The 55,003-nt window shown below is 39.3% G+C and overlaps 2 protein-coding genes and 1 long non-coding RNA gene across 4 annotated transcripts; 1 reads left to right on the top strand and 2 right to left on the bottom strand.

The window, feature by feature from the left end:
- Positions 1-4,018: 4,018 nt before the first annotated feature.
- Positions 4,019-12,951, bottom strand: MFSD9 (major facilitator superfamily domain containing 9). The gene is given in 7 exon segments (XM_053935011.1): positions 4,019-6,747; positions 7,251-7,460; positions 7,841-7,970; positions 9,180-9,223; positions 10,495-10,582; positions 12,511-12,780; positions 12,783-12,951. Coding segments are annotated over 7 exon segments (1,695 nt in total). The 5' UTR covers positions 12,948-12,951; the 3' UTR covers positions 4,019-5,959.
- TMEM182 (transmembrane protein 182) lies at positions 12,882-44,751 on the top strand. 2 transcript variants are annotated; one of them, XM_053935014.1, is made up of 5 exons: positions 12,882-12,956; positions 24,792-24,891; positions 26,957-27,055; positions 35,535-35,672; positions 43,666-44,751. In XM_053935014.1, exons 1-5 carry the CDS (start codon positions 12,939-12,941, stop codon positions 43,887-43,889), a joined length of 579 nt encoding a protein of 192 aa, XP_053790989.1. In that variant the 5' UTR covers positions 12,882-12,938; the 3' UTR covers positions 43,890-44,751. The 2 variants fall into 2 exon arrangements, with proteins under 2 accessions (XP_053790989.1, XP_053790987.1); XM_053935012.1 differs by lacking the exon at positions 12,882-12,956 and adding an exon at positions 24,217-24,357.
- LOC128783866 (uncharacterized) lies at positions 22,611-31,717 on the bottom strand. Its single transcript, XR_008429252.1, has 3 exons — positions 31,303-31,717; positions 26,995-27,046; positions 22,611-22,723 (listed from the first exon to the last, which is right to left on the bottom strand). It is a non-coding gene; the product is annotated as an uncharacterized LOC128783866 (long non-coding RNA).
- Positions 44,752-55,003: the final 10,252 nt, after the last annotated feature.

The raw sequence follows: 55,003 nt of genomic DNA, 5'->3' as shown, positions 1-55,003 counted from the left end.
TTCAAAACATGATAGCATGTGTGTACCTTTCCAAAGCGCTTGAAATCCACAGAATACAAGCATCAAGGCACATCTCCAGCATGGTCACACTGTGAAGTAGAACTGCAAATCTTCTGGGACTGTGTGTCTTTGTGAGTACCCTCTGCCTTCTTCACTTCTGCTCTTCCCACCCTTTTCAGGCTCTTTTCCACTACTGCTGAATCAGACCCTTGCTATGTCTGGGAACTGATTTCTGGGTACTCTCCTTTTCAGTAGCAAAGACAGCAGCAGGTGGCACAGGTGTTGTTCCAGTTAGTCCTTATCATTCCACTCTTACTCGGTTTGGGTCAGCGGTTTACCTTTGCCTTTTTTTTTTTTTTTTTTTTTTTTTTTTTTTTTTTTTTTTTTTTTTTTACTTTCCTGCAAAGGAAAAACCCATGAGCACTTTTTTTGAGCCTGCAGAGGAGACATCCTTCATATTGTATCAGTTTGTCTGCTGGAGAATGAGCTGCCCAGTAAATCTGTCCTCGAGCACCATCTGATGGGGAAAGTCATGTATTGACTGAGGACAACATTTCTTGCTTTTTCAAGGAAACCGGATCTTCACCAGCGACTGGCGAACTTGCCAAAGCCACATACAAATATTTTGTTTCCAGATGGACTCCCCAGTGCACTCTGCAGTATAGACATTTTAAAGCATTTTTGATGAAGAAAGTCCAGTTTTAATGACAGCGGGAAAACACAGTTCCACTCTGAATTAGGGTTTTCAGGATTTCCCCTTCAGCTCCTGAGAGGCCCATAAATTAAAATAGAATAAGAAAGTAGGTATAACAAGGCCTAGAGGAGACAGACACCCAGTTACCTTTTTAGGCAGATACTTGAAAAAAAAAAATTGCTGAAAGAGCTAAAATTTTAAGGGCTGTCCTACTTTGTTCTAAAGTATAATGCAAATTCCACTGAAACCAGTTCAACAAAAGAAAACCTTGCTGCATAACAATTTAAAAATTAGAGAATATCCTTCTGTACTAAAGCCACATAGAAATCACACGGAAAAACAAAGTTAAAATTTTTGCCAAAATAACATGCCTGCTGTTATGAAGGGTATCTTGGGCTCTCTGGAAGCAAACACACTGCACCCTGCACCAACTTTTTCAAGAGCTGCCAAGCCCACCAATTCCAGACAGCAGCTGATGCTCCAAGAAATGCTTTAGCTGATTGCCATTTCCAAAATTGTCCAAGTTCTGTCAACATCCCCCAGCCCCTGAGGAAAAGATGAAAGATTTTGAAATTGGATGCTGGAATGCTTTTTGTACCACAAAAGGTCTGGTCCAATAAAAATATCCTTGTTAATGTGCAAAAATATGGCACCCTAATTTGCCACAGGTTTTGTTTCAAAAAGTAATTTTTTGTCACAAAAATTTGCCTTTTTCCAAAAAGGAAAAGAAATTTTAAATACTTCAGCTTACTTCATTTTTCCTCTCTGAGACCTCCTATTTATTAGATATTTGACAGAATGGAAGACTGGTTCTTACTGTGTAGCACATCTCAAAAAATAGTTCCTTGGTGCTGAGATTTAAAATAATTAAAAATTTGAATTAATTTCTCTTTGTAAATTAAACCAGAAGTTTTTCAATACTTCCCTTTAAAATAAGCTGTATATTCTTTCATTTCTAAAAGCAGTCTGACCTCCATTCACAATCATTTGATTCTTGAAGTTCAGGTTCCAGTACACAATTACAAGATTCATGATCAGCTCTTCAAGATTGTAGCAATAACAGCACTGGCAAGTCTTGGGTTGTCAAATGCCAAAGTACCAAGCTATAAAGGATCATTTGCCCAAGAGTATCCTACAACACCCATAACCAGATTGGCACTGGCAGCACCCACAGAGGTTCCCAGCAGCAAGAATGTAATGGCACTACACAGAACCTGAAGTAATGAGCAAGCCAGGTCATAAACAGCACTACTCCTATTTTGTTGCTGCATTATCTGCTCAATAATCAACTTGTTCTCAGAAGATAAGAATGGTACTGACCTCTGTGATGGTGCTGCAATGAGTAAATTCAGAAGAAAGAAAATTACAAGAAATGGAAGTTTACAGAAGTTTATTGGGTTTGCATGGCAAGGTTTTGGTAGCAGGGGTGATATAGTAGTGGCTTCTCTGAGAAGCAGCCAACAACTTTCCCTTTGTCTGATTGAGCCAATGCCAGCTGGCTCCAAGGCAGACCCACCACTGGCCAAGGACAAGACAATGAGTGTCTAACAACATATTAAAAAAGAAAAAAAGAAGTTATTTTGTAGAAGCAGTTGTGGCCAGAGAAGAGACGAGTGACAGAAACAACCCTACAGACACCAAGGTCAGTGCAGGAGGGGAAGAAGTGCTCCAGGCTCTGGAGCAGATGTTCCCCTGCAGCTTGTGCTGAAGACCACGGTAAGGCAGCTGTGCCCCTGCAGCTCATGGAGGACCACAGGAGCAGATACCACCTGCAGCCTAGGAAGGACCCTCATGTCACAACAGGTGGATGCCCAAAAGAGGCTGTGACCTCTTGGGAAGCCCACACAGGAGCAGGCTTCTGGCAGGACCTGTGGACCCATAGAGAGAGGAGCCCACAGTAGAGCAGGTTTGCTGGCAGGACTTGTGACTTCATGGGGAACTCGCACTGGAGCAGTCTGTTCCTGAAGGACTGCACCCTGTGGTAAAGGGACCCACGCTGGAGTGGTTAGTGAAGAAGTGTAGCCTGTGGGAAGGACTCACATTGTGGAAGTCTGTGGAGGACTATCTCCTGTGGGAGGGACGCCATGCTGGAGCAGGGGAAGGACTCTTCTCTCTGAGCAGCATCAGAAACAACGTGCGCTGAACCAACCACCTCACTCCTCGTCTCCCTGCGCTTCAGTAGAGGAGGAGGTAGAGCACGGGAAGGAGGGAGGAGTGGCAGGAAGGTGTTTTTATGATTTATTTTACTTCTCATTATTTCTGCTCTGATTTTGATTGGTAATAAATTCAATTATCTCCCCAAGTTGAGTCTAATTTTCTCATGACAGTAATCAGTGAATAAGCTCTCCTTGACCTTAAATCAGGAATCTTTTGTTATATTTTCTCTCCTCTTCCCTGTCCAGTTCCAGAGGGGAGTGGCTTTGGTGGGTACCTGGTGTCCAGCCAGGCTCAAACCCCCCCAAACTGGTATGTTTATAAAGGATCACTTTTAAGGATCTCAAAAGTACACAGCCTACCCCAACAGGGAAAAAAAAAAATCTTACCTTTGCTTCATCATTTAAAAGCAACAAAATAAGTATGTATACACAAGCCTCTTCAACATGAGCTGATCAAAATTGTCAGGAAAGTCACTTAACTTACCAAAGGGAAGGGCAAATACCAAAAAAACCCAAGAAACCAAACCAAAACCCAACTCTTCCTACAGGCCTAAGAAAACTGACCCAAAATAAAGTAACAGCAAGCAAGAGAAAAATCTTAATTTGCAGTGGTTTGCTGGCAGAAACTGTTTTCCTTTAGTCCATATTCAGATCTGGTTTGTTACAGTCTTCTACAGAAGATACTACAACTGGATTCAAGAAACAGTTGAGTAATTCAGTAGTTTGCCCACTAGACTGGAGCCAAAATTAGCTGCAACTGCTCCTTCCTAACTTAAAACGGGGAATCACATCTCTGTATCTGCAGGAATGACATTGAATCTTCACTCTCTGAACTTGCATGGTTATGGCAACTTAGAGGCAACACAAGGGGTGCAAATATGTTCTCCAGTCACAAGGAACAGTAGCTTTAAGGACTTCATCTCAAAATTGCAGAGTTCTCCATTTTATTTTATTTCTTATTTTTCATTCACTGCCAAGCCACTTATTGGTTGAATCCTTGGTTCCTGTGCCCTTTATGAGAGATGTAGACAGATTTAAATGATTTTAACCACAGCTTGAGGAAAAAAAATAAAGCATCCACACTTCACATTGACTTGAACACTTCTATTTTGTGCTGTAGCTTCAGCAGAGGAAGATGGGGAAAAAAAATCACAGTGACATAATGATACATATGGAATGTCACTTCATTTTATTTCTAGTCCTTAAAAAAAAATAGCGCAATTCTTCTGTACCTGTACAGAAAAGAAATGTTTCTTTGGCACTTCAGGAATAATTTTGGCCTACAAGTAAAAAACTTCTGTAAAATGTGTTGCAATGAGTCCCCAAGACCACAGACTTCCACAGATTTCTCAACTGTGAGGCTTCTTATAACCTATATTCAGTAGGATATGTATTAGGATAGATGTACACAGAAGTCAAATTAAATCAGTGCAGCAATTTAGAAGGGTAAATGTTAAGTCATATAATCAACAAGTATTGGGAAAATTACTAAATCATCCATATATATTAATTTTTGAAGGATTTTTTCAACTCTTTTCCTTAACCCCTTGCTAGAGATGCAAAACAGAATGCTCTGTTTTGGGCACCTACAAAGAAAGGCAAGAGAAGATAAGATACTTGAAAATGCCTCAAGTTCCTAGGGGGAAATGAAACACATATTACTGTAATAAGGAACTCTGAGTATATGTAATACGAAATGAGTATATGTATATGGAATCACAGTAGGAATAAGACACTGATTATGTCTATAAATAAAACAATTCAGAGTTCCATATATGAATTCCTATGGTGCTGCCACTGGAATCACTAGGGTTTCAGAAAATATTTGCATGCTAGTAGGCAGTGGAAAAAGGTAAAGAAGAAAATGAAAATAAAAAATACAAGCACTATCCATGATTGACCTGAAGCAGGAAGGGTGTTTGCACTGATGTGTTCAAGGAGATAACTCAATTGCATAAAAACCCCCCAACCAAACACTTACATAGTTGACTTTGTATTTTCATCAAGTCATATAATGAAGATCATAGAGAACATTATCTGAGCAAAATACATTTTTTCCATATTTCATATGAAATACAAACAATGGTGACTGGCAAGTAATGACCTTGAACAGTAAATAGCACAGGAGTGCTACAACTCTGTACAGCTCTGAGACTAACACCTCTTCAGTTAAGCCATGCACACAAATGAGGACTACCAACAAAACCCTTTTCTCTTGTTACTGAAATGTCACTTATGCCTGAGATGAGACAGGATGCATTAATCCAGATCCATGAACTACTGCTAGATGCTCACACCTTTAGTCATTTGAGAGAATTAAGAAGGAAATTTGTTCTTAAAATGAAGGTAGAAAAATTGCACAGGAAATATAAATACAGAAATTTTGACAAAGTTCCTCAGTAGAAGTTATAACTAAACAGAAGCCACCAGTTCAAATTTCAATAAAATTTAAATTCAGCCTCAGTTTCAGTCTGAATGGCCTTGTATTATTCTAAGATTAGATCTTCTAGTACATGAAATTAGCATATTCCCAATTCTGTTACTTGGGAAAGACCAGGAGTCAGCAGGGGTTGCATGATTACTCCGAAGTGCCTAACCATGGTCCGCAGAAAATTTTCTGGACAAAACATGCTACACAAAAATCACATAAGCAAATATCCTGTTATATAAGCTACTGTCATAACAGAGAAAAGGAAATAGACCACAAAATAAGAAATTAAGGCCAAACATATTGCAAATTCTCCTTCTGATTAAGTAACAAAAATTCACCTTTGATTCACCATTTTTAAACAATCTTTCAATCTAAACACTGTTTCAAAAATGAACTACAAGCAGGATTTGTGCATTTCCCGACATTTTTTTCCCTTCCAAAAAGGTTAAAAATCTATTTAAAAAATCACAGTCAGCACAATACAGCAACATCTGCCCCTCTTAGAAATGTCCTGGTGGTACCTGTTAGAATAACATCTGTCTAGATTTAACATCCCTGCAACAGAAATACATATATATACTTGCTTCCATGGGAACATAATGTGCTTTCTTTAAAAATCATGTAATTACTTTACAAGCCTGGCAGGTGAAGATACATCTGTGCAATCCAAAATTGTGACTACTGGTTTTTTAACTTCACACTTCCATGATTACGGTATTTTTGTTTGTTTGCATTCATTATCACAATAGCAACTAATGCTAGTCCCACGGCTAGACTTGGAGGGCCACAAGGACTGAACTCCTGAGCAACTCCAGAAAGGAGTGGGGCAATAATACGTCCCACTGATGTCACCGACTGTCCAACACCTAGGAGTGTCCCGCTGGCCTCGTTCCCACCAACGGTCAGTTCCAGATCAATGATACAGGTACGGCCTATAGTAGTGGAGAAGGCCAAGAACGTGGAGGACAAAATGACCATCCATATGCTCGGTGCTGACACATACAGGAGAATCAACGTGCAGGTAACAGTGCTGGAGTGCAACAAAAGTCTGTAAGTGTTGTGCCGATAGAGTCTTGTTATTGGGCCGAGCAGACAACCAGCCAGGACTCCAAGCGCACTGCTATAGCTCATTAGGTATCCAGCAAACAAGCGTTTCACCCCAAATCTCTCCTCCAAGGCCAGAGTAAAATTACTATAGTACAGCAGTATAGCAACAGACATCAGGAACCGCACTAAAAATACATCCCACAAATTAGAGCACGCAATTCCTTTAATTTTCTTCAGCACTGTTGCAACTTGGATCCATGGAGACTGGAAAAAACTACTGTTTGTCACAGCTCTACTAGTTGCTGATTTCAAGTGATGGTCATGATTTGATTTTGCTGAGAAACTGTTTGTTTCTTTGTCTTGGTAATGGTCCCTATTGCTAGTGTTTTCTTCACTCCAGGGTAACAACCAGACAAGACCTATAGAGATGAAGAAATGAGTTGATTTCATTCAATTGCATCAAGTTTACATGGAAGACATTTGTTTGATTGTAACAATTTAAAAAAAATACTTCAGCAATACTTGTCCTTAAAAAAATTGTAAATATTAAGTCTAGTGTTATTCACAGTATTGGTTCAATTTTAAATCCAGTGAAAGCAAGAAAGAAAAGCACTGAAATGCCACACTCACATGATATAAACACATCTAATTCTGATTTCTAGTCTTCATCTTTGGGCACATCAAAAACTCCCATTTGTGTCTGAATGTAAAGGAGACAGGCAGAACAGAGAAGCACCTGGAGGACAACTGTTTCAAAATTCCCACCCTTCCACACAAGTTCAAACTCAAACAGTAGTATTGTTACAAAATGATTATGCCATAGATGATAAATACACTGTGAATTCAAGGTATTACAGATGGCTTAAAAGGACAAAATGAGGAATGAAGGCACCCAAGATGCAAAATGTGACATGCAACTTACCACCATTCAGAAGGAAGATAGAGGCACAGATGAAGGACGTTTGGTAAAAGCCACCTTTGAACTCTGCAAGGTAGCCACCAACAACAGGTCCCACAATGAAGCCCACACTGGAGGCTGCATTGAAGCGCCCCATTACTAAAGGGCGATCCCTCTCTGAAACCAGGTCAGACAGCAGGGCTTTAGAGATGGAAAGTGTGTGTTTGAAAATACCTGCAACAAAATATAAACAAATCAATAAATATATCTATCAGTCCAAAAAAAAAAAAGACAGAATCTATCTCAAGTAACAATGGTCCAAATTTGTATGATTTTTATATTTTTAAAATTCCATTAATCACAAATTCTTCAGTGCTGGAGTAAGCAGCTTTGTGGGCTTTAGATGCCTGGTGGGTTAGGCCTCAACATTTCAAATTATTTTCAGGAAAAAAAAAGAGAATTCTTGATTTGTGGAGACTTTTCCAATATTAAAGTTCAGTTGGTGCTACTGGGTGATGATGCTATGTGGCTATCCATATACCATTTCTCCCGTAGTAATTCTCGACCTGAGACTACAGGAAATTTAAACTGCAAAATGCCAAGTGTTTACTCACCTACAGGGACTCTAGAAATAGCAAACAGGAACACTGTGGTGGAATTTCCAAGAAGGAAGTAACCCAGTGCACTGAGAAGAATACAGGCAAGCAGGGAATACTGTCTTCCTACTATATCACTCCAGCAGCCCTTTCACAAAGCAGGAAAGAAAGATTAGCTTTTTATAACACTAAGCTATGTGCAGTGATCAATAAGTACTTCTAAATTCAATTGAGACAAGACATCAAAGGACTGTCAATGAAAGCCTAATAAGCTTGTTACACAACATTCTTAAGTGCTCAAAATTTGAAGTCACAAGGAGAGCTCTGTCCTGCTGGCAGGCTATCTGCCAAAATTATGATTCCATTTAATGTTGTGTATACAGAACTTTTGAATAAAAAAAAAAAAAACACCCTTTAAAAAAGACAGTCCTGCAATAAATACCACAAAATATTACCAGTAGAAGCCTTCTAAAAATCTTACCATAATCAACCACAAATATCTGCTTGCATCACTCAGGCTGCTATGTATTAAGACACTTCTTGAACATCCTAAAAGCAATGATCTTGGCTATGAAGAGTTTGTCATCTGAACACAGACTCAAGAAGTAGTTTGCAGAGGGCAAACAGAAAACTTGCATTTATCATGCTTTTAAATCAGCTGGATTCACAAGAGGAAATAGTTTTTAAGAAATCAGACAATTGTCTTGCACTTCCAAGAAAATGCCACAAAATTACAGAACGAAATTATTCCAGGTGTCCTGCATAACAAACCCTGAAACAGTTCTTTTATGAGACATTCTCATAATCTGTTCTCTTCAAAACTAGAAAACTAGTACCAGGGTAATATTAGGATATAAAAAAACAATAGCTAATAGAAAACAAAACCAAACAAATAGCAAAGATGCAACGATTAATTTAGACCATACGGTGAGTTACAAGACACTGCTTATTAAGCAGGGAAAGCAAACTAGACCACAGGCTATGAAAAACTGACTCATGAGACTGCTTTCTGGATAGGCTACTGCACTGAAGGAAACTGTTCCACTAGCACCAACTCTAGAGGAGATAACCCTGTGTAACTGTGACCTGCTCAGCAATGTATCTGAGCCCAAATCTGTATTCTAGTTTTTGTCTAAAAACTACATTCTGTTACGGCCTGAAAAAAACTGGCAATTCCCCATAAACAAAACTGCCATTTTTCATGCAAACTGAAAATTGGTTCCTCCAACCAAAATGCTTGTATGAACACTTTATGCATTTTCAAAATGTCAAGAAATGCTATTATTAACCCCACCCTTTCCCCCCCTACAGTCCATAGAAATACCAATATGCTCTGGAATGCAGTGTTAGAACTCACCACAAAAGTGCTGGAAAATAGCTGCATTACACCATAGAGAGATCCTAAAACAAACAAAATACCAGTGTTAAAAATTAAGCATTTTTTTTAATGAAAAGTGCACAAAATTATAAATTATGAAAAATGGGAAATCATGGGAATAGTATACTAGAAGAATGAGAAGAGGGAGCAGGATAAACCAAGGGTGGAGTTCAGCATTTAATAAAGGAAACAGTTTCAGGGAATGACAAAATAAAAAGAAAAAAGCGCTGAAAAGTTGTAAAACTATGTAAGGTAAAATGATGTTGCTTTGTATGGTGTATTAAACAAAACCAATCTTGGCATTTATAACTGCTTTCTCAGAATCAGGAGAGAATTTCCCTAATGGAAAGGACTTTCTGCTTGGTGCTTTAGTCTATTACAAGGCATCACAGAAGCCCCGAAGCAAACACGGATCCTTTCTCATTTTGGAGGCTAGGAGTTTAGCAGCATTTAGTGACAGAAGAGAAGGAGCAAAGAGAAACATAGAGAAACATCTGCTAGATGCTTTCATTTATAAGAATACATCTCAAACCTATTTTTTATAATGTTAAAAATCAAAGCAGACTGTTGAAATGAAAACATATTTCTGACTAGTTGCTGCTTAAAATAATAGTCAACTCAGTGTAGAAGCAGAATTATTTCATACAAAGTGTTAAATAAGAAAGAAAATTAATAAAACTGAGTAACAGCTCCCATGTCTGGGAATAAAGTAAATACTGTATCACTCCAAACCATAAACAATACCATAAAAGGTTCTTTAAAGCCACAGAACTTACCTTAGCTTTAAATACTTTAAAATAAAATTCCAAATCTTGAGAATTTATTTGTAAACACTCCTAAAAGTGAATAAATATTTTGCCAAGACAGCTGTAAGGATTTTAATCAAATTGGGAAAAGTCATGGACATTGGAAAGCTTTGGAGAATCACCTGCTGAAGTACCATTTGCAAAGTGTAAATAATAAAACTACAAGCAACACCTCTGGCTCCCTAAATTGCTAAGCTGTGAATTCTTGGATGCTGGAGAGTAGCTGTACAAATGCTACTGCAAGACATCCTTGTTCTTTCTAACTGTGCTCTTTCCCAAGCATGTGCTTTTGGCTACTGTCAATGCAAGAGTCTGGACAGGTCTCTGGGTCTAACACAGTATGGCTGCCCTTATAGTTTCATGTGGAAATCATCTTTATTTTTTATTATACCATTAGCAAGGAACAATTGTGTTCCAATGTCCAATTTGCAGTAAGGCAAAATCCAGGCTTTATCTTACTCTTTCATAAATTAAGTACTGCAACTCACCTATGATTCCAGCAACTGTATGACTTGCTCCTAGAGATTTGATATGAAGATTCATTAAAGGAACCACCATGCTCACCCCAAATATATCCTGAAAAGAAGGCAGGAAAAGTTTTAGTAACTTTCACAAAGACAATAGCAACATGGCTTAATAACAGTCAACATTAGAAAAATATATTTTAAAAAAGTAAATTATCTCCATATCAACACGAGGTTAAAAGAATTCTTTTCATATGACAAGACACATAAACTGAAAGATAAAGGATTGCCTCACAGAGGAGTTAAACCTATGAAAACATCAATTCTCTTCCCCTACTCTAGATGCAATCCTTCTGAAGATATTTATTTAAACATTAAATATTCCTTTAAATATATTAAACTTTACCTGTTTAACAAGAAAAGCACTTCGTATCAGCGCTTTAAATTCAAAGCGGTCTTATTTCTATCACCTAAACATACTTTTTATTTGTGCAAAGAACAAAAAGTATACAAAACAATGTACAAAAGTATATTTTGAAAAATGGTACTTTCAGCCAACTACAATGGGGAAGAAGCTACAATAGATCTAAACCTACTAATAGACTGCCTTTGTGTATAGCTTAAGAAATGTGACAAGGCAGAAACTTGAAAAAAAATAATAAAGGCAAAGCATAATTGAAAAACATTTTGTAAGAAGAGGGTAAAGGACACTGCCCATCCTGAGAAGTACAAGGATCTCCTACTCGTCCCTTTTGCTTTATTACCTTTTGTTAAGCTCACCACTTTGACCCAGTAGTTCTTTCAGTATCACTACAATCTGGCACAGCATCCAGTGTCCCTTGGAGATCTATTGGAGCACGATTACCTTTCATCACTGACTGCTTGAACTGAAAACTCAGACTACCTCAAAGACTGATTAACAATGTGGGTCACTAACTGAATTCTCACAGTCTGTCACTAATTATTTTTTGATGGTTGAAATTGAAGCTTACAAGGTTAGAATCATTAAATATATTAGCATGAACAAACAGAGCACACCACTTTCAAATATCTTCAGTAATACAATCTTAGGAGTCATCTGTGAACCTGAAGAAAGGTTCAGTGACCTCATCCAGGTCATCAATGGAGACATTAAGAAGTACAAGTCTCAGACTGTAGCCCAGCAGTACTGGACTGTCACAGGCATGCAGGTAGAGCAAGACCCATTAACTACTATCCTTTGATGGGTAGTTACATCTCATTCCACCGTGTAATTCCTTCTGTGGAGTGACAGATAGGCTGTATTTATTTGTCTGGCTACAGAAAGTTCATGTCATCGCATCCTCTAAAAGGACACTCACTTGGTTGATTTTTTTGTGCGCTCCAGCTCAGTGTCAATAAGCTGTTTCAGGGCTGGAGTGTTTAAAGGCAGTCAAAAGGAGCAAATTTCTCTGGGATATTTGCTCCAGGACACAAACCAACTGGGTCGTTTCTATTGCCCAACCTAAAAGTAGGTAAGGCAGCTATCTTGACATTTCACAGTGCAAACTCATACTTATTTTGTATTCATCTTCCAAATTGTCGCTTTTAATCTTAAATTAATTAAACAGCACTTTCCTGAGGCTCAGGAATCATTACGGAATACGAACGTTTAAATGTCTGTTCTTTCAATCAGGAACTTTTTAAAAAAAAATTTAGAGAAACATATTTTTAGGGTTTTTTTTGGTAAATTTACAGGAACCATGGGTATTTCAAGAAAACAGGAAGCAGCTCTATTATTAGCATCAAGGCAAGACTCAGAGCTTGTCGGGGGCTAAGCTATTCCATGGCATTCACAGGATAAAAATCCGACCTGTATGTCGAACTGCGTGGCTGTTTGCACGGGTAAAGCAGCCCAGCAGCTGCACGCCACCAGCGCTACGAGCACTGGCGCTCCCAAGGAGCCGCTGCAGCGATGCACCCCGGAACCCAGCAGCCTTGGCCTGCAAAGGAGCCGATTCCCGTTCCGGGCGCGGCCGCCCGCCGCAGGCCGCGGGGGCGGGCCCCATGGCCGCCGCTTACCAGGAATCCCACCACGTAGAGGCACCGCACGAAGCGGGCGGACGCGGCCGGGCTCGCCGTGGCCACCCGGCCTCCGCCACCCTCATCCTCCTCCTCCTCCATGCGGGCGGCGGCGCCGGGCGTGCGCAGTGCCCGCGGCGCGGCGGAAACGGAGAGGCGGCGGCACCGGCGGCGAGGGCGAGTCTCGGGGTTGTTTCGTTTGGCACGGTGTCCGTCGTGTGTCCTCTTTTTTGGACGAAGCCGAGGAAGAGCAAGGCTCCCTGCCGGCCTCGGGAGCCGTCGGGATCCCACACACACCTCTGCTGGACTTTGCCCTTCCTGCCTCTTGCGTGTTTGTACGGGAAAAATGTTTCAACCCGTCCCCTCGGGGCTTGAGGCTCTGGGGAAGGCAGGAAGAGCCAGGTGGAGCCGAGGGGCTTTGGAAACAAATGTGCCATAGGAGCATGGTAATGAATCCCCTGCACAGTTTTTGTGGGTGCTGTAGAAAGATGGCTTTTTGGCCCTTGCATCTCCGATCCTACCTATCCATGTGGAAAGCGGCCGTGTCCCAGCGCTGCTGCTGTTCCTCGGCCATCACGGGCTTGGCCCGGAGCCTGCATCAAGTGTTTCTGGCAGCAAAATGTTTTCCTGCCTTGTTACGTGGCTTATGATGGTGGCACTGAGCCAAGGAAGAAGGGCCTCCCTCTTTCTGCTTAGCACATTCACTGCTGTGCTGTGTTTTTGTTAAAAGTCAGGGATGGCTGGAATTGTTGACGACTAGTATGTTATAATGCATTTGCATCCAAACCAGTGAAGCTTCATAAACTCAGAAGCACTGGTGGAAATAATTGTCACATGCAAAATGTGACCACCCATCTTTATGTTGGAGTCAGAGGTTTGCTCTTTTATATAGTTGCTTGGCCAGGGATCAGTAAAATTGCTGCAGTTTTAAATACTTTAAAAAATGCACAAGGCAACAGGAGATGCTTTGACTTGTTTTTAATTATCAATAAGAAGAAACTTTTGTAAAACGTTGATAATTTTTACATTTTAAAAGTTAGCATGAGTTGTAAAGTTTGAGGAAGATCATTCAATAACTGACAATAGCATAACTTCAGTTCTATCTTCATGTTTTCAGAAGAAATAAATATCACAGGGTTGAGGATCTTTTATAGATTTAGGTCACAAAAGAGGAAAGGAGAGGGGAATGTGGTTTTCCTATGATTATTAAAAATTAAGCTAGAAAACCCCCAAAATACCAAAAGTGTAAAGAAAGACATATTTCTAGATAAGCAGCTTATTTATAAGAAACCAAGGCAAAACTTAGTATCTGTATAGGGACAAAGATGTTATCAGAGTTCAGACAAGAATAACTCAGTTGTTTAATATCCTGGTGCCTGTGATGTTTTTGTGTTAACCATTATATCCTATTAATTTATTTCTTTGAGGCCACTTTGAATAACAAATTCTCTCTGTGAGGTTTTTAAAATTCTGGGTACAACACTAACAGAGATGAGTTGCACACAGTTTCTCTGAAATCGACAAAATGGTGACAAGATACTGAAATATTAGAGCATCCTGGAAATTGCTGCTACATTGTCTGCTCAATATTGCGCTAATTCTATCATTGGTCATTTTAACTGATAGAAGAAATGGAAAGTGCCTGAAAATTTATTAGAAGAAAGTATTAAAGAGGTGGATGATTAAAGGATGTTGCAAGGGTTTAGGAATTTTTCCTGGGGTCTAAGGGACATTGACGTCTGTGCAAACACTGAGCCCAGATGAAATTTTTAAGGTTTTATGTGTTAGTCTCTGCCATAAGTCTCTGAAACCAGTTAGCAATTCTGTATTTTTCTCAGGTTCTGAAGACCAGAATGATCAAATATGATAGGGACAAGGTATTGCAGGCAGGAATACTGAATTCCCTGGCAATGAAAACCCTTAGGTTTTGTTTGTTATTTCAAGCTATCTCCATGCACAATGACTTGTAAAGCAGAGAATAACCAAACTTTATGACATCAGTGCAAATTGTTCATGGGAAAAACCCCAACATTTAGAGAACACACAGGTGTCTTTTCCTTTAACAGATCTCTTACTGCTTTTTTCCTGGCAAACTTGATCATATTGTTAAAGAATTGTGCATCTTACATTCTTACATAATTTACATAATATATAAGAAAAAGGCATTAATATATAGTAATGGACAAATATCTCTTACTTTTAAACTGAAGGCAGATGATTTCAGCTGCCTCAAGGTTCCTACTCATATTCTGTAATTGCAATTACAAAATTTAAGATAAAGGCTCTCAAATACAGAAATCTTAAGATGAATGTTCTCAAATAAAGTGGTTTTATGTTTGGAAACTGGATAAGGAAATTGACTAGCAATTAAAGGAATGAAATACAATGAAGACCATTTATCAGGGTCCTAAGGAAAACAGACTGAGTCTAATATATTTGGGAGCAGAATGACATAGTTGGTTGATTAAATGATATTATCAATATAGTACACTTACACTACTTTAAGGTGTTTGACTTGTTACTGGATGGTTCTTAAAAACAGGTACACAATAGATGCTCAGAAGTGGCCAGAAGCATGTATGTTCAGAAATGCCTAGATGATCCTCTTATTTCTATCTTTTTTTCCTGTGACCTGGTAGTAGCAATTGAATGAAAATCATTGATTTTATGGATAATGGGAGAACCAGGAAGAATATGCAGACTACTGTCACTACACAATGTACTCTGTTTCCATTATATGTAAGTAATGTAAGTGTGAAGTGCATCAGGCTAGAAACAAAGCAGGAGGTGCACCTCTCTGTTGTGACAGTGATTATAAGATGAACTTGGTAGTCATAGTACTCATCCAGCAACTGTAAGTTTTTTTATTGTTATTTTGTTGCCCCCCAAAAAGTGCTCATCTTTTTGATAAGAAGTAGAGGAACCAGAAGTAAAAAACCTGGAAAGCTTTATTACGTATGTATCAGTTTTTGTTTGTATACTAATGCAACATTGTGTCTAGGTCTGCTGTCCTAATTGAAGATAAATTTTGCATAGAGAGGGCGTCACGGTTTGACACTGACGCAATGCCAGCACCCCCATGAAAATACACCTTCCCAAATAAATGCTGTGAGATGCGATCAGGAACAGAACAGAGCAGGCCCAAAGCTAATAACAAAGGGAAACTTTATTAAACTACTACTACTACTATAAAAGACACACACACTAAATCCAGAATGAAAACCCTCCAAAACACTCCTCCTCCCCCCACCCAATTTCCAACAAACCACAGTGAGACTCCACCCGGGATTCCTGATCAAGTTGCCACCCGTCAGATAATCAATGCTCAGTCCATCAAGGGAGAAAGGAGTCTCTCTTGCACCACAGACACCCCCTAGACACCCCCCCGCCCCCCTCCCGGGAAACACAATTGCCAGCAACCGCCCGGAGAAAATCTGCCAGTGTGACACTCTCCTTTCCATGTCACAGTGCTCTCACCACCGTGCATGGACAGACTGCTCATAGGGCTCCTTTAAGGATGCTTTGCCAAGGACCAAAAGAAACAACAGTTTAGCTTCTCATTTTGGGACCACAGTCCCCCCCATTTTCTTCCTCCCCTGGGGCCGAGGGTCTCAAGAACAGAGATCATCTTCTTCCTGAAGACAGAGGGCATCACCACACCCTGCTCAACTTTTTCTGTTCACTCCACTCCTGTGTAGCTAGTTGCTGAAGCGGGTCTCTTGGCTCACCATTGCATCCCCCTAAAAATGCAGTCTCTGTTGCTTGAGAATTTGGTTCAGTCTATGGCTAACAAGAAAAGTCCAGCCACAAGCCACTCCATCATCTCCTCCCACCAAAAAACTTCCTCTTCCAACATCTCAGATCCCAGATTGGCTCTCTTCTACTTCAAATCGAGGAGGAGTAATATTTTACAAAGCCTTCATTTCCCAGAAAAGGGTTAAAAGTTCAGACTCCCGGGACAGCTGAAATCTCTGCCCAGAACTCCACTCCATCTCCCACGACTGGGCACCTCCCCCCGCTTCTCCTTCTCCTCTGCCGGCAAATTCCAGGTGCTGTCAGGCTCGCTGTCTTTTCCCTCTGTGGTGGGGGGAACAAAGGCATCTCCGTTTCTCTCCACCCTTCCATCCGCAGGGGGCCCACCCAGTTTCAGTCCTTCAGCCCCCCTGGGCCTACCTCTCCCAGGCCGCATGGCTTCCCCTTCCCCACCCAGCCCGTGGCTGGGCAGGGGAGGTCTGCACTCTCCGACCAGAACCAAAGAGAGAGTTCCCCTGGGAGTTCTTGCTTTTAACCCCATGTTCTCAGAGGCGTGTCCATGCCTTCAGTGGTCAGTCCAAATGCCAATATCCAACCCCGACCACTGACCGGTCTGACTACCAACTTCCTGAGAAAATTCATCTCCATGTCAAACCATGACATAAAAAAACCCCCATGATAAAAAAAAAAAAAAAAAAAAAAAAAAAAAAAAAAAGGAGAGTTTAATGGCAGAAGGAGCGTTTCTTCTAGTGTTGGGCTGCCAGAGATCAGATTATCTGCAGCCTTGTATGGCTATTCTTGCCTCACATTATGAATGGGAGGAGAACTAGTCTGTGGAGAATGTCTGAGATTCAGTTTGCTCATGAGGGGAAGGGGTGAGGAATCTTCAACCTTTTAGTGAAAACATCTACTGTAAATATTTTGTGTCACCTGCCAAGCAAGGGGTTGAGGCAATCTGCAGCTGCTCTTCCTCAGCCAACTCTGTGTCTGTGTGTGCTCCAAGTGATATAGTGACATAGTGAAAGCATTGATGGAAGTCATCTGGAATCCAATAATTTGTTTTAAAAAAGATCCTCGCATTGCTTCAATAGTGGAGAAAATTTTAAACCTTATAAATTCTTAAATAAAGTTTGTAAAATACTTCTGTGAGACAGGTCTAAGAGAACTACACTGATTTATTCCAGTAAATGGAATAAATTCTTGAATTCTTGCATTACAAATAGGTAAGGTCAGGACCCTCAATGTGCAATTTCTCATCAAGTTTAGTGAATCTAACAATGACTTATTTCATTCTAGCTTACCGCTTCAGATCATTATGGTAACTTCAACAGTCATTTCAACTTTTCATATACAAATTGAACGAAGTAGAAAAAAGTTACAATCCAGTGGTCTAGAACATTTTAAGAGGAACTTGTAAATGAACTTGAGTTTGGAATCTGCTGTTAATCTTAAAGACATTTAAAGTGTAATCTGTTTGAAAAGATCTGCAAATTTAAGGAATGTGGAAAGAGACCTTTTAATTGATGCCACCCTCAAAGCTGTAAATGAATCACATTGGTATGTCAGATAGACTTAGAAAGCATTTATAAAACAGCTTGTTAAAGGAAGGAATTATTTCAGGCATCGGGTCTACTTCTTCCCTTCTGAAGTTTTTCATGGCAGCATAACTAAGGCCACGTGGCTTTTTGTGTTTCTTTCAATTAATACAGATAAAATCAATACATCGGGAATGGTTTAGATACTATTGATCCTTCTCTGGAGCAGAAGGTGGCCAGGATGACTCCTGTTGATCTCAGTCTCTTTTCTGGTGTATTGGAGTACTCTTACGTTACACACATCATTCTCCGCTCTCTGTGCTGGACCCCCCCCCACCCCCCCACCAATCCTTCACTCCTTCAAAGAGTACTCTAATTTATTTCATTATTTATTTTAAGGTCAGTGGCTCTGTAGAAGCTGTAAGGGCACAGAAAGACCTAAAGACTAGTTCCTCAGGCTTCCTGAATAAATCCAAAAATATATATATCAGAAAGTGTCTGTGCAATAAATGGAAATTGTTACAGCCTCAGAGTGAGATTCATAATAGCATCCTGCTGTGGAAGGACACATGTGACAAAAATTATGAAGAAGACTCCAACTTTTAATTTCGGACTACTTATGCATAACTACTTTCATAGGAAGCTTCCTGGAATACCTCCTAGAATTAGGCAACTCTTTCTTTTCTGTGAAAATTGCACATGCGATGTGTCATGACAAGTGTTGCGGGGAACACTACTGGCATTGGCCTGGCTTTCCTTTAAATGTATGAAAAATTCAGAGCACTCACAATGGTAATGTGATAAAGGAACTCAGATGCACATTCTTGTACTTCTGATGATTCTAGTTATTGTGCCCAATTTGCAGGGACATGGATTCATCACACCTTGAATCAGTGTTATGACACAATTAAAAAAGAAATTATGCTTTGCCTTTTTTACCTCTTTTATCTAATGTAGATATAATGCAAGATATAATATAGAATGGGATATATGAAACAGAGTGATCCACTCAGTCATACTAAAGTTTTATCTTCCTTTCTGTGGCTGAATAAATCTATAATGCTTTGTAGTGTCAAAGTCCTGAACACAGAGAGTGTATAAGGCAGGGTCCAAATGGGATGTACACCCTGGGTACATCAGAGTGATTAGAAGTCTGTTGTGTTCCTGCAGGTGGCTAACAGTGGGTCCTGGGTACACAGAGATGTGTAAAAGTAATGCCTCATAAAGAGGATTTTTCTTGTTGGTTTATTAGAATTCCTGTTGAAGCTTTTGCTGACATATGGGCTGCTTATGTCTCTTTTGTTCTTACTGTCATCTCTGTAACCTTATTGTAGCTCATGCTGAATGAAAGACTCAGTGATACCTCTGTTCAGAATAGCTTGATTTTCTCCTTTTGTGGGGGACTTCAGCACATTTCTACAATCTCCACTCAGGTTTTACATGACCCAGCCATGTAACCTTGCTGCAAAGAAGGTAGATGGTACACACTGGGAGTGCTGTGTCCAGTTCTGGGCTTCGCAGTGCAGGAGACGCATGAACACTCTGGAGGGAGTCAAATGATGGACAACTAAGTTGATAAAGGGACAGAGCATCCTCTCCTATGAGGAAAAGCTGAGAAAATTGGGACTGTTCTGCCTAGAGAAGAGAAGGCTCAGAAAGAGTTTTATATAAAAACCTGATGGAGCCAGGCTCTTTTCAGTGGTGCCCATTGACAGGACCAGAGACAGTGGGGACAAGCTGAAACACAGGAGGGTTGCTTTGAACATCAGGAAACACTTTTTATTGTGAAGGTGACCAAACACTGGCAGATGTTTGGTCACACAAGGAGGTTCTGGAGTATCCAACCTCAGAAATATTGAAAAACCTCCTGGACATGGTCCTGGGCAATCAGTTCTAAGTGGTCCTGCTTAAGCAGGGAGGTTAGACAAGATGCCCTCTAGAGGTCCCTTCCAACCTCAGTTACTCTGTGACTGTGGGACTTGTGGTCTGATTTACTGTAGTATTAAGAATAAAGTGGTCATATCTCAAACTAGTTATTCCAGACTCTCTCTTGGTCATGAACAAACCAACAACCACCCAAAATAATTGTACTTTTAGGGCATGGTTGCTTGCACATTGAGGTGGTCATCCAAAAAATGGTCAGACAGACTGTGCTGTAAAAGTGATGTATGACTGTAGAGGAAACCTGAAGTGACCAGCTTAAAGATGAACTTCAGCCACATATTTCACGGACAAGGGGTGTGCAGGGTATGCTGTGTAAGGTGTCTGGCTGTTTGTCTGCCTAGTACTCTGCTGGCAAGTGATCATGTCAGTGCAATAGGTAACATCTGCCCAGCTGGGGAAGATGGACAGGATGAGGATCGGAATCAGTGGGTGAGAAACTCCCATTAGTGTTCAGAACAGTAAATGAGCATTGAGGTCTCAGAAGGACTCAGCTCTGAGGCAGTTGCTGAAATTGTTTCTTGGTATGTAGTGAGACATGCAGCCAGTTCTAAAAGGCTGTTTTTAGATCATGGGCATATCTGCCAGCACAGATAAGGAGCTGCCTGCCAATTCCAAACAGACGCACCCGACACTTACTCAATCACACAGAAACATAAACAAGCAAATAAACAACATCCCCTTCCCATAAATATCTTTTTTTTACCCTTCAGATGGAAAAGGGAAAAGGGAAACAGCCTGCTATTGTTTTTTTAAATTTTTTTTTCTTTTCTATTTTTAAATACAAGGAGGGGCTCATATACTATGTTGAAGCTGGAGCTATTATATGCATAAATAAAATATGCAGATTCAGGACTTAGTTTAGCCCTATCTATGTGGTGAAAAAACAGAAATAAAAAAACTTTTGCAGCTTTTTTAAATGAGACTGGAATCCATCCATTATGTGGGTCCTTCAATCTTCACGCTATGAGTCAACAAAATCCATGAATGTTGGGCTTAATTAGTTGAATTGATTGAATAGTAAAGTTGTTTTAATTACTTCATTGTCATTATAGTAGGGATAAATTTGGCTAAGTCATTTTGGTTTAAAATTACAGTATTTCTGCAGTAATTTAGGAGTTTTGAAAGGAGTTGGAGAATTACTTTGTTTAAGATAGAAAATAATGATTTTTTTGCCTTGATAAGCTTGGCCCTGTTTTCTCTCCCTTGAAATTTTCTCTCTTCTATTGAGGAACCTTCAGAATTTAATTTAATTAAAGAAAAAGGCCCTGAGACTTTCTTTGAGTATTCAAGTGGTGGATAACATGAATTTTTAAGCTGACATAACAAGTCTTAACATGGCTTCTGCTTCATTCTTGACATAGACAGGCATAATTCTGGTGATGTTAGAGTATTTGGAAGATAACACTGCCAGAGAATGTGCCATAAATATAAAAGAGAATAATTAAATTAGATCCTCTCAGGATGAACATGCTAAACTGAGACCAGAGTGCATGTACAGTATATTAAAAATAAATACTTGCACTGCACAGGCAGTAATTCAGCTGTCATTTGAATTCAGTGAAACTTTCCATGCAAACTGATTTCAGTGAAGCTACTCACAAGAGTAAGTTGCTCTCATGCAGAAACAAGCTCACAGAGTCACTGACATATTTCTGTCCGGAGGGCAGGTAGGTGCAACATGACTGGAACTAGCCATTTGATATTTTTTGGTAGTTTGTTTTATTAATTGTGGTTCAGTGGCTGAGACAGGGGTTTAGAGTTCTCTTTTTACTTCTTGTTTAATGTTGGAAAAGTTCACTGTTGTGACATTATAAGACCTCCCATTATTTAGGATGAGATAAGTGGCATAGTGTTAAACAGTGCATTAGAATTAATTTTTAATAGATATCATGAAGATCTTTGTAAAATGGATTTTGTTTATGCTGTGACTATCTATATCTTTGAATTTCACTGTATGAAATTCTTGAAATTTGGGTCAATGCTTTCTAAGGCCACCCATACACCAGCAAAATGGTTGGGAACTCCAGTTCACTGAGTAGGATTCAGTTGCAGATGAAGACCTTTGCATTCAAACATCTCCATGTGAAATAGGGATCTTGAGTTGATCAAGGTCTGGCTAAAACACTCAGTGGTGCTTCCAGGATGGTCTGACAATCTAATGGAACCTGGCTTCAGAGGTAGCCTGGATGGCACAGGTGGTGTCAACCTGGCCTGTAGTTGGCACTCAAGAAAGGTGTCAGCTTCCTTTAAGTCCCCTGTGGTACCTGCCTGCCCAATGTAGATGCCTTAGACATCCTGGAGTACCCGACTGTGGGAGATGACAGTAAGGCCACCACATCGCTCTTTCCAGATGTGATTCATCACCATCATGTTGGGTCCTGGTGTCATCCATGGGGAGAGGGGGCACATAAGATCCCGTGTGGGGCTAGCAGGTATTTTAAAACAGAGAGGGAAATAAACCCTTCTGGCATGCCATCTGAGAGCCAGCAGGATACTCAGGAACTGTCTAGAGCTAGGTCTCTGCCCAAGTGCCTGAGCAGAGCCCTTGAATCTAATCTAGGTTGTGATGAACTGCTCTCTGGCTCCACTGAGTGTGATCACTATTGATTATGATGGAAAGACATTTAGCTTGTATGAAATTGTTTAAATTTGGGCATGTTAGTGCTGAACTGAATCCTACTTTTTTTTTTTTTTTTTTTAAGACACATTAAAATAGAATTGAACAGAATAGAATATTTGCTGGAAGGGACCTACAGCAATTATCTAATCCATCTGCCTGACCACTTCAGGGCTGACTAAAAGTTGAAGTATTATTCCAAATTGCAAGTAATCATTTTTATTTTATTTTATAGCACATCCTATGTGTTCTTATTTTTCCTGATTTTTTGTTTTCTTTAATAATGAGCAATAAAACATCACTTTTCAAAATTAGGTTTCCAAACGCTTCTCTTCTGCTGTATCAAAATGAACTGCATCAGTGGCTGTTGGGAAAAGCAAATATGACAAAAAGAGTCTGTTTGAATATTCATTTGCTGCTCTGCATACACTGAAACCCCGAAGTACAAAAAGGCCACAAAATATTAGATGTGCTTGTGTATGAAATTAGTATTGTATCAGGTTTGAATAAAATATTATTAATAACAAATGTGAATATGATGTTGGGCAGATTGTGTAGTGGTATAAAACCACTGAGGACACAACACCAGTTCATCTGTGTAGAAATGAAGGGAGGTGGTAGAAACAGTGTTTTCCTTGCTGTCCTCAAGCATGCTGATGCACTGTCCAAACCAATACAGGCATATTGAAAGTAGGAGTCCCTCTGGAGTCCTAAGTCTATTGCCATAAAATGTTGTGGCAAGTGTTTTCTGGAATAAACTGGCTTAATTCTTCTCTTGAGCCCAGCACTTCCAGTATGCAATATCAATGGAAAATTCTACTCTGGTGATAAATAATTCCAATGAAATTTTATTGGGTAAGGACTGTAAGATCTGGTGCATGTTATAGAAACTCTATACATTTCTATAGGAGCATTCCCTGTAAGCCATGAGAGATGAATGGGAAGGCCTGCTTGGCATAAAATGAAGTTGTTGAAAAAGCCTTGTAATTTAAATGTTTTACTTCATCACTTTCCAAAATGGCCAAAGCATGTTCTTGGGAAAGTGACTTCTTGTTTTAAAAAGATTGAAGTTTTTATCAGGTGCTTGAAGGAATTTTTAACTGCATAAAATTCTGATCTATGAAAAAAGATGCATCTGAATAAATAAAGCATTTAGCTGTTTTTGCGTTTAGTGTTGCTAAAGTTATTACTTTAAAGATAGGATGTAAATTTTTAAAGATTACTGTATTTTTATTATATAGGATTTTTCAGAGGCATCTCTTCATTTTGGATACCATATTTTAAAATTCTATAAAAAAATACTCAGCCTTCTTTTAGTAATATGACTTATAGTAACTTCTTTGTTGGTGTTTCTTTTCCTGCTAGCAGCTAAGGAAACATTCACCACCAGGCCTGAACTTTGGAAGTCTTTGCTAGTACTGCGTGCTCTGTAACGCTGCTCACGTAGATCGACAGATCCATTGCAACTCCATCTCCACTGGTGTTGATGCACCAGCTGCAATAATATTTCAAGTCAATCCCTGATTAGTTAGGGGAAGGTCAGCTATTTCTGACTGGCCTCGCCCAGACAGCGAAACAGAGCAAAGCTCTGCCATCAGTGTCCTAAAATAGAAGGCCCTTTTCATCTGTCAGACTTGAGTCAGCCACATGGAACACAAATTTGGAGACACAAGTCGACTCACAGGGCATTGGGAAGAAGGGCACAGGCAGAAAGTGAAGAGAAGCTTCTTTAGATATGAGCTGTATTCTCCAAACAGTTTTTTAGTTACTTTCACAATAATTTATTTTAAATTTATTTTATTGCTAATCTTTTAAGTAATTAAGGGTTTGTTTTTTTTTTTTCTAAGAATTTCAATAATGAAACTGAGTGTGGGGATATTTTTTGGAGGCTTCTTTGCAGCTCTGGGGGTTTTGGTTTTTTTGGTGGCATTTGGAACTGATTATTGGCTTCTTGCTACAGAAGTAGGAACTTGTTCAGAAGCACCTGAAGGTGCTGGGGTTAGTATGAACTTTTTATTTATAATGAGAATTATATACATAGAATTCTTGGATGTGTTTATTTTCTAAGAATTTACTTCTATATAAACTTTTGAAAATACAAATTTTGTTTATTTTCTAAGAATTTAATTCTATATATACTTTTGAATATACTCATTTTGACCTTCTAGAGACTTACAAGCTTGCTTCAAAACCTCTTATAATCATTTGTAATCAGCTCTAAAATGAATTTCTATTTTGTGATACTGCTTTTGCAATATGATATTCTTTCAAAAGAAGAATGACTATTTATAAATGCTATAGCTGACCTAAATTCATACAGGTTGTGTGTCATTATGATGGTGGTGTTTTTTACTAAACATCTAATTGAACTTAATTCTTTCAACAGTTAAAAAATTGTATGGTAATGGCTTTTTTTTTTCCTTCCTCTGTAGGGAGAGAAGGCCACTTTCCATCATGAAGGTTTCTTCTGGAGGTGCTGGTTTAGTGGAAATGTAGGAGATAATAATGGCAGCATGTGGAATTTTTGGTATAGTAAGTAGTTTTTTCCTTTTACATTATCTACAGTAGTTTGTTTTCAAAATTTTTTGGGTTTGGTGTGTTTTTTGTTTTTCCTTCTGTCTTATGAATCATTAGATTTCATATGGCTTCTTTGGGGATCAGGTTCTTCAGCTACCCTAAAATAAATTCTTGACACGTGCTTTTGTAATCTATAGGAAACCCCAGGACAAAATGATCCAAGTTTAGCGATCAGATTACACTGTGATTGTTATGGATGCCCTGTTAACCTGAGTCCATTCTTAGCTACAAAGTCTTTTACCACTTACTGTTAAACAGTTGCTTTAATTCTGTTAAGTAGGGAAAAAAGAGCTTAGTGGTTAGCCTGGTCCATGAATTTTTGCTTGGGGAGTTTCTCCATCTGTTCTTAACAAGTGGGTTAAGAAGGGAATGGGAACTCCACAGTGAAAATGGTGTAGGACACATCATCTCCAGAAAAGTTTCTTTTTTACATTCACAGATGACCTGTTGCTTTCTTTCACTACATCCAGGATTCTAAGATAGATAGAATTACAAGATCTGATAGTATTTTGCAACCAAAATCTCCCAATTAGAAGTCAAGCAAAACTTCTTCTCCAGTCTTTGACACTCCCTCTGAGGTAGGGAGCTCCCTCACCTTATTTCGAGATTTTCATAATCCTTGTGAAAAGCAGGTGCCATCATACAAGTTTGACTTGAATAGCCCATATTTTGCTAAATATATTGCTTTGTCTTGGGTGGAAAATGTAATATTTACTGTAGTTAATTTCTCCTCATTATTTATCTGGAAAATTATGTGGTCAGGAATCTGAAACTTAGATGGTGTTTAAGTTACAGTCAGCTTTTGTCTTTTGCCAGGAAGATGTTGATATTTTTAGAAGTATTTAGTATAAAGGGTTAAATTACCCTTTTCTGGAGGATATTCATTCTATAGACTAGACTCTTACTTGTGGCCATTGTAAACTTTCTGAGGATGCTTGATATTTTCATTGTTCTTTCACAAAAGAAAAAGTAATTGCTTGGATTTTGTTTGTTTGGTTGTTTTTTTTTTCTGCACATGTAATAATGAGAAGAACAAAATTAACCCCCAAATGAGAAAGGTACCTATGCATGCATTTATATGCATCACATATAAATTGCAGTGTGCTTTCAGCAGGGCTCGTTTATTGTGTCAGAGTACAAATCTGTATTGCTCTTTAAGGAATATTCTTGTTTGGATAACAAGGCTTGTATCTCTTACCAAAACCAAATTCTGTAAGCTCTTGCCTAGGAAAGTGTCGGAACCCAAGGTGTCCCTCAGACACTCTTGGATGTTCTGGGCCCAGGGCAGAAGCCTCTGAGACCCTGGCAGGCGGCCAGGGACCCCTGTGGTCTTGAGCTTGACCCATGGAACAATTTACCATCCTTACAGGAAGAACAAGAAATCACAAAAGTTTAGATATTATAGTAGAAGTAGTCACAAAGTGAAAGGTAGGATTTTTGAGTGCTGTACAGGGGGGTTTTAGGCCTTGTACAGGGGGGTCTGAGTTTTGTACATGGGGGTCAGAAGTTCTAAGATGGAGGGATTTGGGCGTGCCCTGTCCTCCTTCTTTCTTCTTCCTATTCTCCATGTTCTTGGTGGTGTTGGCACTCACAGATTGGTTTAGAGTAGAAAGTCACTGTTCAATATAGGTAGTAGACATTGGGGAAAAACTGTAAACACCTAATACGTAATATGTGATATAAAAGATGGCACCAGCCCCTCGGGGAGGGGAGAGAGGAGACAGCCAGAGACGGGGACAGACAGAGTCAGGGACAATGTCAGGGAGTCTGTGTGCCTTGAGATAACATGCAATAAACTGCCTTGAGACCGGACGACTGAAGACTACTGAGTCTTTCTTTGAAGGCACGGGTTGGAGGAGAGACTTTACCACCATCCGGAGTCTCCCCAAGCCGGGGAAGGCTCCGGCAGGAAAGGACCTGAAATCTTGACCTATGAAGCTCAGTTTGCTCATTTGAAGAACAGACACACATTATTGTTAAGGCAGTAAAATATTAATCTTTAGCTTTCTTTCATTTTTAGCCAACCAGTCGCCTTCTAAGAATTGTACGCATGCTTACCTGTCCCCATTTCCTCTTCTCCGAGATGAACACAACTCCACCTCCTATGACTCTGCAATCAGTAAGTATTGTTTGGTGCAAATGAATACAATGCCCATGGTTTCAAGAAAACAATTTGAATGCTTCAAAATAAAACAGCCTTATCGCTCTACACAGTTTAATTAACAGAATTTTGGTATTTCATACTTCTCATAATTTTACAACATGCATATTTAAGCCACTGTTTAACAAAACACATAAATAATGATTAGCTTTAAGGATGATGGCAGAATGGATGTAATTTCTGGGAAAAAAAAAAAAGACCTTTCCTTTTTAGTGTTTTTTTTCCCTCCAACATAGTAATTATCTTCCTTAGGCTGAATGCATTAAACGAGTACTTCTTGTCATGTATTTCAATAAAACTGGTTTTGGTTGGAATTTTTTGTTTGTTTTGTTTTGATGTTTTTTTGGTTTTTGTTTTTGTTAAATGAATAAACATATATGGAAATCTACTGCATTTTTACTTTATGAGGAAGGAGGAGCAGAGCCTTGATGCTATCTGAGTTTATTTAACTGACTCAGATATACTTCACTGAGAAACTCGTGTACTGTAACAGAGATACATATATATTTAGATACTTGTGAAAGATAAACATTAATAGAAAACTTTATGTTTGAATAGTGCCTAGAAAGCCTTGTCTTTACAACACTGAGGAATGACTTAAAAATATCAGGAAAATTTAATCATAGAGCTTTAAGCAAACATATGTAAAGTAAATAACTTCTGATACCTATTTCACATGACTTTTTAAACAACCTGTGATGTGTGCATGCTACATGTCTCTGAACTTGCTGTCTAAGGGACTTAAGTGATCCCTTCCTGTCCTGAAGCTGTAATTATGCTTTTGCTAACCTTAAAGTGTCTTTAGAATCCAATTTTTATGCTGCAGACATGAAAAAAAAAAAACTAGAATTATAATGGTTCTGTTAATCTTTAGAAATTATGAACTGTTTGTCCAGGAAGAATTCAGACCTCACCATTCAGAGACCTAATCTGTAACTTCACAGCACATCTAGAACAGTTTATTTTTCCATTTGAAAGTGACAGAGTCATCAGCTCCTAATAGCCTAGAGAAAGTTTGTATTCCACTGTTCACTCATACTTTCACAAAGGTTCCTCAAATTATATTGCATGATTACACAGAAGTGGACAAACAAAGAAAAAGAAAAGGAGAAGGAATATCATCAAAAGTTTAATTAATTTTAGTTAATGTTTGCCAAAAGGACCACTGCTCAAATATAATTTTCCTATCTATATTTCATATTAGGAGATTAAAAGTAGGCAGAACTGTACTATAGATGCTGGCCCAGGTAGAGTATATTCAGAGCCATTCCTGCTATATAAATAGATACAGTTGGATTGCTTTCGAGCTCATTAAAACTGAAGATGGTTTGGGGTTTTTTATGCCTACATTTCATTTTCAGCATCCAAGCTGAGTTATTTATTAGAACAGTTATGATTGTTCAAGAGTCTTTCACAACTTTTTATGAAGACGGTTATGTCATCATCTCTTCTGTTAGTTCAAAACTTGTTTCTCCTTTAGTCTAATTTGACAATCCTGCCTGTGATATTTGGCAAACAGGTTTTAAAAACCTTGCTTCAACTGCAGTTGCTAAATTAAGAAGTGCTAGAAGGTTATCCTCTTCTTGACTCCCAGTGCAGGAAGTGGTTCTCTATAAAGCCAGTGGCAAAAGGCTCCAGTTTGTTTTCAGGAAGAACAAGATTTCATTTATGATTTGTATATCCAGTTGTCTGCATCTAATACTTTGCATCAGCAAAGCATAGAATAAAAGGGCACTACCAAAAATTTGAGGTTATTGTCCCCTTTGTTGGTTCTGCTACTGTTTCTTGATAAAATATTACCATTTTTATGGCACAAAACTTTCTCGACATATTCTCTTTTGGGGATGATAAAAAGCCCAACTCTCCTCCCCAGGTTTATCATTGTATTTTTAGTGAGTCAATCAAGTTCTATTTTAACAAAATAACAAGATAACAAGAATTTTTCTGTCACGTTCATTTGCTCTTTCATAGAAAAAGAAACAACTGAATAAAGAGCTTTAAACTTCCTTAGAAAAATCAAATGTATACAACACATTTTCTAAAAATCTCTTTCTGTTCAGAGCACTGTTAGTTGCTGAACAAGTAAAGGCATGTGACTTTTTTGCATACTATTTGGCTTAAGAGACATTTGGATCTTAGCAGAAGAAATTGCATTTAATTTTAGCCCCTTGTGCAGTCACTTGTGTGGAGATACAAGTGTGGTTTTTTGGAGTGCCGTGTCACCATCCAGCTAGAAAAGCTCAGGCAAAGATAAGCTTGAGGAACATGAAATCTGTGGTGCCTTTTGAGTGCAGTGTCTGGACCAAGTTGTCTGTTGACATAATTCCTTTGGTTTTAGTAGGAATTTGGCTCAGAGCTTTTCTAGGCTAGAATTCAAAACAGGGTCACCTATCCTCTCTTAGTTTATTTACATCTTTTGTATGTTGGGTTTGTGTTTGTGTTTAGTTCCGAAAAATCTTAAAGCATTGAGAAGGGGATCTTTAGTGTTTCAGTCTGCCTTACAAAGCTTTAGACCAAAGGCTGGGTCCATTCTGATGTACAAACCTAGAGTATGAGCTCTTGGTGTCAAGGACTACAGCCTTAGATGGAAATCTTAAGACAGAAAAGCTTATGGGGTGCTTATATTGGAGGTTTGAATGCATGCTTTAGTGTATCTGATACCTTTTAATCATTACTAGATGCATGACCAGCTTCACAGGGTTAGGTAGCACTGCTTTGAAATTGAAGTTTGCTATATCTTTTAATCACGGTTATAATGTTTCTGTGCATTCATTGGTTTTGTTAAATAATCTTGACAGAGTGGGGAGGACTTCACCTAGCTGTAGCGTAAGGTATCATCAAAAGCTGTGTGATCCATCATTTATGGTTAATGTACTTTAAGAAATTCATAGGCCATATCATTTATCTTAACCTGAAACAGGTTCTAAATGAACTCGGATGAAGCCTGACTCTAGTGACTTTCTGTGACGGTACAGAGGTTTAGAGTGACGACTTTTATAGTGTGCAGCTCTTAAGTCGACTTAGTGCCTCATTGTGTTGCTAGCAGATTCATTTTTATGATGATTCACATATATAAGTGCAATAAACTACAACCTAGGAATAAAAAAATTTAAATTAGACCATGCAATAGAAATACCACAGCAGCAACCTATATATTTTAAAATAGATATATTATTGCATAATCATAAACAGATTAGTTGCCCCATCAGGCTATTCTGAAAATATAGTACTATAATATTTTTAATATTAATTCACTGCTAGCTAGATCCATGCATTCATTAGGTTACTTAACACTGATGTTCAAAGGGCTATCACACTTTCCTAAAGTTCTTTTACTATAGGACAATACTAAGCCTGTTTTTGAAAAATGTGCGAAGTTCTTACTCATGGAAATAGTCCCATTGGCTATAGTGAGATTTTTTGTAAGAAGTGAAAAATCTAACACTTAGTCACTAATTCATTTGTTTTTATTTTTGAGGGGATTTTTTTCAACTTAATTTGGAAATAACAATAGTGCCCTAACTGTTGTAAATCACCCCAACACGTTTTGAAGCTGTAGTGGAAGTATTTTAATAGGGCAGCACTGGCACATTAGCTTAATACTCTGATTTGTAGCTGCCAGTATTTTTTCCTAACTATTAGTATCTTATTTTGTCCAGTACTGTGGTATTTCTATTGCATGGGCACATTGCCAGGATTTGAAGTAATGCCTAATGGACAATACACAATGTTTATAGAACTGAAGCAAAAATCTGATTCAGCAACTGTTAAATCTAAAATGGTGAGATCAAATTTATCGGCAGGTTTGTTAATGGGTTGAAATTAACCTAAAGTAATCTGGAAAATATCAGCCATGAAATCTGAAAATAGAAGTTGTACATGTGAAATGTTAGCAGTAGTCTATTTCTAGGGGAGAAAAATGCGCTTATGTAATACTCATATAATTGCCCATGAGAGATTGTAATACAGTACATTTATAAGTGTGATCTCTGAAGTCCCCCAAGCAGCTATAAAGTAAGAAGCATTTTAAAAAGAAGTGTATCCGTCTTGTGAATATTGTATTTGTTTTACTGTTAAAGTTATTTAAAAAAAAAATATTACTAAGGGATAGTAAAGGCTAAATGAAGCTGAGAAACTTCTTGCAAGGTTTACTGTGTGGCTAGGTGTGTCTCCTGTGCTGCTGCTGAGATAGGTATTTCACTTACATTTGTTTATCTGCAGAGAAGATGCTCCTGGTTGAGAGCAGTTCAGGCACTTTGCCTTTCACTGTATTGGCACTGTGTGTAGCAAAACTCTTGTTAAAAGCATTTCAATATCTCTTACATTAAATAGGGATGTAAAAAAACCGCACATTCTAAAATACAATCTGCTGTCAGATCACAGGAAATGTTCCCTTTTGATTGTGAGCCTGTCCATGATAGTTCAAGGAAACTTTTCCAAATCATTTTGCCTACCCCTGAAAATTTTTATGTGGCATTGTACTAACACATGTTTCAAAAGGCTTTTCATCCTTATAGTGCTTAATAATTCATATTGATATTAAATTTAAGATTAAGTAGCCTGGGTTTTTATGGTAGACCACAGTACTTGTACGGACTGATGGCTGGGTTTTAAAAACAATTTGAGTCAGCAAGGGCAGTGAAATGGAATGCTTGGAATGCTTTCATGATGCTGATGTTAACATCTCTAACAGTAGAAGGGTGTTGCTTTGTGACATTAGCTAGGCTGTTCCTGACTAACTGTTATAGAGCTCCAGATGTGTCCATGACTGCTACACAAGTGTGTTGTAGGTGATGCAGCTCTGTAAATTTTCAAATGTATTATTGCTTCTCTTTCATATCATGTATCAGTAATATCTTAAAATATGAATCTGTAAGTTCAGTTTGTAATCCGTGCTGGGATCTACTATACTAGAAAATAAGGCTTTTGGTAATTTTCACCCATTTCTCCAAAACTTGGGACCTTGCACAGACCCAGATACTTCTAGTTTTCAAATAATGCAAGTCTCTGGAAGGACCTAAATTAGGATCTTTAGAAAGAAAAGCAAGTAGTGAGGGAAAACTACAGGTCATGCAATTTTGGAGGAATATAATGTTCCTATACAGGCCCGATGGTGCAGCTGTGTGTACTCCTGTTTTCCACTAAGTCTTTTTTTATTTTTAGGTCTGCCTGTCATTTCCTAGGCAAATGTTGTACTCAACAAAGGGGTAGCTTACCAAGATGAGTTACAAAACCTGTTTAGCTCTCTTGCAACATAGAGCAATGGTATCTAAGATTTTAAAAACTGCAGATATGTTTATTTTGCACTGTGCAATAGTGCTTGTACTTTATTTCTTCTGTTGTAGGAAAAACTTGCAATAATGCATGTATTTGAGGTGGATAACTCTAAGATATATGTGAAGTATCTGGAAGAGACAAGGGTACTCCTTTTCATCTGGACCAGAACATGGGCTATCCTATAAAATACCTCAGTGAGACCTGAAATTGTGCAAACTTCTGTGAACACTTTGTATAGACACACTTTGTATGGGTTCACTGAACCTTATTTCTAGAAACAGACTGTTTGGATCACAGTGTCAGCCCTTTTCATGGGATGTAAGGAAGAGTATCGTCTTTAAAGCAGCATCTTCTGTTGCATTTTATATATCATTGTGTGTCTCAGCCTCAGAGCAGCAAAGTCTTTGACTTGAAGAGTAATTTCATTCTTAGGAAGATTTAATTTTAACCAGCTCTTCTGTGTTCATGTATAGATGACAGCTAAGCTAAATGACAGCTGAGCTGTAATTTTGAATGACTAGCCTGTAGAAATTGATCTTGCCCATCTAGGCAGAGATGATGGGAAATGTGATCTAAACAAAAATGATCAGATTATAAAATAAGTGAAGCCATATTTGCAGGAAAATTATGGCTTTTAAATTCTCTTACAAAAGTAAAAGTCTAAGTGCTTATTGGGTGTTTCCTCAGACCTGTGCCACAAATGAACCAAATGACTTTCTGCCTTGCAGATTAGTGGGGGTAGTGTTTTGCTTGAAAAGTCACCGATTTGTGAGCAGATTTTGTACCTATCAACTGCAATCTATTTTTTAATTGATGTTTAATGACTGAATTAGCTTACTAAACAAGCATTAGGATAATCAGACTTTATCTATGATTCTTTAGAGTAAATAACTGTTTTGGAGAAATAGAATGGAAGCTTCTGATAGCTAGGTGAAATCTATTTCCCACATAATGCATAAAATAGTTACAGTGTTGGAGCAGAGAAACAGCTTTTCTTTTCTATAGTTACAGAGAGGTTGAAACAAATTTCCATCAGTTACATTTGTACTTCTTTTGTACTCTATTTCTAAGAATATTTGAACATCAAATCAAGCTTTTCTCATGAAATCTCATGAAAAATGGACTTTAAAACTTTCTATATAAAGAGTGGATAATGAAAATGGATGTTGGATTTGCAGTGCTGGAGAATCTCGTGTCCTCCTCCATTCAGAAAATAGAAACACTGCTCCATGAATTAGGTGACTGACCATAATAATATACAAGAAAGCTTTTTCAAGGTTCATTTTGGCCAACATGTCCTATTATGTAGTATGACTTTGAAGTACCTTGGGCCACCCATGTAAAAGAGTTGGGTGGTTATAGATTGATTTAGTGGTATTAGGCTTTAAATGAGGAAGTAATGTCCCATGGACTTGGAGACTGCAATGAAGCTTATCAAAGTAGCCCCTTGAGTAAAATAATATGAAATTGCTTCAGAAACTCAAGACTTGAGAGATTTACCTTTCTAGGTCTCCATTCATTGTCCATTTGCATTAAGTGAATCATTTAACTATGTGTTTAACTTTAAATAGGTGCCTAAATCCCATAAGAGGTATAGTACTTAAAGCAAAACACACATTAACTGCTTTGCTGAGCCATAGCCTTATTTCTTACCTACTATTCCAATAATTTTTTTGTTTATGCGAAGTGAAGACTTGGATATGAACCAAACCACAATTTTAACCCTTCTGCCAGGTACTCTCAGACACATTCATCCTTTTTATGCCCAAATCTGCTGATCAGTGTGGCGGAAAATTATGTCTCTGAATGTTTGCCTGGATTAAAAAGGGTGTTATTTAAAAAGTGTAGCTAATGTAATGTGGTGAATGTGATCTAGCTAATACATTTACAAGGCTGATGATGTATACTTTAACTTGTGTTAAGCTGGTCAAGTTAAAAACCATAGACTTTTGGAATACATTAGTGGGAAACATGAGCTGCTAATGCCTAGTGCACCTTCAGATTTCAGATGAGAGCAAACCTGAATTATTACTGAATAGCTGTCTCTAACAAGCTGTATGAATTTGAATCTTTCAGGATATGAACCAGTATAATAGTTGCTTGGTTGTGTTTTTCCATAACAGTAAGTAGGTGCTGTCAGATGATAAGTGGCAGTTTCTTTTGTGATACACTTTTCCTGACTTGCCAGCTGGCTTATATGCTTTCCCTCAGTTGGGTGGAAATGTTTTTCACTGACTGAATTGTCAGTGCTTCAAGATTTTCAGATCTGGCGATGGAGATCTTTACAACTCATAATTTTACTAATGGGTTGTGTTAATGTACCAATTTTTAAATTCATGGGAGAAATTTATGTCACTCTTGTAGCATTTGTAAAATGATGACTTTGTTAAATGGATGTGCAATTAACCAGCTAAAAACTAATTGTTAGAAAGACTCTTTTGGCCAGAGTATGTCACAAAACTCTCAGCTCATTTATCACCAGCTGCATCCATTAATTCAGCACTGCTTGGCACTGCCTAACGGGCTTCTGAAACATCACATTTTAAATTTAATAAAATACAAAGAGCTTTAGAGCAGAAATAGTCTGGTTTAAGACACTTAGCTGTTTTTCAGAAATACAGTTTGCATTTGCTTAGTTTCTCCCTGTTCCTAGCTTAAGCTTCTTTCTGCTGAATATGACTATATATAAGGAGCATTATCCAGCCATAAATTGTAAGGAACTTACAGATTGTTATTGGTGATATAGTCTGGGCACTAAGATGTTGCAGCTCTGCTTCTTCCACACAATTTTGGTAAAATAATTCTATCCTGTCAGTCCAATCATTTATCCCAAGGAATCACTGCTATAGCTTTGCTGTACCATTTTCTAAAGAGCATCAGTTTGGTCAGGTTGCTATCATTCAAGGTATTGCTAAATATTCAGCAGATGGATTTCATTCACAATAACTTGCATGCTGTTTTCCATGATCATCAGTTAAGGACTGATAATCAGACCTACTTTGATCCATATGATATCTAATGTATATGCAAAATAGAATTAATGTTTCATTTGTTAATGAGGCAAGTGATAAAAGAAGGGGAAAGGAAAATCTTTGTTAGCCAACTTGGGTAAGTTCTAAAAAGCATTGTATTCTTTTTCTTCCTTTTTCCTTTTCTCTAGTTTATCGAGGTTTCTGGACAGTTCTTATGCTCCTGGGAGTTCTTACTGTTGTGGCAGCTAGTTTCCTCATCATCTGTGCAGCTCCTTTTGCCAGTCACATTCTATACAAAGCAGGAGGAGGCTTTTTCATCATTGCTGGTGGGTATACTGTTTGCTCAGTCAATTATAGAGCAGAAAAGATGAGTTATTTCTTCCATTTTCCTTAACCAAAAATTATATCAATCATGGTTAAAATAAAGAGAAAGCATATGCTTCTATCCTTTTGCTTGTGGAGTGCCTGTCTTGGACACAGGTTCTTTGCACAGTTATTTAGTCATGAAGCTATTATAAAAGCTATTTTTGGGTTAAGGTTAAAAAAAAACCCACATCCAGGACAAATAATGGAATTACACTGCAATTTCAATCTACTTTTTTTTTTTTTTTAACAGAAAAAGAATGCATATTTAAGAATGGCTTATAGGATTCTCAAGGGCTTTAGCTAAGGAGAGGGTTTTGTCCTTTATCAGTGATGCAAAAGATAATTACAGTAGACTCTGTAGAAGCTGGGAGATAGAACACATATACATGACCAATACAGGAAAATGCTTTGGGTGTCATAGGACTAAACAAAATAGTTGTCATGTATGAGTAAGTAGGAGCTCTAAACCTCTGCAAATGAAAGATAACAAATAACTGAATTCCCTCCTTCCTCATAAGCCACATGTACAGTGGAGGATGCACCCTCCCAGGATTCAGCTGATACAGACAGCTCACTGGCACGCTGTTTGCTTAACCTTGAAAAGTCTGTGAAGATTTCACACTGGTGTGTAAGATAGTTATATAGGATGTAAATGATAGTATGTGTTCCATCTCTGTTCTCCTTGGTTAAAAGCTGGGTGAGAGGCAGCCCTGTGAGAACATATTGTGTTACAGGGCAGAGCCACCCGTGTCAGGACCACAAGGCCTGGGCTCTCTTTTTGCTTCTCATACTGACCCCCTGACCTTGCTTACCCGCAGCACCTCTAAGCTCTTTGTATGCAGCTAGTGATCATTATTCCCTTCCAAAGGACTCTCAGTGAAGTGTGGGAAGTATTTTATAATATTTCAGTTGAAGAAAATCCTGCATACTTACATTTTATCTCTTGAGAATTACTCCTCCACACTTTTAAAAGACATACAAAAAATATTCATAGGCTGATGGAGATTCTAAGATATTTCAATGCTTTTTGTCACTAATTTGCAGGACAAGAGCCCATGCGAGTTTTGCTCTTTTTCTGCATTTGTAACGCATGAAAAACCTCAGCTGTCACTAGAAAGTAGCAGAAGCTGTTTGAGAGGAAAAGGGCACTTGAAAGATGTGGAACTGACTAGCAGAGGTGCAAAGCAATGCTTGTGTTCTCCACTCTGGGTCACTTCATCTGCCCTCATTTAGGTGGGGAAAGTTAGATCCCCAAGCCTGTGCTAGCCTCCTTTGGCTTCCCTAGGAGGCCTGCAAGAGGCAATAACGTTCATTGGCAGTAAAAACAGTAGGTATGTAAGAAGTTCCCCCAGCTGGGGATTCATTTCATACTGAAAGAGGGGCCTAATTGGATCAGATGAATGTGCTATGGAGGAACCCTACACCTCTTTTTCCTTTACTAAGAGAATCTAGAGAGACTATTTCTTTAGGTATGTGAAGTTAAGTGAGCTTTATTATCCCAGTGTGTGACCTTGGGTCTGTGTCTTTGCCCCTTTCACCCTTTGTGCCTATAGAGCAAATGTTCTTCAAAGGAAATCCTGATTTTTTTACTCTCTCTGTATGTAGCATGTTTCAACTTCAGGACTGTTCTCAATCAGGGCTTTAAAAAAAGCTATGTTATTTTTACTATTACCATTTCTGTTGTTGAAAAGCAAAGATCTTTAGTGAAATTCTGCTATAATTTGTCAAAAAAAAAAAAAAATAGTGGTGGCAGGAGAAAATAGGACCCATTCAGCTTGCTCAAGAGAGAGCAAGATAAGATAGAATCTGATGCAGAAGAGGGTGATATGCTCTACTGTGTCCCTGCTGCCCTGATCCCTTCCTGTGCCTATCTCCTTCAGGACTAGAGCCTGTTCATTTAACTGCCTGCTAAATCAAAGCAGGGCATGGAAGGGGAGAGTGATGAGAAGTGGTGCGTATTTATAACTTCTCAAACATGTGATCAGGATGCAGCCAGGGTGTGCATCTACTTAAACACAGACCTAATGGGAAAATCAGAAGGTGTAATATGACTTAGATTAATGTGACTTAGATTTAATGAAGTTAGAGTTCTTTTAAGACAGAAACCAGCAGGTTGCTTTGAAGAAAAAAGGGAATTATATACATTGTTTTGAAGGGGCCTGGATGCTATCTTACCACAAAATAAAGTATGTGTTATACTGTAGAGAATAGTCTTTTGAGAAGGAAGTTAGACAGGATGACTGTTCTTTGGAAGTTAGAAGATCTTCTTAGGAAGAACAAAAAGTCATTTTCCTACTGACATGTCTTAAAAATAAGTTAGATGAAATAATTTTAATACCTGTTATTGGACATATCTTTATCCTTCTGCAACCTTAACTTACAAATTAGCAGCAGATAAAAGCTTTCCCTCAACTGAAGAGCGCAGTTTGTAGCATGATCTGCTGTGATGTCTTAGGGTCCAGGAAGTAGCTGGAGGTATTGGGAATGAGATTCTTGCCAACTGTTCAGCCATCTGAAAGCTGTTTTGTATGAACCAACTGCATAAATTTCTACTGTTAACAGTAAGAAACACTCAGATGGACACCTCACCTTCTCTGTGATAAGGTGGATAGACTTGCCTTTTGGAGGGATCCGTTCAAGAAGCCTAAACAGAGATCCCGAGTGACACAAATAAATTCACGTTGAAAAGGACCTCTTGTGGCAATCAAGTCTGACATCCCATTTAGAGCAGGATTGTCTTCAAAGTTAGATCAGGCAGCTCAGAGCCTTATCCAATCAAGTTTTTAAAACCTCTAATAGCTGATGTTCCACAGCATCTTTGGGTGCTTGTCCCAGTTTGACCAACTTCATTGTGAGAAATGTTTTCTTTTTTCCTTGTTTTCACCTGCCCTTGATGCAGTTTGTGACTATTTCATCTCATCCTGTCAAGTCTGTAGGTCTCTGAAAATCTATCCCCATCTTTTCTATAACTCTATTTAGAAAAATGAAGGCTGGATTCTTCTCTAGACTAAAATTCCCCAGCTTAGCCTCCACTTGTTCTCCATTCTCCTAAATGTTTTGGTGGTCATCACCTCAGTTTATCAGTTTATCTCTGTTTCACATGGGGACCCCAAACTGGACATAGCTTACCACATATGATATCACAAGTGTTGAATAAAGGGTGATAATAGTATTTTCAAATCTAATGATGGTGTTCTTGCTAATGCAGCTCTGTATGAGGTTAATTTTAATTTTTGCCAGACCTGCTTGAATTCTTGTACACATAAAGGGACCATTCTTTTACTTTAAGGAAATTGTCAATGAGCAACATCAGATTCTTCTGGGCCCCTTCACCTTATAAGGCAGCCTTTGCCCTTCAAGGCAGCGTCTCTTGGGATCTTGCCTACCAGTCTCTGCACAGATTGAAGCGTGTTCTTCTAAGTTCTGGGTCTTACCTTCTGTATTCCTCTGAGGATATTAACCTTTGCCATTCTGTGGCCATTATAACTACAATTAACACCATCTATCATTTTCCTGACCCATTTTTCCTTAATTGGGAGTAGCAAAACTTTGTAATCTTATTAACCACCTGAGGCCACAGGTGGAACTACACCTGCAATACCTGTGGGGAAAAGTAAGTATCAGATCAATGATACCACAGTCAGTGACTTGAGTCCTGCCTTTGCAGCCTCATCTCCGCATCTGCAACATCAGAGGATGGTCCAAGTGCAGCTATGATACCGAAAACTGTAAGAATCCTTATAGCTGCTTTGAAGGTCATAGGAAAAGAAGGGAAAGCTGCCATAAAATGATCTTTTAGCCTTCAATAAAGTCCATAATTACTTTGTGCCTCTTTCTCTCTGGTGGTGGTGAAAACTTTCTCTTGTACTGATGCCAATAAGCAATATACCAGGCTGTGCACAGAGCATTACAGAATCACACCCTGGTGAAGAAGCAAGATTAGAAGTATGACTGCTGCTTCCTGCCATAAGAGTGAAAAAAGATGGTACTTTAATTTGAGATCCTAGATGAGGAAAAAAATCTGTTTTCAGAGACATGTACCTACTCCCATAACTTTTGCATGGGATCCTCTGCATGTTCTTCAGCAGAGAATGCCAGCCATTATTTTTAAGTAAAGGTCACAAGAGGCCAAGGTAGGTGGTAGAATCTGAAATAAGGACAAGAACAGAAAAATGCATTTAATAAAAAAATATACACACACAGAGAAGTTTTTCACAAGTGAGATAAAGAGTTCTAAACTTCCAGGCATAAGTAAAAAGCTCACATCATTCTTTCCAGCACCTGTTGTCTTCATGTCTGCATAGTAAAAGATTCATGCCATAAACAGCCATTCACCATTGACAAGTGAAAGGCATTTCTACGTGGGAAGAATCAGTACTAAAGGCCAGCAAACTGCTTCTTGAATTCACAGACATTTCTAAAGGTTCTGTATTCTTTCTCCTCTACAATATGCACAAGTATTTGTTTGAAAGAAATTCAAAAGAATGAATGTGAAAGACAGAAAAGAGTGACCTCAGAGAAGTCCGTGTCTTATCACACTGCACAGAGCTGTGTTTCAAACATGTGTGTTTATAAAAAAAAAAGGAAAATGGAAAAAAAGAAAGAAAAAGGAGTAGGAGGGAAGTATTTATTTGTCTTAATCTCTCTCAGACATATTTCATGTTCTAGGAATAATTTCCCTCATCATTACTGATTCATGCAACTGCTGTTCTATTTTTTATCTGCTAAAAGGCAAAGGCAAAAGGATGCCTGCACTCTATGAAACAGGTCTAAATGCCAAAAATGTAGAAATATATCACAGCACACACTGTTCTTAAAAATATTTGCTTCAAGAAATTGTGGATTTTTTTTTTTTCAATCTCAGTAATTTTGTCTTGGAGCTTGCCTTTGAGAGTTCATGACATTCACAATAGATTGTCAGAGCAAGACTGCAGGAGCAGATTTCTCAGGATAAATATACATTCAGTAAACTGTCTGAGTGCTTAACTCCTGTGAAGTCATAACTCTGTGAAAATTAGACAAAAGGAGTGCTAATGAATGAAATACTGATGGTGGCAACAGGACATGGTCAGTTTTTACTTAGCCTGATTCTATTGTTCAAGATATTTATTGAACATGCTAAGTAATACACCTATTAATTAGTCTCCATTAGCAGGTAATGAGAACCCTTAAATACTCCTTTAGTGCCTTAATTAACGAAGAGGGTTTACATACTCTTCCTTTCTTTTTCTTCCCTTTTAAGGAAGGACATTTATCTCTGCTTGACATATATTTCTTCTGAAAATTTCCATACCCGACAATTCGCCAGTCACAGGTGTAACAGCTTGCTGTGAAATCACACCCGATGGATGATAGATTCCCTGAAGCTGTTCTACCACTGGCAGCCCTGGCTTTCTATTTTGCACCTACATGGTGTTTCTAGTTTAACCACCTAGGTGTTGCTTCAGAGTGCCTGAAAAGCAAGGGGTACCCATTTCTAGATTAAAGCACCTTTGATGCAGTTTTGTTTTAATGACAGATGTTTTTGACTAACTGCTTTACATAACTTTGCTTCTACCCAGCATGCCAGAGGGCTTTCCAGATGTGCAAGGCCTGGTTATACTTACCTGCTGCTATTGTAAGGGAATATACATCACTACTTTTTGTAATTATTATTGTTTTGGACTACGTTTTCCCCAATGTAGAGATTAAATAGAGGACTAGTTTGAAATGCATAGACACAGCCAGTTGAAGAAGTAAATTCCAATGTCCTTGTGGATTTTGCCAGATTATTAATGTATCTTTCCAAATCTTAGTCTATAATCTGTTTGTTCAAATTTTGAAACCTTGAACAAAATCCAGATATCTAATAACTCCATTTATGAATTTGCCCTGAATTTTCCTACTTTTTAAATCAAAAGTTACTAGCTCTGTTTTGTTCTAATTTTCCTATGTTGCCCACATTACCTGTTATCATTAGATGTTCTATTATAGGAATCTTCTGCTCAATTTGAATTATATTTGAGGAGTTTTCAATCTAATTTCTTATTCTTCTTGTCTGGCCCTAAGGCAATCCTTCTCTCTGATTGTTTCAGTGGTTTTACGTTTAATACAAGCACAGTACTGTATTCCATCAAAATTGAGTTTTGCTTAGGTAAAATACTTTCAAGATTGAATTTATGCCTCTTAGAGTTGAGTGTTGGGTTTTTTCAAACTTTGTTAGGAATTTGAACCTTAGCAAAAAATGTAATCCTGGAAGTGTATTTCATAGACATGAAATGTCTGCCTCCTTCTTTATTTAGTTTTTCTACTATTATTTCAGCCTCCTAGAAATTGCAGATCCTTTGGGAATGTTTTGATTATGCCTCAGCTGTTTTTTTGTTGCTCTTCAAAAGATAATGTTTATAAAGATTGAGCCATGAGCTCTCACCTGTCAGATGTTCAGGATGTATGTAAATATACTATATTTTGTCCATAAAGCAGTAGCAGGAAGATCACCAGATCACCAGGTTAAGCTGGTGCATCTAACATGCCTGCATCAAGGGAGTGAGTGAGACAACAGCTTCTCCCTGGTAAATGGGCAGAAAGGGTGGGGAAAAGAGGTTGTGAGGCAGCATCTCAGGTTGGGGATGGGGAAAGGTAACCATCAAAGGTTATCAAGACATGTGGATATGGAAGCAAATGCCTGGCCATGGGTGCTTCCAAAGTGCACTTGTGGGTTTTGCCACAAATAACACATTTGTTCAAGGTTGCATTGCAAGTATTTAGCTGGATGGAGAAGAAACCACAAGTATCTTTGACTTACAACCTGTAACCTCAAGTTTGGCAGTGAAGTGTTCCCAGGACTGTGCACTGAATTGTGTTTTAATGAGGCATGTAAACATTCTGGGATAAAAACATGACGGGGTGGTGTCACTCAAATATTTGATTGTTGGAGTAGATGGTCCTGCTGCTGTAACTCTGCTGTGACAGCTGGAGCTCAGGGAGCAAATGGGTACAGGCTGAAGCATGCAAAAAATTTAGACTCGTGCCCTCGGTCCTCCGGCAAATCTTCTTCTGGAGCATCTGTTCTGCAGGCTTGCATTTCTCAAGTGTCCACATTCCTCTAACGTGAAATGAAATATTAGGAATGCAACTGATACTTTGGAAAGCACTTCTTGTGTCTCCTTCTGGTGTATAGTAACAAGGAGATTATCAAAGTTTGTAAGGACATGTGCTCCTATTACTATCATGTATAAACAATTCAAAGGCCTTTCAGAGGAGTGGTTGGGAAAAGGCTGTGAATTATGTGGTGGATTAATTTCAGGAAACTGTTGTATCCAATCTGAGGTTATTACTAATAACCTGTTTCATAGTTATTATTTAATTATTGTCGGGTTTTGCTCCTCTACCAAGAGCTTGTTTTCTAAAGGTGGATGATTTTGAATTAAATATATTTGAATTTTCATGCAAAATGAGTAGAATACTCTGAAGTTTTGTGTTCCAAACACAGCTCTTTTCATAAGAATAAAGAAGCAAATGCAGAGAGGTGAAGATAATAGAAAGATTTCCCATTCCTTTCTTTCTATATCTCATCCATAAGACTGATAAAAACAATGCCAGAGTTTGGGAAGCAAAAGTACATTTTTTTCCCAGATTGTCCCATTCCATTCCCCCTCCTTCCCCCACCTTGACCCCTGAATTCAAAACAGTAAATACCTGCATGAATTTCGTCATAAAAGTCTGCCTACCAGAACCAGATAGCACCTTTGTCCCATGACAAAGAGCACCTTTGTCATGGGAGCATGCCTTTCAGCACAAATCAAGAGCAAGATGGAGGTAGTTAGAGGAAGCTAAAGGCAAAAATTATCCAGTGGTGGCTGACTGTGCCATGCAGACAGGATCTCAAGCACTGATGGATTTTTAGGTAATACAGTAAATGCTCCCAGCATCTGTCTCACACTCTGTTGTTAAAATCTGGTGTTTCTTTTCCAGGTGTCTTGTTTTCGCTGGTAGTCGTGATGTATGTCATCTGGGTCCAGGCCATGGCTGATCTGGAAAACTACACCAGCATGAAAAGAATGGATTGCCCAGACTTTGCTGTTTATGTGCGTTATGGCTGGTCGTTTATGTTGGCTCCTATAGGAGTATTTTTTGCTTTATTAGCAGGAATGCTGTTCTTGTTGGTAGGGCGTGCCATTTATTTACACTCAGACTAGTCAGACACTGCTGAAGGGAATACAGCAATACTTGTGAAACTTTGTGGCAAGAATAAACTGGAACACAATTTTGTACATTATTACCATTATGGGAATCTTAAATGTGCAGGCAGACTTCTGGAAGTTCTTCTATTACTTGTTTAAGGGTAAGGGACACAAAACTCAGTACAGGAAGAAATGACCTTTAGTCCCAACAAGTTGTTTTTAATTCTTTAGAAAGTACACATGTGGTTCTTCACATTGTACTATTAGTAGCATTTTTGTAGGTTAACAAACAGAAAAAGACAATTTTTTTTTGCAAGTAAAATATGAACATGAATTGTCTCAAATCAACATTTTATTCATTTATCTTTTAGCATTTACACTGTTCTTCTGTTTGTAGAGAATGGCACAAGGTAGAGGAGAAGGCAAACATTCAAACACAGTAATTCCATCTAGCTCCTCTCCTGTTTTCCACTACTTGCCTTAGCTTTAACAGCAGCAAACATGTCTGCACTTTATAAAAATAGAGTGCAGTTGCTCATGCAGCATCCATAGGAAGAGGACGAGAGAAGAAAATTGCCACTAATGTGTAAAAGCTTAACTGTTCTATTACCCATTTCTCTTTTCTGTATGCATTTGAAAGCTGTATACTTCTGTATTCTGATATCCATGTGTTGCATGATTCTGTAAGCCAAAATGCCATAGTAGAATCACTATCTGAAGTTACGCCAAAATTGTATTTTGAATTATGGCATTAATATTTTAATTAAGTTTTAACCCTTTTATTTTTCAGTGGAACAACTGACTCCTCTAAAAAATATTTTCATGGTTGTGTAAAATTAATTTTTTATTAAAAAAGGTTTATTATCAAGACAGTATTTAGGACATGGAAATGTGTGTCTTGTGCAGCCTTCATTTTCCCACATGTTAAATATCTGCATTATAGACCAGATCCTACTTGCTTACTAGGCTTGCTAGGGAAAGCAATGAGCCTAGCTAAGACAGCCAGGGAGATGAATTTGGTACTGCATTGTAGGAATGACTGGTTCTGTGTGTGTGTGCGTGCACATCTGTGTGGAAGATGGGGTAAAGATGAGACTGTATGCATGGTATGGAAAAGATGGGGTTGAGTTTTAACAATGGGGAAACTTTGTCTGGCATTGGGCCCAAATAGAAATTAAATCCATCTGAGAGTGTGCTGGTTTTCACTTTGTAACTCAATGCAGAATAGTTTGGGGCTGATGGGGAAAAGTAAAGGCTGCATGTTGGCTTGTTCTTGTTCATAATGCTTAATTCCACAGCTGTTATGAATACTGAAAGCTTTGCTAAAAGGCAGGAAAGGAATGCCCACAGAGAAGATGTGGTGAGCCAGATTGGATGTTATTCCATTTTGGGAGGTTTTGTGATTGGCAGCTTTCCAGCCTTTCCTGCTACTTATTTATTTTTCCCTCATCAAGATTAGTGTTATACATTATAGAACAGGAAGACAACAGGAGTAGGAGGTAGGGAAGCTGGGACTGTGAGGTTTAGAATAATTACCAATTCGCAAAAATATTTTTATTGGCAAATAACATGGTGTTTTTAATTACTGTGTCAGAGAGTATGATGGGTGAATTTTAACCAAGTATTCATAAGCATATATATATATATATATATATATATATATATATATATATATATATATATATATATATGAACCCCACATAAATTATAACCATCCGGAGAACATTAGGGTTGCACCATAATGCCATTAGTTAGTCAGGAAATGCTGAAATTAACCCTGCTCGTTGTGCATATGGTATTATATTCCTGCCCTTAATTACACAATCGCATACTGTTTCTCAAATAATACATTCTGTTGGTATTTGCCCTCTTTACAGTTTAGGATACTCACAGATAATTGTGAAGGTAAACTCAATAATCAAGAGTTATTGACTAGGTACCTCGTCCCAAGCCCTGTCTGCTTCTCTTCCACAAGAGCTTAAGGGGGGGGCAATATGCTTGAGCCACTTTCTTGCAGCTTTTGGAAGCTGGAGGAATTGAGAGGTGCCTCAGAGCTGGACCTCTTCCAGCAAACTCAACCATGTGTGCAGCAGCAACTAATAAACTCTGCAAGGATTGAGCCAAAGGCTCCCGTGGCGCCCTTAATTCAGCCCATGTGCATCTTCAGAACTCTCTCCATCATGCAGCTAAATTAGTTACACTTTTGTGTGCAAGACATCCTCTCTTGGAGGCAACCCTTTGGGTCAGACTGTGGATGTAATGGCCATCAAGATCCAAGGTGTTTCTGAGGATTCCCTTGGAAATGTCTGGAAGCCTTTCCAATACCAGTAGAAAATTCTGAGTCCTCTTAAATTTTTCACTCAAACTGATACTTTGGCAGCAGTCTGTTGCTCTATCAATTTGCTTTAATTGGATTCCCTCTTAGTGGCAGAACTGAAAGTCAGGTTCCTTCTGCAATGCTGGGGTTTGTTTGCTCCCTCCAAAAAATGTATGTAGGTAAGCACATGATATGTAATAAGTAGTTGCTGCAGACCAAGGAATGGCATTAAGGGTGGTGGGGAGGCATTTATGGATGGATATTGCCTAAAAGTACAGTTTAACTCTTGTTCTTCTGATTTCATTAAAGAGTTATGTGCAGGGGAATGGGTTTGTAAGAACTTGGGGAAGATAGGCCAGCTAAGGAGACTTGTTTTATGGCATTCTTCCAGATATGCTTTTGTCTAGAAAATCCTTGGCAGGGATGCAGGGATTTTCATGAGAGCTGAACAAAATATTGTAAAGAGGATTAAGTACGCTAATCAAAATATTCTGTGAAATTGGTCAAAGAACTGTGTTCTTCACAAATCCAAAGGAGTTTGGGAGTTTGGTTTTTTGTTTTTTTTTTTTTTTTCCTTAATAATTTCCTAGCTGGCTTAATAGCCTGTGATCATATTTGAAGAAAAGAGATTTATTTTTTAAGAAATGTGTTTGGAAGAGTGAGGAAGAAGAGTAAATAGGAAGCATTTTCTGATTACTTTCAATCTGTAAATCATCCATTTGTCCAGTGCAAACATGGGAAGGATTATGACTGCCCACAAAGAAGGCAGTGTGAAAATAAGGAGAAGGAGATGAGAAAGGAGGGAGAAAAAGACAGGTGAGTGTCCCTCTGTTTATGCCATCTGCCAGACCTCTGTGCAGCTGTTCTTGATCCCTGGAGGATGCACCAATGCGATGTGGCAAAGACAGCTGCGGACAAGACCAGTCAGAAAAGGATTTCCCCCATTTATTGTTTTTACTCATTTGGATGGCTGCTGTGGGTTTTGCCGGAGCTGACCATGAAATTTGTGGCTGTTTATTGGCATTTACATTAATGAGGTAAAACAGTGTTCTCCTCTGAGGAAATGCAAAAAAAGGTCTGCTTTATTTCTCTGCAGGGTGCCTATCTGCTGCTGCTGAGACTGTACTCTGTAGTGTGCTAGTAAACTACTACTAAAACAGTTGTAGGTAGTGTCTATAGCTGTCTTCATTCCTGCAAAATCCTGGCTGTGAAGTATGTTGTGCTTATTATCTTTTAAGAAGTCATATTGGACATCTTAAATGAGCTATTTACCTTCTGATGCAGCAGCTGGCTCTCCTCTGGCTCTCCTGTTCTTATTTGTCCTTTTGGCAGTGTGATTCCCAGGCAGTGAAGGCTAGATAAAGTATGTTCACATGAAATTCTGCTGTTAACTTACAGTAAGTCTGAACTGATGCAGCTGAAGTTGGGGGAGACACAGAAATTGAAAACAGAAGTCAGTCGTCTATAATCAAAAGTGACAGAAGGGATGAAGTATCGCAAGTACTTACAGCACCGCTTTTCCCTCTGTGTCTCACACTCACATTACCAGTTTAAGACGAAAACTGGTCTGTCTTTCCGGTCTTTATGTGCCTTATCTACTCAGGAGACATATTTGCAATAGTGGTCAGGGGAGCCATTTGACTTGAAGGTAAGAAGGAATGGAAGGCTGGCAGCAAATCCTGTAGTAGACATCTCCAAACTGGACCTGATTTTCTCCTGTGTCCCAGAGCCCAGAAGGATCTCATGGAGTGCTGCAAGGTTCGACATTTTGCTGTGAGGATAAGGAAAAGGCTTGCAGTACAAATCATCCCATGTTACTTGCTGTAGATCTGTTCCTTATCTGTTCCTAAAATCTGGCAAGAATGCATTTGGTCCAAACTAGGGAGGTGGGGGGATGGTAGTGGGGTGGGGGGGTGGGAGGTGGAGAGCAGCTCTGTGCAGGGAAGGTGCCTTTCACACTGAGAGGCAGCCACTCTGTACTAGGTTAAATCAAGGGAACAGTCTCAGTGGTGTTACTTCACATTTGTCACACTGTTACTCCCCACCTTGTACCCGGGTACCTTAGGAGATGTTATCTGAAATGACCTGGACATGGTTCAGGTTTTAAACCAGTTAAGAGAAAGAGCTTAAATTACTGCATCTTTGAGTTGGAAGACGTTTAAACCAGAAAGAAACCCAGAAGGATAATGAAAAACGTTCCCCCCTCCTCTTCTATACCACATCAGATTGACTAATCCTCTGTTATGTGGCTTTACTTTGAAACAGATCATTCTCGTTGCAACACGTTTAATGCTGCCAGCCACCACATGGTTATTTGGCAGCTATTTAAAGCTCAGATCATATTACTCTGTCGCAGTGCTAGGCACCCATGTTCCAACTGGTATACAACTGATCTAAAGAGAAATCAGCTTCAGGTTTTGTTCTCTGAAATTAAATGTGACGGCATGATCTCTATGATCCTTTTCCCCCTTTTTCCTCTCTCTTTTTTTTTTTTTTTTTTTTTTTTTTTTTTTTTTTTTTTTGTATGCATTATTACTTTTTGGAACAGCATTTTGCTAGCACCACAGGGGAAATTCAGTTAGGTTGTCAGCCTGATATAGTGTATTATCAGACAAGTTAGCTTTTCCTCCCTCTTACATTTGCTTAAGAGCTTATAAACCACAGAGAATAAAAAGTGCTAAATAGAATGAAATGACCTGTCAAGGGTAGATATAGCATTTGTGAATGACTTAAAAAAATTCCAGCAGCTTCAAGCACTCCAGTCTCACTGACTGCGTTATCTTGAAATTTGGCCTCTTTCTTTATTCCTCCAAGTAAAGCTCTTTGATAGGCATCGATCTTTGATAATTCTGTCTTGAAAAGGACTAATTTTGTCTTCTTATGTTCAGTCCACGGTGAGATTTTGTATCAGGAAATGATATCTTTATGAGATTTGAAATAGATTTGACACCTGCTCTAAATATCATAAGACTAATCTTTAATTTTACAAAACATTGAACAAAGTCAAGAAAAGCTAGTCCCAAGAAGAATTAACCAATAAATACACTGTATTTAGTAGGGAATTTAGTTACTCTATTAATGTAAAAGAGGAGAATTTTCCATGGAAAACAAAGTGACTGATCTCATGCCCAGCTCATTGTGAACTCTGATAGATGTAGTAAATTCAGGAGCTGGAGCGATCAGCTTGCATTTAACCTCTCTCAGGAAATATGGGATAGTGCTTTCAAAGAAGCTCCAGTGAGTCTTGATTAGGAAACTGAAGTTTTTTATCCTTTTTTTACTCTGTTTTCTGACGTCCTGCCCACATTTACGTCATCATCCTCCCCCTCCCCTCCCCCCTGCAATTATGAAAAAACCTTTAAAGGGTTTAAATCTTTGCCCTGAACTTTAAATAACAAGTTGCTAGTCAAAGCAATATGTACAGTATATTCCTGTATGTTCTGGGACTAGTGTTAAGTAGCTTGGCTCTTTGACATGTACATCACATAATCCAGTCCAAAAGTACCCTTTCAGCCTTCCCTGAGAAGCAGGCTTTAGGGAGGGAAGTGTTAAGCTTCCCTTGAAGCACCTCATCCTTCGAGGCACTGGCGTGCTGCAGCATGCACACAACTGTCCTGCACGTGCCTGGTGCTGAGAGGAGCCTGAAGAGCTTTGTGAGCTGCTCCAGGACTCACATGTGGGACAGCTTAGAATGTAGTCTCCAAGACATGTCTATGCAGCAGTGGATGTGGACAAGTAGCTTCAAAAAATTAGTGTAAGTACTGTACACTGATGGTGGCTGTGCCTGTGGCATGCAACACAAAGAGAGGGCCAAAGAGAGAGGAGGAACAATAACCTGGATTATGCTCTCTGCCTTCCCCACAGAAACAAGGCCCAGTGGACCAGTGCTGTGGTCCTGTCCCTGTAGCTCCAGATGCCTGTTATGTTTTTGAAGTTGCACAATACACCATTAGTTTGTGGGTTTCCCCAGTGTTAGTTGTGCCCGGGGAAATGAGACTGGTGGGATTCAGAACAGAACAGGGTATGTGTAAGTTGTAGCTCTTTAGCTGGATTGATACAGTAATATAGAAAAGCTGTGCACAGTTTCAGACTTCTTCAGAAGATTTTTCTGGTAACTCTCTGTATCTAGAGAGAATGCAATCCATGGGAGGCACTTGCTTCTACTATCTATCAGAAAATAAAAGTTTGAGCCTGTTAAAAAAAAAAGCAAATTCCTATCAGCTTAGGTTTTCTAGCTCTAATGAAAACCTAGGAGTACCTTATTGTACAAATGATCCTGAATAAATCTTTTACAAGGCAGTGACATACACACTTAAAAACAGGATGGTGATGGTGCTATTGTGTAAGACCCTCTTATAAGTCTGACCTGTGATTCACACAGTGAATATTTCGATAACCTTTCTGCAATAAGAAGCATTACTTGTAATTCAGATGTATGGGAATATTAAGTAATTATATTCCAATTATGAATTGCTGTAAAAAAGCGTGTCTGACATTTTTGCTCTGCAGAGAGGAACCCAAACAAATTCTACGCATATTTCAATGGCATTGAAATGCTCTTGGTAATCTGTGTCCATATCTCCTCTGCTCCAGTGAAAAGAGCACATCCATTGAAGACTCTGCATGAATCAGCTATGGGCTCTTTAATTTAATTGAGAACTTCTGCAGTCAGAGTAAGAAAATATTCATGAACTAGAGAGTCCAAAGTAGAAGCCCCACTTAGAAGCTAAGGCCCTACATTTTGCTATCTGAAACTCCTTGATCAGCCATTTGCTTGGGTTATTCGGTCAGATCCTTATTCCAGCACAAACAAACTGCCTGTTCAGTTGTTGCCTAGATGCCTACATGCAAGAATATCAGTAGATGCAAGAAATGTCTAAAAACTTCTCAATAACAGAGAAAGATAGACTTTAAGAGAGCAATTTAACAAAAAGCATTTGGCCCACACCAGCTTTTCAGTGCACTTGGATCCTGCTGGTGAAGAACACCAAAGGTGTGGCTTTTAAGTTTGGAAAGAACACTTGTATCAGTGTCTGAACTACTCCTGCTTTAAGACAAATGGTTGGCAAAACCAAACTCTCCCCTCATGAGACTGGGACGCCCGCCAATTTCTTCCTCTGTGAAAGGGAGAATCTGCGTCGTGTTTGTTGAGATTTGTATTTGTTGTTTACCTAAGAGGGAACACGAGATACATTCACGTCCCCCCTGCTGCGGACAGGAGGGAAACCCCCTCGGCTGGGAGGTGCTTCCTCTCCCTTGGCCGCCCATAACGGCGGGCTGGGGAAAGACGGCGGCCGGATTTTTGGCGAGGGGATGTGTGGGCCGGGGGCGTGCTGCTGGGTGCGCCGTGGGGCCGGCCGGGCCGGGGCGAGCCCGCGGGGTGGCCAGCAGAGCCGCGGGTCAACGCGGCCGAGGCGCGGGGTCCCGGGAGCGGTGCGGGAGCGGTGCGGAGCGGTGCGGAGCGGTGCGGAGTGGGGGCTGCAAGGCGTCCGGCGGCCACCGGGGGGCTTCATCTCCCCTCGAAAGGAGGGAGCTGTGCCGGGAGCCGCTTCCCGGGAAAACGGCTTGTTAGCGCTAATGAGAGCCCGGCTGTTCTGCTCCCGCCGCTCCGCGTTTACTGTTAGCTCACGGGTTAGCCATTTAAAGGTATCACGGCCTCCCTGTTTATTTTTAGGGTCTCACGTCTGTCAGCCTTCACCGAGCAAAGGCTAATATGCTTAAGCACGTTTTACCCTTCGCGAGAGCCTTAATAACAACCAAGGCCATTAGTGGGGCAGGACGGCCCCAAATGCTGGGCTAAATGCTCTTTCCAGCCTGCCAGGCTCCTGTGACTGCAGTGCTGCTCTACTTTTTGTGGTAAATGGGTGCTTCAATAATTTCTTGCTTAAATAATTGTCCATGAGAGTTATACATATTAACAACTATAATACATTGGGTTTTTTGTAAACACTTATATTCATTCATAAGATCTCAAAGTGCTTTATAAATGAGGTCAGTGCAATTAACCCTATTGAGCCACTGCTGCGAAGAAATTCCAGATGTGCCCATAAACTGATGCTGTCACTTGGCATCAGCTGGACGAATGGTCCTGTTTCTAGCACCTTTAATCCAATCTGGAATCAAAACCAAAACAGCGGAAAGCCTCCATATTAGATAAGGTTTTTGGTCACAGAAACTGCCATTGCCTTGAAGGGAGGAAGGAAATAGCCTGGAAGAATTTGGAAACTACCCTGCTGTGCTTAAAGTGATTGGGGATCACTGAAGAACTGAAATAAGGAGAAGCAGCAGTTGGCAAAAACTGGAAGAGGTAGCAGTGAGGAGAGTGAAGTTTCTTAAGTAACATGTAGCTTAGAGAGCTGTCACAGTTTTTGAGAGAGACTCCTGCCCTTCCTTGGAGGAAAGTGTTCCCAGTGATCTGAAAGAGTGAGGGGGCTAAAGCCCTAAAAGGAGGCCTCCAATTTTAGAAATGTCTCTCCTTACCATAATCCCTCCACTTTTATAACATTTTCTACGTATGACATTATACGAACTGCGTAACTGACAAATCCTTCATTTGCATTAGATTTAAGTGGCTTCCCTCCCATCACTCCTCATGGTTAAAAATACATTACAGAAATTACTATCCTGCCTAGGAAAATGTGTGATGACTCTGGTGTCTGTCGTTTATTTCTAAAACATTTTGGCACTTTTCCTCCTGAGTTGTCTTTTCCCTTCAGCTTCAAGAAGGGGAAAGGAAAGTGCAGGGTTAGGGCAAGATTTTTCCATTTCCCTGGTTATTGCATGCATGCATTGCAGCCCACATGCCAGGCATGACGGAATCTAAATGCTGGGCAGGAACAGTGAAATCCTCAGGAGGAAAGGAGAATAGAAAGCACAGAGAAGCCACAGTCTGGGCTGCCATCACAATGACCGTATCAAATCAGACCAAAGGTACTGGCCCAAGATCTTTTCTTCCTACACTGCCCAATATTTACAGAAAGACTGTCAGCAGACTGCAAGTGAAGCATGACCTTTCCTTTCAAATGACCTTTCAGCTCCTGCAAATAAGAAAAATTAAATCCTGCTTTCACCTCCTTGCTACATGGGCTAAATTTGGCCCTCTGCATGCAAAGAGCCCTCTGATGTTTTTCACTCCTTTCTCCTGCAGGCCTACAGATGATGCTCCAGTGTCTTGTCTCAGGAGCTGCTCATGTGGGGTGTTTCTGAGCATTAATCATGCTGCAGACATCCATTTTCCCTCTGATAGGAGCTTGGCTCAATCTGTAAGGAAAGGAGGGGAATCAATCTGCCTGATTGCCGTAGACCCTTCATTTTGCACTGCTCAGCCCCTTGCCAAGCAGAGCAGCAGGGGAGTCTCCGCTCAGTTGCTCCCAGCAGGTGTCACTATGGAATGGGAAAATGCAATTCCAGGGCTGGGAAAGAAGTCTGGCAACAGGTGGAGCATCCTCTGACACTGCTGCCGAGGTAGCACGCCACTGTGTCACGGAAACTTTCATAATTAGATCTGAAGCAGACGCCCTGCCACCCTCTGCCTTCCCTCCTTTTTTCCCCTTTGTTGCAGCAACCATAATAGTGGGTCGGGGGAGATTTTGATTTTTTTAAGGCATTGCTTAGCAATGAATGCAGAGACACCCATCTTCATGGATCACTACCCTGTGTAGTAATGCAGCACAATAATGTGTAAAGTTTCCAGAACTGTTGGTAATTACTGATAAGCCCAGTGCAGCTTTCAGTTACATACAAAGCTGGGTAAACAATGGGAGGAAAAAATTAATTAGAGCCCATGTTTGCTAAAGCTAGCAAGTGATTCCATCTGATCACGTTCCTGCTCCTTTTATTCCCTTTGCACAAACATTTGGGTGGTCAGGTTTTTCTAGCACCTAGGTGTGCAGGGGGAGCTTTAGTCTGTGCAAATAAAATGTTTCTCTCTAAGGGCATGGGCCCCTCTGGCTTGCTCATGTTCTGCCCTTGTGTTTGCAGCTGGGAACGTGTTTGGAGGCCTGGGAAGGTAGAAGTTGAATGGTCATCTCTCCCAAGGAATACTGGGAATCTGTACATCAGCAAAAGCAATGGGGGAAGAGAGAAGAGAGGAAAGGAATGAATGGGAGACAGTGGGAAAGACACTCATCAGGAGATATTTCACATGTGTTTTGACCCCAGAGTACCTTTGTACAGTATGTCTTCTGTGACAGTAAACACAGACTATGTGAAGAGGCAGAGGGGAATTCGCCATCTCACAGAAAGTTCCTCTTAGGCATGCTCTGAACACACTGGTGATGTAAACATTGGGCGTGGCTTGGATTGCCTCACTTGCTGGGAAAACTGAGGTAGATCCAGTTCTTAAGAGTTTTATCCAGTCAGAAGGCTCAGTAGGTGCTATGCAGAAGCTTGAACACTGCATGAGCCCTTTGTTCCTCCCTGGCTCCTCATCAGGGGACTCGGACAACTTCTGGGTGTTTAGGGGGACTGAGGGTGTCAGAAGATGCTGCCAGGGCTCTAAAATCCATGTTGTCTTTATGACCAGTTGAACCCCCTCTCTACAGCAGGTCTGATTTACTAACATCAAAGCAAGACCAGTCTTGAGAAGGTAGTCAGAGCAGATGATCTCCAAATGTCTCTTCCAGCTAAAATAACTCTCTAATTCTAGTAATGTGGGGTCATATTTATTTATCCATATCCTTGAAGAGTGACCTTATTTTCCTGCATACTATTTACCAGTTTTATGCAGAAGGAATGCCTGTTCTTCTGCTCTGCCATTCTCAGAGATCAGGAATGTGATCAGGATGAGTGTGACATCTCCTCAACTGATTAT

Source organism: Vidua chalybeata, chromosome 2 (assembly GCF_026979565.1).
Source record: "Vidua chalybeata isolate OUT-0048 chromosome 2, bVidCha1 merged haplotype, whole genome shotgun sequence".
In the NCBI taxonomy this organism is placed as follows: domain Eukaryota; kingdom Metazoa; phylum Chordata; class Aves; order Passeriformes; family Viduidae; genus Vidua; species Vidua chalybeata.
The sequence above is the reverse complement of the archived record's forward strand: the minus strand, read 5'-3'. Positions and strand labels throughout refer to the sequence as shown.

Coding starts and splice junctions, on each gene's coding strand:
- TMEM182 (XM_053935012.1), top strand. CDS start 24,217: ATGAAACTGAGTGTGGGGATATTTTTTGGAGGCTTCTTTGCAGCTCTG. Junction 24,892..26,956: donor CATGTGGAATTTTTGGTATA/GTAAGTAGTTTT, acceptor TTTCATTTTTAG/CCAACCAGTCGCCTTCTAAG. Junction 27,056..35,534: donor CTCCTATGACTCTGCAATCA/GTAAGTATTGTT, acceptor CCTTTTCTCTAG/TTTATCGAGGTTTCTGGACA.